The 67,521-nt window shown below is 39.0% G+C and overlaps 1 protein-coding gene across 3 annotated transcripts; it reads right to left on the minus strand.

The window, feature by feature from the left end:
- Positions 1–1,699: 1,699 nt before the first annotated feature.
- Positions 1,700–56,640, minus strand: LSM14A (LSM14A mRNA processing body assembly factor). Of its 3 annotated transcripts, XM_011232267.3 has the most exons (11): positions 56,376–56,640; positions 31,534–31,697; positions 28,234–28,363; positions 19,378–19,500; positions 14,107–14,283; positions 13,758–13,823; positions 10,888–11,070; positions 10,614–10,785; positions 9,364–9,595; positions 4,579–4,637; positions 1,700–3,618 (listed from the first exon to the last, which is right to left on the minus strand). In XM_011232267.3, the coding sequence occupies exons 1-10, from the start codon at positions 56,494–56,496 to the stop codon at positions 4,614–4,616; spliced, it is 1,392 nt and encodes a 463-aa protein (XP_011230569.1). In that variant the 5' UTR covers positions 56,497–56,640; the 3' UTR covers positions 1,700–3,618; positions 4,579–4,613. The 3 variants fall into 3 exon arrangements, with proteins under 3 accessions (XP_011230569.1, XP_019661455.1, XP_002925236.1); XM_019805896.2 differs by lacking the exon at positions 14,107–14,283; XM_002925190.4 differs by lacking the exon at positions 4,579–4,637.
- Positions 56,641–67,521: the final 10,881 nt, after the last annotated feature.

Below are 67,521 nucleotides of genomic sequence, written 5' to 3' on the forward strand. Positions count from 1 at the left end.
CCCTCACTTGACCAACTCCCAGGCAGGGAATACCTCTTCCACGAAGTTGTCCTTGTGTCTCCTTGGGAGGAGCAAGGGCAGCCTGCTCTGAGCAAACCTCAATTTAGCATCCTCAGATTCAGAGATTAAAGGTGCTACTTTACTCTCCTAAGTTGGCTTCCAACTGTATTAATACTTATCTTTAAAAAACACAGTCAAACGGATAAAGTGACATGTGACGTGTGAGCTCCTTAGATCTTACTCACCTCCACTACTTTATCTCACTGACCTCTCCCGACGGTCACAGTTTAAACGAGCTCTGAACCAACAGGGCCGAGGCATCCCATCACACCGCATCTGTGCACGATTAGACCCGAGTGATTAGCACACAGACGTGCAGAAGGCGCAACTTCTCAGATAACCCACAGAACCAGGGACAACGGCCATGTAAAACGGAGACACAGAAACAACACACACCCTTTTCCTGTACGCCAGGAATGAAAAACTAAGTCTCAGTACTCAAATCAGCCAAACCGTAGGAAATTTGAGTCTCTGTCTCCCTGTGTTCTCCTGGATTCTGTCCTGAGGAAATGCCCCCGTCACAACCTGGATGTACTGGATTTGGAAGGATGGGGAAATGGTAAAATAATCCTGTGAAAACATCACCAAGGCCCTCTAAGGAGGGGGCTAGATGAGGTTAGCTGGCGGTGCTGTTTTAAAGTGGTTTTTCTAAACCTGCTTATCAGAACTACCTGTGGGACTCGGACTGATGCCCAGGCTCCTCTATGGAACTTCAGACTCAGACACTCGAGGTGTGGGGTATGGCAATCTGTACTTGACAAATGCCCCTCAGCAGATCTGGAGAAAAGATCTGTGAACCATTTCTTGAGGGAGACCGGGATGAAATGGTAATTTAATGGCTTTCCAAAACACTGACTGTGCCACTGCCAAGTAAGGTCCCTTTATACCTTGTCCTTTCATAGTCCATGTAAACACAATTTCTTCAGTAGATGTTTTTAAAGATTTTGGGGGAGGAAAAGAATTAATTCCCCTCTCATCGTCTTCTCTTGTAGAGGGACTTCAGCCAGTAGTTCTCGAACTAGAAGGGCCACCGCTGTACTTTGGGCTGGACAACTGGCTATGTGGCAATATCGAGCATAGTGCAGGATTTTGTCACCCTGGCCCTTACTCTTAAATGCCAATGGTGGTCCTCAGCCACTTCGACAACCAAAACACATCCCCTCATAGTCCTAAATGCTCTTAGGATGTCAGTTCAAACCCTGATTAAGAGCCACTGAGCTGGATTAACACTCCTGACCTCTCTCCCTACGCCCTAGAAGTCCTGCTTTTCCAGGGGGAGACAAGGTCTATCCAACAAATGAGGTTAGGAGTCAACCCTTCCCTCTCTCCTCTTTCACACCTGCGTGCCCACAGAGGGAGCATTTTAGCCTGAGCCTTCCAGCTTGGCCTGTGCCTGGCTGGCTCAGTCACCTCAAGACGGGGACTGCAACTCAAGAACACTGCACCCTAGTGGGGGACAAAGGGGCTTCCGGCTTCCAGCTTCTTAAGCACCTACAACAATAAATAAATCTTGGGGAAAATGCTAGAAACTAGTTATTTTAGGGAATATAAACATAACCGTAATTCCATTCTTAAACTTAAAAGAGGTCTTTCATTATGTTTCTTATTACTATTTAAAGAGAAAGAACTTTGACGAACATTTTTTATTTAACAGTTTTATTCTGTCTTAGAATAAAAACCTTGCTTTAATATTGTAAGGTGCACTGCAGGTATGCCATGCTGCCAGTTATTATTGGGGCACCAAATGCCTTAGTCAGTGACCCAGAGGGCTTGGAAAACACGTGAATTCGTACTTTCAGAGCTGGTATTTACAGCTTTTCTTGAAACTGGCCCTGGACATCTCAAACAGTCTACATAGGTATTATCATAGCACTTGCTTTGATGTTCAGAATGTTTCAGAAATGTGTTCAATATCATGATTTGTGGGTCCTCCAAAAGGTTTTGTTGTTAACATGCAAGCAAACAGTATTAAGCAACATTATCTAAACTATGGCTGCCAAGTACTGGACCTTAAACGAAACCAAATTACAAAACATTTCCTTGTAGAGCTATACAAAAGATATAAAATTAAAATTAAAAATATCAACCATCTTTAAATATTCCAATTCTCCTACAGTGCAGTTTTCCACATCTTTATCACTATTTAATCCTTTAAGGAGAAAGTTAACAAAAATCAAAATAGATAAAAATATTTAAATCTTTGGATCCCTTTATTTCATGGCCTTCATAAAAACACGAAAGCGGCCAGATATTTTTTCCACTATAGCTTAAAATATCAAAAAGATTTACTAGTGATTTATAATTAGCAATGAACTCTACTACCGAGTCATTTGTGGGCCACGGGCCCAAGGACCAGTGTTAGGATATCTTATAGGTTGCCAAAATAATTTCTAGCACTCTGAATCCTCTTGAAATATAATGGAATGAATCAAGATATCAAGACAAAATTCCAGGCATATCAGGAAGAACAGGTTAATCGATGCCCAGTTTTATTGTCTTAAAAAAGGGAAGGGTGCTTATTTGAAAATACAGCTAAGTACATTCTTATCTATGATTATTTACATTCATATACTGAAAATATTTATTATTTGGACAAATCCTGTGATATGCCATTTGTTATAAAATGAAGTTCTTACAATGAGTGCGAGTAATTTATCCTTTTCAGATAATGGAAGAATGTATCAAATCTTCATTTATGTTCCAAACATTAAAAAAAAAAATCAAAATCAAAAATCTGAAGCCGGGAAAGCTATGAAAAAAGACCCACCACCCATAGCTCTGCTCCTCAGCACATCAACTTCTGCAAGGACACAGTACATTTGCTGACTTTAAAATGTTTATTCTTTAAAAAATTAGTTGCTTTTTATACAGCTATACAAAGTTCTTAATGTTTCTTTGGCAATGGAATATAATGGAATTTTACAACTATATAAAAAAGTTACCTTTGCCTAAGAAACAGTATTTACTGTGTGTACATAGTTGACTGACAAAATTCTCTACCATCCAGCACCCTAATTAATTGACGAAATAAGCTACCTCAAAAGGGATATTACAGGATTTCCAAAAAGAAAGAAAGAAAGAGAAAGATATAGACACACACGCGCGCGAGCACACACACACATACACACAACCTTCTGTGGCTCAAAACACAGTATCACGGCCCTATCTGCAGGCAACTTACAATAATTGCCAAATACAATTTAGTGATAAGAAAAATCCTTTCAGTGATGAAAAAATACTTATAAGTCCCATTGAAGTACTGTTGTAGTTTAACTATACATAAGAAATTACTTAACCTTCTGCTATTCCAAATATATTTAATGCTCATTTTTTTAAGATGAGCCTTCCCCCCCCCCAAAAGTAACTGCATTGTATCTTTGAAATTAAGCAGAAAAACAAACAAACAAACAAAAACCCAGTGCTGGTGACAAATATACAGCAAATTCACTTCTTCATTCTTCTCAAAGACTGAAACCAATTCTCAGGACCATGAAGAGCTAGAAATCCACCTATTTTCAAAGACTTGTTTGTAGACTATGCAGCAACTTTGTTGTCTTTCTAAAAAGGAAAAAAAAATTAGCTCATGTTTCAAATTATCGGTTTATTAGTAAGTACTTCTAATTTACTTAAAAGTACACTTCCTATTACTTTCAAATACACCCTCCTTTTCCTTTCATGTATAAATCTATTTTACTAATTTCCAGGAAACATTTTATGACTTCCACACCCAGCAGTAGCTCATTATTTGTTAACTGCATTTTCCAGTTAGTAGAGGTTACATTAGTGGTGGGGTGGTGTGGGCTGGTTCCAACAAGAAGGCCGATACAGGCATACCTCACCATCTTTCGTTGCATCTTAATAATTTTTAAACACAATGACAGAACTTAATTAAACCTTCAACTTAGCAGTCAAGCTCATCAAATACAATTGACAACATACTCTGGAAGAGGATTATTAAAATCCTGAAGTCTTTGGTGTCTTTACTAAGCAATAAAATATCCAGACAGTAAAATAACTTTCTCTCCAAAGTTTCATGCCAGGAGAAAGCAATGATTCAGAAATTCATTTTAAAAGGGTAACTTTTAAATTCAAAATAAGTTCTGAAAATCACAGTTGACTGGGTAATTTTTAAAAAGTAACCAGGGAAAAAACAAAAATCTAAAGGAGCCCCTGGCTTTCCATTGAGACTAATCCTAATCAAAAGTCCTGTACATTAACAACAGAGCCAGGGGCTACTGTTTTCCTCAGGACTAATTGTTATCACATGCCTGATTTTTACTGCTGATTCTCATTCTGACTGTTAGAAATACATTATTTCCTATGCTAAAGACCTAACTTATCTGTGTATACAGCACCAAACCATTTGTACAATGTCATTAAATTGGAATATATATGGCATGGTGTAAATTAAATTGGTGCAGAAAGAAATAAACTAAAGATAATCCCACCCCACAATCCCCCACCAAAGCCAACCTTCACATGCCCCGATTTTTTTTTTTTTTTTTTTTTTTTTTTTACCTTTCAGAAAGTTGTACGATCAATCCAGACCTATTTTAGGGTCCAAAAGCTGTGGTTTTCTGAAAGGTAAAAAAAAGCAAGAAAGAGAAGAAGAGAGAAGGGAGGGGGAAAAGGATACAGAGAAACAGAGGGGAAAAAGAAGGAAAATAAAAGGGGGAAAGGGAGAGAGAGTACCATGCTGAGTCATTTCAGTTACCTCTTTGTTTCTGACCCTACCTGAAGAAACAGACTCAAACGGAAGGTAACCTGTCCCACCTACCGTGGTGACTTACTTAACCTCCTTAGCAGCAGCATATAAAATAGGAGCTGACTATACTCTTATTACAAACCCAACCTGATCTCCTCATCCCCCACCCCCACAAAGCACCACAGGACAAAGCTTAAAACAACTTTATGTTTCTAACATTATCCTTAAGGAAAACTGGGCTAGAAGTTAGACAGTAAGTTTTGGCTTTACTAGCTTGTACCTAGATCAAGAGAGTTAACCTCTCTGGGTCCCTCCTTGGTTTCCTAACTATCTACTGGGGGTAGGGTGAGAGAGAGCTTATAGTTCAGCTGGTATTTTTAAGACGTTCTAAAAATCTACAATCCTACTTTGCCCATGTTTTCATTAAACCAGACTTGCTGTTTGCTCACCTCAAAACTAATGATTCATGCCAAAAGAGCACAAAGAAGAAAGCCAACCCATTACACGAAGGCTGCTGTAATTTGCCAATGACCTCCATTTCTCTAAGAAGTATTAGATGTAGTTTTAGAAAGGAGTTTAATCCTTGAAGGTAAATTTCCTTCATGTAATAGTGATCACTCACTATTTCCGTCTTTAAAGGTGCCAGGTGAAATGATTTAGAAGGCGTAGAATGCAGAGAAGGTCAGGGCTCTAGTGCCAGACACAAGGGTCATTTAACTCTGGAATGGACAATCAAGAATTAACCACACTGATGGACCTTCTCCCTTACTGAAGGTTGAAACAGCGTATTCCTAACCAATATGCTGAGCACTTACTTCAAGCCCACTATGGTTCCATGTCCACTGGTGGAAATGAAAGTAAAATACACGTTCACTAATGCCAAGAGGCTCTTATCTAGCTGGAAATGCAGAACAAAACAAAAGAAATACAGAACATGAGTGTATTTAAAATGTGTGCCGATGAAAGCAGAAACCATAGGAGTCAGAAAAGGAAGAAATCAGTGCAGGAAGGAAGAGAAGTTTCCAAGGACAGAGCAAACCTTGGACAAGATTGTGAAGGGGGTGAAAGAACCCCTTGACTTTTAGCTGTGTCTCTCTCCCCACTGGACTAAAACACCAAGAAGGCTGGGACTGCATCTGTTTGCTTACCGCTAATACCCAGCACGGTGCATGCCATATATGAAGAATTCAATATATTTGGTCAACAAATGAGGTCAGAGTTGGAATCAAGGACAATGTGTATAAGCATTGACCATGAGTCAACCTGCTTGAACCAGACAGCTTAAAGGGCAATGAGAAACGGGGCTGGATATAGCAGTGGGATCTTCCCAGAGTAAGAAGAGCAGGCAGTACGACGCCACATTAGAACCTTCTTATCACCAGGGCAATCAATACCTAGGGCCTAGTCAATCTATCATGCCCTGAAACACCCAGGCAGAGGCTGGACTATTTGTCAAGGATACACTGATGTGGATAAAGACTCACGCCAATAACTTCTACAATGCATTCTAATTCTGCAACGTGTGTGACAGGGTTTTTCAAGGGAGGCTCAAAATGACTGAACAGTGAAACAGAGCTTCAAAAAGTCTGCATTAATAAATGCATGTACCACGCACACAGCAGTTATTCAAAGGTTTACTGATGACTGTTCAGATAATAGGAAATAACAGTCCACAATCTCAGATGGTATGACAGCTGTTTTTTTCAAATATGTGCAGAATTATCACAGAGGAGTATGTATATTCTGTGTGCTTACAAGGGTAGAGTTAAACTAAGAGTGAAGATACAGGGGAAAAGATCTTCACCCACATTGTGAGATCCTACCAATTAGACCATCCCTGGGGTGGGATGGATGCTCTTAGGAAAAGTAAGCTGCCAGCTCCTATACGGGATACTTCAGGACTCAAGTCTTGGCCAAGAGCTCAGATCTCTCAGATGCTTTCCAACTCTGAGACTTTTAATGATCTTTAAAATGTATGTTTGATAAACGTATAACTCTGTTTCCAAAAATATAAAAAATAGAGGGCCTGAAAGGGTTAACGATTCAACTGAGGTCACACTAACAACAATCTAGAATTTTCATCACGATCCAAGTTTAATTTAAACGTACTTTTTCTCAAGCCAAGTTGACTCAATGTGGTCTTCAACAAGGAGCTGTCATAGATTCTTCAACAGGTAGCTGATATGCCCAAAGTGAGGTAAAGAGACTGAATGTCTGCAGACCAATCAGTGGGTTATTATGGTAGTGGGCAAGGACATCGAATAGGAACAAATGTGGGAATGTGGAAAGGGGCTACCGCCACACTGTTAGCCAGTGTGGATGCTGGGGTGGTGGGAAGGCAAGAAGATGGTAAGGTCATTTTGAAGAAGGTCAAGTTTAAGTTAGTCAAAGGACATAAAGCAGATTAAGATGGAGATATGCAGGGGGAAGCACACAAGGTCCAAGCTGAAAAACAAATTAAAAGCTACGAATCAGGGGCGCCTGGGTGGCACAGCGGTTAAGCATCTGCCTTCGGCTCAGGGCGTGATCCTGGCGTTATGGGATCGAGCCCCACATCGGGCTCCTCTGCTGTGAGCCTGCTTCTTCCTCTCCCACTCCCCCTGCTTGTGTTCCCTCTCTCGCTGGCTGTCTCTATCTCTGTCAAATAAATAAATAAAATCTTAAAAAAAAAAAAAAAAGCTACGAATCAACAAGCTCATAAAAGGGAGGAGGAAAGAAAGGGGAGGGGAAAGAAGCAGGAACAAGAAAGGGGAAGAAGAGCGAGCACAAACATGAGCACAAAAGCTTTTATTTATTTTTTGTTTTTTTAAAAGATTTTATTTATTTATTTGAGAAAGAGTGAGAGAAAGCATGAGAGGGGGAAGGGTCAGAGGAAGAAGCAGACTCCCCACAGAGTGGGGAACCCAATGCGGGACTTGATCCCGTGGCTCTGGGATCATGACCCGAGCTGAAGGCAGATGCTTAACCGATGGAGCCACCCAGGCACCCCAAGCACGAAAGCTTTTAAGGAGCAAACTGAACATTCTATGTAGAAGGCATGGGTGAAAAGGTCCTGAGATAATAATAAGCTTGGCACTGCAAGAAGGTGGTCCACATATCCGTAGCAGAGTGAATAAAGAAAAGGGGAGTCCCAACAGCAAAAAGGACAAGAGCCAGTATAAGACTTCTGACCTGGAGAAGCAGATCATGAAGTGTTTTCAGGCTGTGCTGAGGAACATGTGTTATTATTATTATTTTAAAAGATTTTATATTAAAAAAAAAGATTTTATTTTTAAGTAACCTCTACACCCAACATGGGGCTCAAAGTCACAACCCCAAGATTAAGAGTCTCATGCTCCCAACTGAGCCAGCCAGGCGCCCCGGAACATGTATCATTTTTAAAAAGAAAAACAAAACAAAAACACCCCAAATAACAGTATTTTTAAAAAAACTAGGAAGAAAGATTCCAAGTTGGGTGGGTGGTTATCAGGGTCAAATACTTCAGAGGGGTTAAGGGCAAATATCTGTGAAAAGGCTACTGAATTCTGTAAGCAAAAGGCCACTGGCAAGGGCAGTAATAAGAACAATAATAGCGACAAGCAATGGTCATTCTGTAACTCCTAAGACATAGTCTCCCAGCTAGAATGGCAATTTTGCAAGTTACAAGTCCTGCAGCTACACCAGGCCACCACAGCTGGATAGCCTGAGCTAACGACTTGAGACTAATTTTAAGTAGTCTTGGCTGGATGACACAATATTAGAGGTGTCAGAATTATCAGACCAGACCCCAAAGCCACCAACATTGATCCTAGAAGAGGGATCTGGCCAGTTTCAAATAATGGGCAATAAAATTCCTGCCAGTAGGTCTTTTTGTTTCCAGCTGCCCTTTGTAATTCCTAGATCTCTTTACAAGGGGATTTTGATCCTTTCTGTGATTATATAATCTTCCTCTCTACTGAACCTAAACATCAGCAAACTAGGAGAGTGACGCTGACTTCATCTATAGACTCCTTTCAATAAATTAACTATACATATAAACATATAATACAAAGCTACATAGTTTTCTAGCAGCAGTTCTCAAATGCCAATATATCACAGTATTTTTAAGACCAAGGTAAAATAAGAAAACCAGGGAAAATGCAGTTGAATTTTCCACAAAACTAAATTAAGAGCACTGACTCGGGAACAAACTTACTAGGCTCATGACCCCGCAGCATCACTTACTAGCTGATCCTGGACAAGGTATTTAATATCTCTATACCTATTTCTTCTTCTGTAAAATGGTGGTAAGAACAGGACTTCCTTAATACATTTCTGGGGGAAATTTTACTAGTCCATGAAATCTAAATCCATGGTTCTACAATAAAAAAGACCCCTTCCACCCTAATCTCCTTTCTATCTCTTACTTCCTCCAACTGAAAAGAAAACAGTTAAAAACTTTGGACTCATCAGCCAAGAAGTTACTGCTCCTTACAATTACATAAACAACCTAATCCTCCACTGAACAAACTGAAAGTTATACACAAATGTCTCAAAAACATTCACTCAAAATAAATGAGAGTAAAACCATTTTGAATTTCATAAAACTGCATGCCAACCCCAAAGCATATAATACTTACCCTGTATTCAAAATCTGCAAACTCCCTGCCCCCACGACCTCCTCTGAATCCACCACGAAATCCTCGAGGGGTGGTGAAGGTACCACCTCTGCCACCACCACGCCCTCGGCCACCACGGAAACCAAGACCTCCTCTGCCTCTGTACCCGCCACGGCCACGGTTTGGACGAAGTGGGATTCCAAATGTTTCGGCATTTAATCTTCTTTCTTCAGCCCAGGTTGGTCTCCGTTCTCTGTCATAAGAACAAATAATCTCTAATGTATTGGGTTTAAGAACATGTTCCAAAAAAACTATGTGGCACTAATTCCCAAACTAAGGACAAATAAATCCTAAAGATCAAATAAAAATAAGCAACTTATCTAAGTCATCACAAACTGTCCATGGCATATGTTCCCATAATAGTCTGTTAAACTTCACGTGAAAATGTGACTGGTATTAGTCTCTTTCAAATACACCGTAACAGCCCCCAATATAATGGGAATTCAAATATAGCAGGACTGGCAATTGACTCCTCTCTCCCCTCAGTCCCCATGTAAGAGAGGGCAAAGCCAAGAAAGGGAACTCTGTCTCAGGAAGCTGGGAGAAGGAAAGTCAGTCCTTGTATGCAGGAAAGTAAGCGCCTAGTATGTTCCTAGCCCAATCCCTAGACCTGATGTCAGAAGTAAGTGTTTAAATTGATACTGCTGTTGTCCTACAGCCCAGACAATCCAGGACTCAGATCAGAATCATCCCCCTCCACGTTTACGCTGAAGTAGACAACTGCCACCAGGTGGCACCAAACTACAGTTAGGAGAAGGAAAACTTGGAATGGGTAGCAGAAACTCTAGAACTCCTGTTACGCTGGATCCTTTAAGAAACCTGACAATTTTCTGGACCCACATTTGCTGCGATATGGCCAAGTTTTACTGTATCAGCAAACTTCAAAGTAACATTAGCATTTTTGGCCATGGCTTCATTTGAACTACACTGTAGAGGAGTAAAGTAAAAGGTCTTAGATGAATGCTTTTGTTTTAAGTACTAATTTTCAAATGTGAATGCATCCCTAAACAAAAGTATACGGTTACTTCTTCTTCACAAGGAGTAGTATCATTGAAAATTTTAGTATGGATTATTTTCTTTTAGCAAAATAAAACATTAAAAAATTGTAGTCCTTAGATATTTTTAAGTATTCATTAAACTTTGTGAATTTATAGGAAATCACTTCATATTTCAATCTCCTAAGAGCATAAAAGAAGCTTAAAAGACTGTACCTATTATCATCACAAGAAATATTATCAAAGAACGATTTGGTTTTGTCATAATAGCAATTAGGGCCAAGTGGATCTTCCTCGTCTGCATTTCCTTCACTGTTTTGGGTATCGACTCCTGAGTCTCCTTTATCTTCACCATTTACAGGCTTCTCCTGCTTCTCAAGTTTGTCTTCTAATGAAAAACAAGCACATACCACAAAGTCAAGATTTATATTAAACATCCACAATACACAAGCCAAATAAGAACATGTTCTGAATAGAAAAATAAACTCACCTTTCAACTTAAGTTTATTATGAAATTCTCTGTCTATTTCCTCCTTGTTAAACTGTGCATTTGCACTTTCAAAGTCAAAGTCTTTCTCAAATTTCATTGGACCATCTCGTCGAATACCAAATCGTCCCCTGCCACCTCGATGACCCCCACGCCCTCTCCTTGGAGCTGAAGGAGCACCTGGAACTATGCCAGTAAAGACAGAATAAGCCGGTGTAAGACGTAATCTATTGCTATGGTCTTTATTAAATGGGCAACAACAAAAATGCTTTTTAGAAAAAAAAAAAGCATATACACATTATATATGTATACACATTACTATATTTGCAGTTTTTATAAAAATGAATTGGGGTGCCTGGGAGGCTGTCTTAACTGACTCTTGGTTTTGGCTCAGGTCATGATCTCATGGATTGTGAAGATCAAGCCCCATATCAGGCTCCACGCTCTGCAGGGAGTCTGCTTTAAGATCATATCCCTGTGCCTCCCCCCACTTGCACAAGCACCCTTTCTCTCTCTAAAATAAACAAATCCTTAAAAAAAATTAAAAGAGAAAAAAGAAATGAAATTTCACTAACCTAATACACAGTGAACTGAGAACAGCACACATGAAATTTATACTTTGGGGTCCAAACTCATACATGTTATTCACAGAGTGTACAACCAAACTATTTTGGAGACTTCTGTAGTAAATTACTGTCATAATCCTTGAGGGAGGGGCTCTGCTCTGCTTACAGTTCTAATTTCTATGAAGTGCCAAACATATAGTGGGTTCTCAAAATTTATTAAGTCTTCTATGAGAGGATCACAGGAACCAAGGTTTGTAGTAAGAAAATACACGAACACTAATAAGCACAATTATCACAGATAACACAAAAGAACCACCAAGTCTCAACCACTCCAACCACTTCCTCTTTCACCTTTCTTGTCTCCCTCTAAATGGCTTCATATTATTCAAATCTTCCTGTATCTACTCTTTCTCCACTATGTTAACAGAATTTATGAAATATGATAAAAAAATACCAAAATAGCATAAATTACAGTAAAAATTTGAGAACCCAAATATTCACCACAAGACGAAGAGTTAAGAAAAAAATAAAAGAGGAATATGGAACAGTAGTTCATGTGAGTTAACAGAAACAGAGTACAAAGGATTATGAATTCAATGATTATAATTATGTGAAATGTTTAATACATAGTGACAAAGATCAGAAAGTGACTACCCAGTAACAGACAGGTTATATTCAGTGTCTGCTGAAGTTTTGCAAACTGCCCACGTTTGAGAAAACAAACCACAAAAACCCACAGCAGCATATCCAGACACTTAAATCTAGATAAGCAGGATGTTTAAAACATTCAACTTCACTATTAAAAACACCTTGGCCACAAGCCAGCAAGTAAATATAGCACAATCTTTCCGTCTTAAAAAAAAAAAAAGTTTAATTAGAGTCTATGTAAAATCGTTAAAAAGTGTGAAAGAATAGTCACTGTTCTATTAATGAACCTTTGGGGGATGAATTTTGAAGGGCACTGAAAGGTACTTTTCTTCATTACTTTATATGATTTTTAAATGATGGTAGTGTGGCAATTATCTTATTTTGAGAGAGAAGTTCTCTCTTTTCCAAAGTAAAAAAAAAAAGTGAAATACAGCAAATCAAACCAAAACTGCTAAATTCCATGGCACATAGCACATACAAAAACACATACAGCAATGTACAGGAAAAATTCAGTATACATTTTCTGAAATTAAGTGAAAGATCATTTTCTAATTATTATCTAAATAAGGTGATTACACCTTGCCTTTATTTGGATGTTTAAAATTATAATCTATCCTCTGGTAATATGTTTGAAAGTACTGATAAAATAAACGAATCTGGGGATAAATGTAACAGATTACAAAACACAAAGTGCACAGTCTTACTAATTCAATAATCATGGAAGAAAGTTAAAGTTCTTGAACAATTTCTTAAAAGAAAAAAAGCTTAAATAATTATGAGAAAACGTCAAACCTTCGAGGTACAGATAAATCCACTCCTAAAAGCACAGAAAACAATGAAAACAATTTTATAATGTTAACTTGAAATTGACATAAAAACATAAAAAAATACAAAAGACAGTACTAAAGAGGAAACCACACAACAATGTAAGTGTATAAATCTTACTGGCAGTTAATTCAATATACTGAAAGACAACGGTCTACCATCGAGTAGAGTTTATTCCAGAAATGTAATGCTGATTAAAAAAAGTTTTATTTTATAACATTTAAACACAAAAAAATTGAAAAAACAGTACAGAGTGGTCCTACATGCCCATTATCTAGCTTCCTCTCTAACAGTAATATCCTATTTTAACTACCGTACATTACCAAAAGCAGGAAATTGACATTGGCACGATATAACTTTACACTATAAACCTCACTCAGATTTTAATAGTTTTTGTAGGTACTCATTTTCTAGTGTATCTCTATATATAGTTCAATAACATTTTGCTACATGTATACATCTGTACAATTACTATCATAATCAAGATAAAGAAATGTTCTGTTACCACAGTGAAACTCCCCAATGCTAAACTCCTTTACAGATATAACCCCAGTCTTTAATTTTTTTTTTTTAAGATTTATTTATTTGAGAGGAAGAGGAAGAGGAAGAGAGAGAATCTTCAGCAGACTCTCTGCTGAGCACAGAGTCTGACGTGGGGCTCGATCCCACAACCCATGAGATCATGACCCGAGCTGAAATCAAGAGTTGGACGCTCAACCCACTGAGTCACACCCAGGCACCCCGCAGGCTTTCATTTTTTAATAGTAATTATGCACCAAGTGTTCTTTTTAATTGAGAAGCGCAGAATATGGCTTCAAGATTCAAGTAACTTACCTACTTGTCTCTTGCTATCATTTCTGAGTTGCTCATTTTCTGGTCTTGAAACTTTGTGTACTTCAGCTATAAAAGATATACAAAGTCAGGAATGAGCTCAGGACACAAAAGCAAAAACTTCTGTAAAGTTCAAAATGGGAAAAACAAAGGAACCCAAAACAAAAGCAAAAAATCTATACCCCCACCACCATCACTACTTTGAGTCAAGTTTGAAAGACTGAACATTCTATCAAGTTCAGTTGAAACCTTCTAGGATCATTCATATACAGTAAATCTTTTTAATGAAAAATAAGGTGAATGGAAAATGTTGATCAGTCAATTAATGAACAGTAAATAGCTAAAGTTCTACCTCGCCTGTGCTCTTGATTCTCTATTGCTTTTTGGCTGGTAGATGGTAAAGGCCTGGTTGATACAGGGCTCCTTCTCCCAACAGGTGCTGGAGCAGGTAAGTGGGCCGAGGCGGTCTGTACTGCTTGTTCCATGGTTGGGCTTTTTCTCAAAGGGTCTAACTGAGGGCTTGAACGACCTAAAACGTAACCAAAAGATAAGAAACTACCCTATCCTCTGGGGATTTCAAAACCTAGACCCTAAAAAAAAAAAAAAAAAAAAAAAGGTCTACAGTTTTATTTCTACCAATTTAAATCCTCAGCACAGATAAATCTGAATTCATCTACTTATTAGACCAGAGTTTAAAACTGGTTATCTTTAGTGGGCTGGGTCACTAGGCTAGTAAAGAAACATTGAAAAAAAACCCAAAACCCCCAACGACCGACCAACCAACCAACCAACCTACCAATGGAACTTAATCTGTATTTCTAGCTGGTGGGGTAAGATTTAAGTAAGTTTTTCAAAAATTGCTGCCTGGGCAAGACTTCCCAGGAATATTATCAAAGATCATGTTGTATGCAGGCAGGGTGCAGGCTTTCCCCAATAAAGACAACCACAAGATTATATTGACACTTCAGCCATTATTTCCAGAGGCTGTAACCTAAAATTTTTAGTAGTTTCTGAAGATATGTCTACAGTGGTATTTTATATTTATAGGTACTATCTCCATTACATTTCCATTACAAAGGAAGTAAAGAACTAGAAAGACAGATGAAGTCCTTCAATACCCCAGAGGCTTGGGAAATTATACATCAAAATCAAAGGCCAGCAACAAATATACCCTTCAGATAATTACACAGCAGCCACATTCATTTCTGGCCATTTTGAAGATCTTTTGGGAGCTTCTGCTTAATATGAGTTGTGCACTTACAAATTCCGTTTTTCCTTTTACGATGTCAGAGCCTGGTCACAGTGTGAACAGAAGAATGTACTACTGGATGCTCCTATCATGTTTTGTCTCTCTGTTTGCTGTACATTTCTGCTCAGGGTGCTCTCGTATCCCATGATACAGCATGGGATATGTTTTGCTTAAGAAAATTATTTCATGTAAAAAAAAAAATTCCAAGTATGCTGTAAATGTTACTACCCTCCTGTGCATATCTGCACAGGCTCCGCCCACTGGTGAACTGGTGAGTGCTGACAATGCATTGGTTATTGTGCACCAGATGCTTCAGGGACTGTTTATTAGTAATTTTCCCCAAGTTTATGGCTATCTAAAGTCGTAATTACAAATATGTATCACCATTTCCAGCCAGAAACAGTGCAATATTCCTTCCCATTGATTATAATGGGAATCATGGTGGTTTGTAGAAGTTCTGGCCTATGAGAAAACATTTTTGTGATCATTTATCACCGAATACAGGGATTTACTTATAAAACAAGTGCTAAGTTTTTTGAAAAACCTATTGTTCAATTTTATATTATTACATTAAATGATCTTATAAATTTTTCTTTAAAAAAATTTTTATTTATCAGAGAAAGAGAAAGCACGAGCGGTTAGGAGGGAGAGGCACATTCCCCGCTGAGCAGGGAACCCAACGCAGGGCTTGATCCCAGGACCCTGGGGTCATGACCTGAGCGGAAGGCAGACACTTAACGGACTGAGTCACCCAGGTGACCCGATCTTATAAATTTCTAAAACTTGTCTCATCGATGCTTTTAAGAAAGAATCCTGTGACCCACAAGTGTTGCAGAACCACAAGTGATGGGGTGATCACAGCAAGCAAGGACTGGTCTGCTGTGTACTCCGCCTCCCCCCCCGATTTTATTTATCAGAGAGAGAGCAAGCATGCACGCACGCACAAGCAGGGCTAGTGGCAGGTAGAGGGAGAAGCAGGTTCCCCGCGGAACACGATGTGGGACTCCCTGGGATCATGACCTAAGCCTAAGGCAGACGTTTAACTGACTGAACCACCCCAGAGCCCACTGCTGTGTTCTTTCATGACCTTTGTGACTGAAGTCTTCTAGTCACACTGGCAGCTGTGTTAGCCACAGGGAATATAGGTAATGCTAGACATACCATTAGGAATAAACCCAGAAGCTGGTTTCAGCATAATAAAAACACACCCCCCTGACCTAACTACACATTCTTACCAGTTCAAAGAAAACTCTAGGTATTTTAATTTTGTAAAGTTCAGAAGTTTTCATTGATAAAACTTAAATGAAGAGTCCCAGGCCTTCTCCATCACTGCTTTATATAAATATACCTCTTTCTTATAATATGTACTTGAAAAATTTTTAAATACTTTAATCTATTTAAAATTTTAGTCCTAAGTACAACGGAAGGATCTAGATCTATTTTTCCCAAATGATCAGGCAGTTGTCTGCCCCAACATCACTACTGGATAGCCAGCCTTCCTCTAATTTAAGAATATCTTTATCATGTATTAACCACTTATTTATGTTTGGAACTATTTCTGACTTTTATTCCTGCATGGCTTTACTTTATGTGTACTTTATTATCAAGTAGGTAAGCCCTATGTCATTACTTTTATTTGGAAAATATGTCTAACTATACTTCCATGTTTATTTTTAGGACTGTCTGTGCATCTCTTTTATTAAGTTCTCCTACTATTCCATTTGGATTTATTAAAAGTACAGTAAATTTAATTAATATGAGACACAAGGTCTTCCTAATACTAAATCTTTATATCTAGGAATAAGATCTGTTTCTCTGATTACGTGTAACTTCTTTTATGTCCTTCTACTACATTTTGTATTTTCTACAGAGGTTTGCCATATTTACTATGTATTTTATATATATATTTTTTAAGATTTTATTTATTTATTCGACAGAGATAGAGACAGCCAGTGAGAGAGGGAACACAAGCAGGGGGAGTGGAAGAGGAAAGCAGGCTCATAGCGGAGGAGCCTGATGTGGGGCTCGATCCCATAACGCCGGGATCACGCCCTGAGCCGAAGGCAGATGCTTAACCGCTGTGCCACCCAGGCGCCCCTAATTTCTATTTCTTCTTATTATGACATCTTGTTTTATCTATATTACATAATCAGTGGGTTAGGTTTTAGGACAACTATTGCTTTTTACATGTATAACTTTATAGTTTACCTCTAATTTCAGTCCTTTAGTTCTAGGTTATTCAGTGACTTAATTCCAAGCAGAAAGTCATAGCACTGGCAAATAATACTAATTTCAATATTTATGCTTATGTCTTTTTCATGCATTCCTGAGTTAGCCAAAAATTTCAGAACGATGCTGAGTAGTAACGACAACAGGCATCCTTACTTATCATTTTAATAAGTGATTCAATATTAAGGTTAATGTTCACTACTGATTAAAACAGTTAACTATTTATTTATTTGAGAGAGTGCGTGTGCACACACACGAGCGTGTGCTCATGAGAGGGGAGAGGGTCAGAGGAAGAAGCATACTCCCCACTGAGCTGGGAGCCCGACGCAGGACTCAATCCTGGGACTCCAGAATCATGACCTGAGCCAAAGGCAGTAGCTTAACCAACAGAGCCACCCAGGTGCCCCATAAAATAGTTAACATCTACTAAGCACTATGTGTTAGGTGCTAAGAGCACTGCATACATTTTTTAAAAATGTACTTCTCAGAATAAGTTAGTTACCAATAAAGCCCCATTTTATTTTATTCTTATTTATTTTTAAAGATTTTTTTTTTATTTATTCATTTGACAGAGATAGAGACAGCCAGGAAGAGAGGGAACACAAGCAGGGGGAGTGGGAGAGGAAGAAGCAGGCTTCCAGCAGAGGAGCCTGATGTGGGGCTCGATCCCAGAACTCCAGGATCACGCCCTGAGCCGAAGGCAGACGCTTAACGTCTGAGCCACCCAGGCGCCCCCCAATTTTTTAAGGTTTTATTTATTTGAGAGAGAGAGTGTGAACGTGAGTGGGGGGGGGGAGGGTAAAAGTATCTGAAGCAGATTCCGCTCTCAGCATGGAGCCATCATGGGACTTGATTCCACAACCTGAGCCAAAACCAAGAGTTGGCCACTCAACTGACTGAGCCACCCAGGTGCCCCTTTATTTTATTTTTTATAAAGATTTTATTTCTAAGTAATCTCTGTATAACCCACGCGGGGATCAAATTCAAAACCCCGGAATCAAGAGTCATGTGCTCCACCAACTGAGCCAGCCAGGTACCCTTAAAGTCCCATTTTATAGTTTAGAAAACTAATGCTTAAAAAGATGAAGAATTTTATTTAAGGAAGAATTCTTAAAAGAAAAACACCCAAAAGATCTATAGAGAAATATATACTTCTAATAACCTAGAAAGAAGTCTGAAGTATATACAATGAAAGGTAATTATTTGTTATTTCTGGATAGTGGGACTATGGGTGTTTTTATTTTCTTCCTTATACTTACTGTATTTCTAATTCATCTACAACAAATCTTTAGAATGTTAAAAAAAATTAAAAATTAAGTTATTTTTAGCCAGTATGAATGATAATAACTACTTCAAAATATCTAAAGTAAGATACACAGGATTATGTTTAGTATTAGCTTGATTTTAGCCTCGACAGTTTTAAACAATATTATCCTGTGATTATAGCATCCTTCTGAAATGACTTTACACTGTTTTATTTAAAAGTGAACATTTATATAAAGCAACGAGCCAATAACAACCACTTCAGATGCAGATAAAAAGATACAGAATCTTGGGACCACCAAAGATTACAGAACTGGCTGGTAGAAAAATAGATTTAAAAAAATTAAACAAGATCCTTTAAGAAGCTAATTACAACACACATTGCCAAAACTCCAAGGATTCTGATACAGTGACTGTCAGGATCTACATTTTTAAGAAGCACTCCAGATGATGATTGTGGATGGTCCACACTAAGAACCACTGCTCTAGATCCTGTGAGGATGTTAGGAAAGACCCAACAGCATAAAGAATAGTTTGGTTTTTTAAGCTGCTATTTCAAGTTCATCAAGAATAGTTCATCTTCAGTGGTGAGTCTGGGACTAATTTGATATATTTAAATATTACAATTGCCTTGCAAAAAATTGTCAAACACAGAGAATGTTTGCTGGTTCCCAGTTCTATGATCTCAGAACTGTAAAGAGTCCAAATAGTGGACATCATTCAATATACTTATTACAACAGCAATTAGAAGAAAACTCAAAAGGACCAAATAGTAAGTGTAAATGTGATCTGCAAGCTGCAAAAGCTCTTAGATTCAAAGAGCAAGATAAAAACCACTAAAGATCTTAGGAATGGAAATATATGAAGGAAAAAACATCTTACCTTGAGATAACTGTGTTTTTAGTGATCTTGTATCCTGTGTAAAGGCAGAACCAACTGCACTACTTTGGGATAGAGTACCACTGTTTGATGTTTCTGTTCCAAAGGATGTCAAAGAGCTTCCAGCTTTAAGAGACACATATATTTTTTAAATGACAAAAAAAAAATTTAATTTAAACCTTTCAATTATATAAATATACCATTTAAATGATGACAGTAACTGTTGCCACCCCTCCCCCCTGCAACACTCGTGCAAATCAATAATCCTGAAAATCGAAAATGCATCAAAAATAGTTTGAGAAATCTTTTACACTATATGGAAAAAGCAAACCAATATATACTCCAGCATCCTTGGATGCCAACAATTTCTGTAACAGCAACACTGTCCTAGGCAGTTACATAGATAGAACAGAAAGGACCCATGTCAGAAAGAGAAGTAGCAGAAATGGTATGTTCTACATCAGTGTTAAGGTGTAATTATTTTAATACCAAGTATCTGCACATAGACCAGTCTATGAAGAGCTTGTCCAGCATTTCCAAGGCAGTAGCCAATGGACTCCAGTTCATTTTAATGCCTCCCTCCAGGACAGTACCGTGGGGCTGCATTCTGCCTAAAGCAACCACAAAAAGTTCTGGTAATATGAATAACAAATCCCTAGAAAGGGCCCAAATTCTTTGCTATATGAGGTTAGGTCAATCTTCTCTAAGTCCTTATGGATCATTTACCTTTTCTTACGCTGCTTCTCTTCTGACTTAATATTTAATAGATGTAGCTTTTCTCCAGCAGGAACTATTTCAGTAGCCCTTCCTTCCCTATCTCTAAATCCAATCTGAAGATGGTAGTCAGAACAATCTCTTGTGAAATACAAATATAACCATATTACGACAGTGCTTAGAACCCTGTGATGGCTTTCCACTGCCCTTAACATAAAAATTCAGATTACTTACCTCAGTTTATCAGCCTTCCCCTTTATCTGTCTCTTTTCTCACCACCTTCCTTATTTTCACCAATCTACTCCGTAGCAGTTTACCCATCAGCTCTTAAACTTTTTAAAGATCATGATCATAGCCATCTTCTGATTTCCCAGCTAATCACTTCCAGTTACTTCAACCATTACTCATCTTCCCACTGTCTTTAACATTGCCCCCTCCAATTTAATAAATCCTAGTTGTTCCTATCCCTTTTAAAACAGGGCATCAGAACCTAGCATAGAATCTCAGATAATGAGAATCACTGGGACTACCCTGAAGGTGGACTCCAGTTAGGCTACAGCCCTGGCCAGCTCATGAGAGGCCTAACGTAACTTCCCACATTGCCAGAAATGTGGGGACTAATGCTTTCAATGACTGTGGGAAGTTAAATTCATCCCATTATCCCTAGTATTTCTGGGCAACGACTAAGACATAAGCCACCTTGATGATATGTAGTCTTATCTGCATGCTGCTTTGTTTCCTCACCTCCTCCAGCCTCTCACAGCTTGCCCTCTGGTTAGCAAACTCTTCTATAGATCTTTATTTCCTCCATCTCTTTTCTGAGTTGCTGGCCGTACCACACCCATGTTCCTTACTCTAATTTACCTACCGATTTATTTCAAAAAATTTTTAAAAATATTTATTTATTTGACAGAGCGACAGCACGCAGAGGGGAGGGGCAGAAAGAGAGAGAATCTTTTTTTTTTTTTAAGATTTTATTTATTTATTCAACAGAGATAGAGACAGCCAGTGAGAGAAGGAACACAGGCAGGGGGAGTGGGAGAGGAAGAAGCAGGCTCATAGCGGAAGAGCCTGATGTGGGGCTCGATCCCACAATGCCGGGATCACGCCCTGAGCCGAAGGCAGACGCCCAACTGCTGTGCCACCCAGGCGCCCCAGAAGGAGAGAGAATCTTAAGCAGACTCCATGCTGAGCACAGTTGAGCTTGATCTCATGAACCTGAGATCATGACCTGAGCCAAAACCAAGAGTCAGATAATTAACTGACTGTGCCACCCAGGCGCCCCTCATACTGTTTTTTATATGTGGAGTGAGGCAGGAGCCAAGGTTAATTTTTTCCAAATACATACTGGAACATTACTGGTTAAGATTTACCCCTCTCCATTGAACTGCACTGTCATGTCTGTTTTAAATCAGTATTTAAGTGAGTCTTTTTTAAGTAGGTTCCTTGCCCAGGATGGAGCCCAACGCAGGGCTTGAAGTCATGACCCTGAGATTAAGACCTGAATTGGAAGCTTAACTCTCGGCCACCCATATGCCCCAACTTTCTTCAAGACTATTTTGGCTATTCTAGGTTTTGTATTTCCATATAAATATTAGAATCAGCATGTCAATTCCTCCCTCCCTCCTTTCCTTTCTTCCTTTCTGAGAGAGAGAGAGAGAGAGAGAGAGAGAGAGAGAGAAACGAGCCCGGGGTGGGGAGGCAGAGGGGGAGATAGAATCCCAAGGCGGCTCCACACCCAGAGCAGAGCCCAACATGGGGCTCAATCTCATGACCCTGAGATCATGATCTGAACTGAAATCAAGAATCAAATGCCCAACTGACTGAGCCACCACAGCACCCCTGTCAATTTCTATTTTAAAATGTCTACCGGGATTCTGTTCATTCTGTAAATCAATTTTGGGAAAACATTACCTTAAAAATAATACTGAATCTCTAACCCACAAGCCTGGATCAACTCTCCATTTATTTAGAACTTTAATTTCTCTCAGCAATATTTTGTACTTTTCATTATAGAGCAGTTTTCTCAACTTCGGCACTGACATTTTGTGAAGAGTTGTCCTATGCATTGTAGGATGTTAGGTAGCATCCCTGGCCTCCAACCCTGTACATTCTAGTAGTATCCCCCAGTTGTGACAACCAAAAGTGTACCTCCTCCAGCCTCTGCATACGTTACCAAATGTCCCCTGCAGGAGGAAGATAAAATTAAGCCCCCTCCACTGAGAACCACTGTTGTAGATGTTTTGAAATATCTTCTGTTACATTATTTCTATTTCCTGGGTATCTGATGTTACTGGTACTAACTGCAAGCTGTGGTGCATTCTACATTTCACTTCTCAAGAATCTGTTCTAGATCACATGTCAATAAACTCCAACTACAAGTGACCAGATGATAAATATTTAGGCTCTTCAGGCCATATGATCTCCATTTAACTACTTAACTCTGCCTATGCAGTATAAAAGCAGCCATAAACAATATATAATAAATGGGTGTGCCTGTATTCCAGTAAAACTTTATAAAAACAGGAGGCTGGCTGGATTCAGTCCACAGACCAGTTTGCCAACCCATCTGTTGAATTAAAAATACAGTTCATTTCATATATTTCATATATTTACCACGTATTCCCTTACCACGCTAAATTCATTTAACTCATTCTAATGGTTTGAATATGCTTTTGCATTTTCTACATACACAATCATGTCACCTTCAAATAGAAACACTTTTAATTCTTCCTTTTCAGTCTTCGTATCTTTTTTTCTTGCCTTTATGTATGTAAACTTTTCATTTCACTGATCAAGTTTAGGAAATTCAGTCCCATTCCTCAGTTGTTGATAAGCAGGTGCTGATTTTATCAAATGCCTGTTCTGTATCTCTTGGGATTACAGTTTTCCTTCTTTATTCTGTTAATGTGGTAAATTACTAATGATTTTCCAATGTTAAAACATCTTTGCATTTGAGATAACTTTTTCATTATGTATTGTTCTTTTTATGAATTGCTGGCTTTCACTGCTAATGTTGTGTTAAGGATTTTAAAATACATGTCCACAGAGATGGTAGGCTGTAATTTTCTTGTAATGACCTCATTTGATTCTGGTATCTTAGTTAGCTGGTATATTGTATTTTTATCTCCTCCTGTTTGGGTTTAGGAAAGTTCTATTTTTTCAAGGAATTTCTCTATTTTATCTAAGATGTCAAAATTGACATAAATTCGTTCATAAGATTTGTCCTTTAAGCATCTATAATGATATCTACTCTTTCATTCCTCATATTGGTAATTGGGTCTTCTTTTTTCCCTTGATCACCCAGCTTTGTTGACGTTATGTACATTTTGGCTTCTTTTCTTTTCTTTCTTATTTATTATTTAAAATTCTTTATTTAAATTCAATTTAGTTAACATATAGTGCATATTACTAGTTATTGGGGTAGAATTTAGTGATTCGTCAGTTGCATATAACACCCAGCACTCATTACATCAAGTTATTTTGACTTGTTTCTATTTCATTAGGTTTATGCTTTTAATTTTTTCTCGTTCTACTACATTTGGGCTAATTTTCTTTCCTTTTCTCTTAGCTTCTTAAGCTGGCAGTCTAGAGCAGTAATTCTAAAACATTCTTATTTTCTAATATATGCATTCAAACGTATAAAATTTTTAAAGGTATAAAATTTTTAAAGGTATAAAATTTCCTCTAAGCTCCACTCACAAATTTTGATATGCTGCATTTTATGATCATTAAAAAGTATTTTCTAACCTATACTTTCTTCTTTGATTCATCAGTGATTTATAAGTTTGCTCAATTTCCAATTATTTGGAATTTTTCAAGTTATATTTATTTAACTTATGGTTATGAGAACATACCATCTATGATTTCAATCCTCAATTTAATGTAACTTGTTTTATGGCTCAGGATTTGATCTATCCCATTAAGTGGTCCATGTTTACATGAAAATAACCTATATTCTACAACTTTGGGGTGTACTATTTTATAAAAGTTACATCTAGGATTGTTAAAGCCTCCTGATGAACTGTCCTCTGTACCATTAGGAAGAATCCTTCTTATCTCTGGTAGTACCCCTGATTTCTAAGTTTCTTTGTCTGATGTTAATTTGTCTAACATAGTTTTCTTGTTATTAGTGTTTGTATGGTACGCCATGCTGTTTTTTATTCATTCCCCTTCTGTCTTTCAGTGTATTTCTTATAAAACATTATATAGTTGGGTCTTGTTATTTTTTTTAAATTCAGTTTGATGGTCTCTGCTTTTTAAATGGCATGTTTAATTCCCTTACACTTTATCAAAGTGGACCTTGAACAACCCTTAGTCTGTTAGCCCCGATGTATGATAGATCCAGCTGGCTTTATGCTAACTGTATAGTTCATAACTCTGCCTTCTAAATGTTCGTCAAAATTATCTAAATTTTCATTAAAAATTAATCTGCATGGGGCGCCTGGGTGGCACAGCGGTTAGGCGTCTGCCTTCGGCTCAGGGCGTGATCCCGGCGTTCTGGGATCGAGCCCCACATCAGGCTCCTCTGCTATGAGCCTGCTTCTTCCTCTCCCATTCCCCCTGCTTGTGTTCCCTCTCTCACTGGCTGTCTCTATCTCTGTCAAATAAATAAATAAAATCTTTAAAAAAAAAATTAATCTGCATGAAACACTGGAGAACTAAGAGAATCATTGTATAATATGGCTTGACTACTTAACTGGCTAAAACGTACACATTTGTCTGTCTATTCAGCCAATAGGTCTCTGTCTTGTCCACATGGTTATTATGAGACTTAGCATGCCATGGCTGTTTTGCTGTTTTTTTATTGTGGGATCATTAATTTTTCCTAAGGATCCATAAATTAAAGACTGATCTTTGCACTTAAGAATTATTTTAGCATCAGCTTTAAAAAAAATAGTGTTTTAATTCTGTCTGGTGTATCATTCCTTTCAATGTATGAGAGTATCTGTTTCCTTACTATCTTGCAAAAATACCATACACATACTCAAACTTGTGGGCTTTTGCCAAATTGATAATGAGAAACAGTGCCTCAGTAGAGATTTAATTTGTACATCTCTTATTATAACCAAAACTTAGGCATTTTTCCACATTTGGGGGACATCTGTATTCCTCTTTCTGAAAAGGCAAAGTTAGTTCCTAACACCTGCCTCTTTTTCTCTTGGGTGTAGGTCCTTAGTTTTGGAAGCCCTATAGATGTTATAGATATTAATCCTTCATAATATAAATTGTGAAAAAACTGTAAAAAGACTGTAACATATAAAAATTAAAATGGAAAAAAAAATTCCCAAATAATGTTTCCCTGATTTAAACTTCTTTTTTTAAGTCAGAATACAGTACTGCATCCTTATAGCAAAGTAAGCTAGAGAAAAGGAAATGTTATTAAGGAAATCACTCAGGGGCACCTGTGTGGCTGAGTCAGTTAAGCGTCCAAGTCTTAGTTTCGGCTCAGGTCATGATCTCAGGGCCGTGAGATGGAGGCCGGTGTCTGCTCAAGATTCTCTCTCCCTCACCCTCCCCCTGTTCACACATGCTATCTGTCAAATAAATATCTTAAAAAAAAAATCATATGGTAGAAAAAAATACATTTATTGAAGTATTTATTGGTAAAAACCCACATATAAGTGGACCTGTACAGTGCAAATACATTTGTTCAAGAGTCAATTTCACTAGGGATCAAAAACAAGAGGCTTAGATTAAAATCTGGCTTAATTTGTGCTAACACAAACCATATCTGAGTTAGCTCCTTTTCTAAAAATCACCTACAACCAATCAATGCTATAATTTTCCTCCTCCTCCTCACTTAACAACTTCTAAATATTATATATAGCTCTCTAGTCATTCCACAAATTATTCTACCAATATGGAAATCAACAAATGAAAAATAACCATCTACTGCAAAAATTACTCAATTGACATGGATAATACAAATAAAATCCTCTACTTTGTGACAGCCAAACTAGCCAAACTAGCAACTCCCAATAATATTAAAATTAGATAAAAGCATTTATAAGAAATACTCTGATTAGAAGAGCAGGCTCTGAAGAATGGTAGAAGCAGTATTTACTATGTAACACTATGTGCTAGACCCTATTCAAATGCTTTACACATGCAAACTTCACGGTAATGTATGAGGTAAGTGCTGTAATAATCCCAATGTTAGCCAACTACTCAATTTAGTGAAAGGAGTCTCAAAGGGATCATTTGCAACTCCTCCTTATTTAAATCCTCAGAATAGGATTCTAACAGTTATAGCTAACAGGGCAAATCTGGATTTACCTCCTTCCTCTATCATATTAGGACACATTTAATTAGTTAACTACGGCAATGCCAAACTTTATGACTTGATTAAAATGGTGACCATGAGAGGTTTCCATTATAAAGGCACAATGCCATCCTGTCTGTAGTTAAATTGTGTGATAATACTTTCGCCATTTTAATATTCTGTCCAACACTGTTCACCCAATGACTCTAGCATCCACTGATAATCCTTGCTAATTAATACAGTAGATATTAAAACAATGGTGATTTTCTATATTTACCATTCCTTCTATCTATTAGCTGGCACTTTTCTGTTAAAAAAGAACATTGGTGGGGCACCTGGCTGGCTCAGTCAGAACAACATGTGACTCTTGATCTCGGGGTCATGAGTTTGAGCCTCATGTTGGGTGTAGAGATTACTTAAATAAACAAACTTAAAAAAAAATAGAGCATTGTTTCCCCTTCTTCTTTTTTCAAGGGGCCCATGTTCCTTTTAGTGGGGAATGGTATTTAGAAACCAAGAACTGGGTCTACACATATTCTCTGCTACAGGGTATCATTGCTTCTAGGTCCCTTCTATGAACAAAGCCAGGAAATAACCAGTTTTTAAAAAACAAGTTCACATTCATGGTTCCAATTCACACTCAACACCATGGGGTTCCTCCTTACCCCTACATTTCTTTCTCCCTTCTCCATGGAAAGAACAGCATTTCCCAACAACATCACTATATTAGTCATTTGCCCTATCCTATAATACATACAAATCAGTTTCAAAATTAACATCAGTACCACTACCAATTACAAACCCTAAATCAAGGTTTCTTTTTTTTTTATAGTTCCATTTATTCTTACAATATACCCCTACTAAGAGTGTAAAAGTTACTTGAATTCTTTTTTCTGTGTGGTTATACTATCAATTTGATATATACTTATCACCAGTTATTTCTGTTTGTAGCCATTCAGTTTTAGGATTTATTTTTTCCCATCCTTTTTGATTTTGTGAATAAGCAAAACATTTACACACTTAAAAAGTCACAGCTACATAAAACAAAGTATATTTATAAAAAGGAATTAATTTTAACAAAGCCTATTAACATACTAATGAGTTTCAAGATACACCTGAAACTGGATTTGTGATGCAGAGAAACAAGGTAAACTGATAATGGTTATTTCAATTGAATTAAAAAAGATTAAGGGCTAGAATTTGGATTTAAAAAGTTACTCTTTACTGTGAAAATTTCAGTAAAGGTATACTAACGAGCTAAAATGCACAGCTATAAAAACAAAACAACATTGAGCTGATCTGATTATTATCTAGCTTTCTCCTTACAGTGTTAATGTTTCTAAAACATTGTTACAATAAACAAAGCACCAGGCCCTCAAACATGCTATATGTGATTATCTTTCCACATTCTACCTAATATAAATACTCCTTAATGGCATTATTACCTAATAATAGCATTGTCTCCAATCCCCTTTTTGAAAACCCATTCTCTTGAAAACAAATGCTTATTCTATGATTTTTTTAGATTAGTTTATTTTTTAGTAATCTCTACACTCAACGTGGGGCTCGAACTCACAACCCCAAGATTAAGAGTTACATGCTCTTCCGAGTCAGCCAGGTGCCCTGGAAAAAAATGCTTATTTTAAATGGATATATCTTATGTAAATTTAAAATAACATTCAATGATATTTGGCAACTGAATAGATCTAGATTAAAAAAAATGTGCTTCATAGAGCCAGTAGTTATTGAGGACATTAAATAAAGCCTTTAAATTAACAGGTTACAAAAGGAACACCAAACAACACGTCTGTAAATGTGTGGTAAAGACAGGTAAATTTAAAAAAACAAAGAAAAAAGAAAAAGAAAAAAGCACAACATACCAACACCGACAGCACCAAACTGCTGCCCGACTAATGAACTTGGACTGAACTGACTGTATGTTGACATCCTGCCAAAAGGTCCATAGGAACCCACTGACTGGAATGAAGAAGTAGATGAGCCTAGTGAAGACTGAAGAAAGATCATGGGTTATTTTTCCAGGCTCTACACAACATGTATATAATGAAAAAAATTTGAATATTTACATTTTTAAAGAAAACTTTAAATTATAACTACTAAATACAAAAGCAATTATAATAACTTACAATATGCATTTAATACCATAACAGTTTAACAACCTCCGGATTTCAACATTTGTATATACGTGCCAATCATAGTTGATGTGACTTATAAATGTATTTTTTTATAGTTTAGTAGAGTTAAGAGTTTTATAGTAGTTTGGGAAAGAACCGAAGAAAAGTTACTTGAAAAAATAACTCTGAAGAAAAAATATGGGAAAAATTACATTTGGTTATACTGAGTTTTAGTCTGGTGCTGACAAAAATAAGGTATCTCACTTGTGATTTTGCTTACATTTCAATCATCTGAGGTGCACTATTAAATTTACAGGGAAGAGATATAGAAATAAACTATTCCAAACAAGACCATTTACTATCTATCTATCTATCTATCTATCTATCTATCTATCTATCTATCTATCTATCAAAGTAGGCTCCATGTCCAGCATAGAGAATGTGAGGCTTGAACTCACAACCCTGAGATCAAGAATTGAGCTGAGGTAAGAGTCAGATGCTTAACCAACTGAGCCACCCAGGTGCCCCAAGACCATTTACATTTTTAAATATATTTATCATTAAGTTAAAGAACAATTTACAAAAATTTCAATTTACTAAACCTAAAGTGTACTATAGAGTATTAAAGTGTATTATAGTGTATTAATACCTGAAGTATATTATAGAATGTATATATGCATACTATATACTCATTTATCTTAATATAAAATATCACATAATACAAATATGAAGCATACTAATCACCAAAGGGATATAAGGTCACTGATGGTAGGACCTTGTCTGTGTGTTCACTGCCAGTATCAGGCATATGGCAGGTGCTCAATAAATACTATTGGATGTATTAACCCAAAGGTCAAAAGTCAAAATTTATGGTGACTGGTAGAAGTTACTCAACTACAGTCTGACTTAAGTTTCCTTGGTTCTTCTGATTCCATAAAGCTGATAACTTTTAAATAGAGACAGTCAGCTAACACTACTCTTTGGTGTAGGCTATCTCTATTAAATGTGTCTCTTCTCCCTCCATTTAAGAAAATTCACATTTTCTCATGATTCCTTCAGACTTACTTCCTCAAAAGTTAGACTTAACACGGAGTGGGGGAAGAGGAGAGAATTTCTCTAATTTCTAAGAATAAATTTAATTATTTCTTATTAAAAAACATATTGGAAAGATAAATATTAAATAAATGTTAAAAGGTACTTTCTCTCTCTCTCTTTTTTTCCCCTATTTTTAAAAAGATTTTATTTTTAGGGTGCCTGGGTGGCTCAGTCGGTTAAGAGTCTGCCTTTGGCTCAGGTCATGATCCCAAGGGTCCTGGGATCGAGTCCCCCATTCAGCTCCCTGCTCAGCAGGGAGTCTGCTTCTCCCTCTCCCTCTGTCCCTCCTCCCCACTTGTGTTCACGCTTTCTCAAATAAATATAATCTTAGGAAAAATAAAAAGATTTCATTTTTAAGTAATTTGTATGCCCAACATGGGGCTCAAACCTACAATCCTGAGATCAAGAGTCACACACCCCACCAACTGAGTCAGCCAGGCGCCCCTCTTTTTTTCCATTTTAATTTTATATACCACCTATTATTTTCTTTAGAAGAGTTCATTAGGTATTTTAATATTGGAAGTAAGGCAAATCTTATGCAAGATAATATATTCTAAGAATCTGTTTTGTGGAAAACTAAGATTTTATCACAGCATAAAACAGGAAAAGTTAATTTTAAAAAATCTAAAAGTATTACATTACTTAAAAAAAAAAATCAACAAGCATATTTTAGTGCAAATGACCAAAGACTGACAAGAAAAGGGTTGAGAAGAAAATGGATCCAAGAGGAAAATCATGAGGGCGATAAGCTTTTAATTAGCTATGCCCCTAAAATGAAAACACTCCTATGTCAATCTACTTCCTCTGCTATTATAACTAAAATTCAGGCAGTTTCTATATACTTCCAATTATCATGTAAATAAGCACTGTAACGAACATCCTCTTTAATTTATAATTTACAATCTTTTTAGAAATCATGTATTTGTTTTTGATAAAATATAATTTTAAAATTTCTTTTACTGAGAATACTTAGGGTCTTCTTTTTTCATACCTTATTTATTTATTTTTAAATATTTTATTTATTTGTGTGAGAGAGAGAGAGAGATCACGTGCGCGCAGGTGCACAAAACAAGGAGAGTGGTAGGCAGAGCAGGCAGAGGAAGATGCAGGCTCCCTGCTGAGCAAGGAGCCCAGTGTGGGACGGATCCCAGGACCCTGAGATCATGACCTGAGCCAAAGGCAAATGCTTAATGGACTGGGCCACCCAGGCGTCCTTTTTCATACTTTATTTAGAGAATCGAACAATATACCTGTGTATGTTAAAAATCCTTTTACGTTTGTGCTATCTGATACAACACTGCATGCATATTATGTTACACAGATATGATACCAATATACCACACACAAATATATACATGATACCAATGTGATTTATTACTTTTTTTCACTGAACCTAATAATCTTACCTAAGAGTAGCCACTACCACTCTGGTTTATAATATGAATCAAATGTGAATAATACAGTAAGTGACATGGATCCTGGATTCCGGTGCCAGACTGCCTGGTTCTGTCCGAATTGTGGCTCTACCTTAATTTACTCACTTGTTCACTTATAAAAATCAGAATTGTATAGTTATACTATAATTACAGTACCAAGCTCAGAGAGTATTGTGAGGACTGACTTACTATATGTACAGTGGTTTGAATAGTGCTTCTCATACAGTTAGACCTCAATAAATGTAAGCTATAACTTGATAAAATTAGAAAATATTTTATGATAAAAATAAATCCCTCTACTATTTAGTCCCAACTGATGATCTAAAGAAAAAAGCCTAGATGAAAACATTATCCAGGTATTTTAGATATCTAGGTAACTAGGAAATGATAAGCACATGAACATTCAATTGAGAAAAAAAAAAACACCCCAAAACCAAAATCCAAGAGAGGTAAAAGTCAAGACTAGCCATGTACTTGAAGTTTTCTTGCACTCCAAGACAAATTTACTATCAGTTACCTGAACAATAGCTGGGTCCTGAGGCAAAGAACATTGTGGTTTTGGTGGCTCACAAACAGTGAGGTCTTTAATATCACTCCCACGGAATATGATGTATTCAAAGACTTCATCTCGAGGTGGTATTGGACGATCTGTTGGTCTGTCTTCTGTACCAAAGGACCGAACTGGTGAGAAAGAGAATATGAGATACATGTTTTACTCATCATATTCAGGTAGTGCCCTGAGAAATGCACTCTTCCAAATACCAATAAACAGCAGTTCTTAAATGTCATCTGTGAGAAAATATTCATTAATCTGTAGCTAAAGAAGTTTTGTTTTTCTTTAAAAGAAGAAAATAGAGTGGGTTCTGCCTAGAGCTAAATGTACTCAATTTAAAAGACAATCTATATTGAGGTCATGTTCATCCTACATTTTTATTTATTTATATCTTTGGTGGTTGTGCTGAGAGGAGGTGTTAAAAATGTCTTCTTTCATTGTTGATTTATTTGTAATATCATTCAGCAAAATAAAAAATTGGCAAACCTATGTGAGATTTCTTGTTGGAGGGTGGAATGGCAAGTGATTTACCTGTCCACAAAATCCCAAAGTTTGGGAAATTGAGTTTTTGGGTTAAGAGAAGACAATGAAGGGTACATCTATCTTGGTGAGTAGTAGGTCCTCTAGAAGCCAAGCCAAGCAGCTGTCAGGTATTTAGCCCCAGGGGACAGCCTGAAATGGCCTAGTTACCTAAAATATCTCATAATTAAATCTGATTATTTCAACACTTAAGGTAGCATTACTCAAAGTTAAACTGCGGACCACCTACACCAGGGTAAGCTGGCTAAAAAGATTTCTGGGATCTTATTCAAATCCACTGAATCAGACTTTCTGAGAGAGTCCAGAAATCTGCATTTTAAACCAATTCCTCAAGAGTTTCGTAAGAACACTAAAGTTTCAGGCTCACTGTCTCAGACTTTTCTGAAAATGTCTACATCCATACAGAAGTTGCAAATAAGAAAGTTTGAAAGACCATGTATTATCCATTTAAGAGTTCCTAGAGGGAGTAAAACCCCTTCAGATTGTGCAACGTTTTAAATGTATGTATTTTTCTGCAGAACTGATCCAGGGTTAGATTAAATATGAATATTAGTTCATTTTAAATAATGCCTCCCTCCTTTATGCTAAAAAGTCTTTCTATCACTTATGATACTTCCAGGAAAGATGGTGACATAGATGTAGCCTTGCAGGAGGATATCCTCCCCTAAAACTAAAGAAAATAGCCAAAAAGAGTTAAAATATCCCTAAACTAGGAGAAGATCTCAAATTTATACCGTGAAATTTTATTAAAAAGTATCACTTCAATACTGAATGAGTTAGTCCAAACTGGAAGACCAATCTGAGAATCTATATGCAGCATGCCCTAAGAAATGTTCACTGGCACCTCCATATTGGTAGATGGGGACAGCAACACTGATGTGGTTAAGGGAAAAGATCTGGAATACCCTAGTTGAAGTTCCTCTTCCCCTAAAGGCCAAAGACTACTTTATAGGGCAGGAGTAAATGACAAGGTTCTATATTTTGCCCTTTATCTGAAAGGAAGGATAAAGAGCAAGAAAAACCAGGATTAAGAAAATTACATATAAATCAATGTCATCCCTAACCTTAGTGGCGGCAGCAGCAACATCACCAGTACACAATGTATACAGCCTCAGGCCTCGAAACAGACTAGTTCATCTTGAAGCAGAAGGAGGAAAAGTCAAAGTCCTCCTTTATTTTCCTTAAATATTACTTATTTGAGAGAGAGAGAGAGAGAGAGAGAGAGAGCGCACAAGTGGGAGGGGGAGGGGCAGAAGGAGAGGGAGAAGCAGGCTCCCAGATGAGCAGGGAGCCTGATGCGGGACTTGATCCCAGGACCCTGGGATCATAACCTGAGCTGAAGGCAGATGCTTAACTGAGTTACCCAGGCACCCCCTCAAAGTCCTCCTTGTACAAAAACCACCGACAAGCTCCACTAGGTTTTCCAAGGCTGACAAGCTCCATTAGGTTTTCCATGGCCTAACAAAACCATTCAAACTATACCCATGTAGTCACTAGACAGATGAAAAATCCATTCAGGATTAATATTCGTCATGGGAAACAGAAGAAAATTTCAGAAAGAACTGCTTTACCTTCTTGAGAAAAATAAAGCTCTTATGATCAAAATGACATTGAAAAGAAAAGGTAGCATACAGAGTTAAGGAAAGAGAAGAACAGACAAGACAAATCTAACAGCAGAATAACTACATCAATAAAGTCAAAGCAGTAAAACCAGGTCATTAATTGAGAAAAATTCTGAGAAAAAGCAAGTAAGATGTAAAGAAAAAGTACAGCAATAAAATAGTTGATGACTATTATGCAGATCCAGACAAGACAATAAGAGAAATATACTTAAAGCTATAACAGAAATTTCCTAACATGAAGACCTGAATTTGATCAAAAGGTTTCACTGTATTTCCAGAAAAAGATTTAGTGCACTATAAGCTATAAAGACTTACCCTTTGCTATATCAAATTAAAAAACTCACAGAAACAGTGGTATCAAACAAAAGATAAAAGATGAAGAATACATTTGCAATGACGTGGATGGAATTAGAGGGTATTATGCTAAGTGAAGTCAACCAATTATATGATTTCACTCATATGTGGAACTGAAGAAACAAAACAGGGGACCACAGGGGAAGGGAGGGAAAAATAAGATGAAATCAGGGAAGGCGACAAACCATAAGAGACTCTTAAGTCTAGGGAATGAACTGAGGGTTGCTGGAGGGGCGGTGGGTGGAGGGATGGGGTAACTGGGTAATGGGCATTAAGGAGACCACTTGATGTAATGAGCACTGGGTGTTATATGCAACTGATGAATCACTAAACTCTATCTCTGAAACTAGTAATTAATACACTCTATGTTAATTAACTGAATTTAAATAAATGAAAAAGAGATGAAGAATAAATTCATTTAACCACACAAATGTGTATGACAATTTACTATGGTCTTAGAACAGAATGTAAGTTTAATAGTTCTGAAAAAAGCTACTAAGTTACATACTGACAAAAGTCAGGATGGTCTATCACATAGTATTCTAACAAATACTGGAAGATGAAGATAAGTGAAAATAGAGGAAAACACAAAAGGAAATATATAAATTAAAACTCTCATCTGTTATAGTAGGGAGTCACTTGATAAATTTTTTTGGGACGTTGATAAATTAATATATGTAGGCTTAAATTTTTTATTTGAGGTCCTAAAGGTAACCAACAATAGTGTTTAAAACTAAGGGCTTATTTTCCAAAACGTGGTGTGAAGAAAACCTCTATCATACAGCAAAAGAGGAAAATAGAAAAGTATGAAAATAGAGACTGGAGAATGAATTGCACACACCAAGAGTATGAGAAACATGTTCTAATGACGGAGACTGGTTTGATCAGATTTAGGATTTCCAACAGACAACTGTTGTACCATTACAAAGAACAAATTAATTAATAGAGATCAGAAGGGCACACATGGCTGAAGATAACACAAACAACCTGGGCATTCAGAGTGGAAAGAAAGGCATGAGAGCACTGAAAAGGCAGAAAATCACCACTACTGTTCAGCTACAACACATTTCAACACATGAATTAGCTCATGTGCAAATGTTAAGTAAAGGAATTGTTAGTACAGTGAGAAATCACGCTGGTTCATCCCCAATTTTTCTTGTTATTTAATTTTTGCACTTGGAGGTAACAGCAATTAAACACAACAAATCACAGGAAACTAGTATATGATATCCACTCACCCCAAGTTTCCTCTTGGCTCAATCTGGCTACATAATTAGGCTTAAAAGTACTTACTGCACGGTTCTCCCTGATCTTGATGCACATCTTCCTTGTCTCCAGCAACAAGCCTCAATTCTAATTATCTTCTTCCATCAGGCTTTCATTTTTTCTTTGAAGCTAACAACTTGTTTAGGTATACTTCACTACCAGCATTTTTGTTAATGCTATCATTTCAATTTTTAAAAATTGTGGTAAGAACACATGAGTTTACCTCTTAAAAAAATTTTAAGCACTACAGTACAGTATTTGTATAGCAAAACGTTGTAGAGATCTAAAACTTTATCATATTGCTTAACTGAACTCTTCATCCCCCACCCTGGCCCTGGCACCACCATTCTACAGTATTTGTCCTTCTGTGACGGTGGAAAACAAAATGAAAATGGAAGACCAGTTTGGAAGTTACCAGAAAGTAATAGTGAAGAGGAACTTAAAGGGGTCAGTCGTAAAGAGACTCAAACTCACCAAAAGAATATGATTTATTGGATGCAATTCCTTACTTCAAATTCTACAACTCTGATCTTTTTGTTTTTCTTTTCAAAATAAGTGTATTATTTGTATTATCAAAGAGTTAAGTAAATACAGGGGCGCCTGGCTGGCTCAGTCAGTGGAGCGTGTGACTCCCCATCTCAGGGTTGCAAGTTCAAGCCCCATGTTGGGCTTTAAGTGCCTACTTAGAAAAGAGAATAAGGGGTGCCTGGGTGGCTCAATCGGTTAAGCATCTGCCTTCGGCTCAGATCATGATCTCAGGGTTCTGGGATTGAACCCTGCTTCCAGCTCTGCACTCAGGGGGGAGTCTGCTTCTCTTGCTCTCTCTGTTTCTCCTCCCTCTCATGCCTGCTTGCGTGCTCTCTTTCAAATAAATCAATAAAACAAAGAATTTTTAAAAATTAGATATATAGTAACATTAAGCATGTTATATGAGGCAGATTATAAAACTGTAATTTTCAAAAGACTACAACTACCTAAAAAACATAGGTGACTGACATGAAAAATGGCAAAGTAGGAAGATCCAGGAATCAGTCCCAACACCGATGAAACTACTGACTTGGCATGTGAAGTCTGAATAAACCACTTTGAAACTATGGAATCTAATCACACACTTGCAGCATCCATGGGAGTACTTGAGGAAGTAAGGCTGTTAACTTGTGGTAAATTTTGGCATTTTGCATAGTGGCTAGCTGTTACCATTCATTAACTCCCATTTCTCAATATATTGAAAAAACCTGAAATTTTACAATATCTTCTCTGGCCACAATGGAATAAAGCTAGAAATGAATAATAAAAGGAAACTGGACCTGGAAATTAAATAACACACTCTTAAACAACCAATGAGTCCAAAAAGAAATCACTAGGGAAATTAAGAAAATTTGAGACAGAAAAGAAAACACAATGTGCCAAAATTATGGGATGTAAAGACTGCCATACTCAAGAGGGAAATTTACAGCCATAATCACATTAAAAATTAAAAAATCCCACATTAAAAAAAAAGTGGCTCAGTTGGTTGAGCATCCGACTCTTGGTTTCAACTCAAGTCATGATCTCCTGGATCATGGGACTGAGCCCCACATTAGGCTCCACGCTTAGCAGGGAGTCTGCTTGAAGACTGTCTCCCTCCACTTGCGCTCTCTCTCAAATAAGTCTTAAAAAAAAAAAAAAAACCTCAAATCAACTTTACACCTTAAACATTAGAATAAGAGCAAACTAAACCCAAATCCAGCAGAAAGAAAGAGAGATATTAGAGATAAACAACACCGAGAACAGAAAAATAGAATCATAAAAACCAAAAGTAGATTCTTTGAAAAGACAAAGCTGACGAACTTTTAGCTAGAATGACTAAGGGAAAAAGGCGAGAAAATGCAAATAACTAAAATCAGAAATGAAAGCAAGGACATTACTTCCAATCTCATGGAATTTAAAAGGCTTATAAGAAAAAAACTACAAACAAATACCAACAAATTAGAAAGTCTGTATGAAATAGAAAAATCCCCAGAAGCATCAAATTACCAAAACTGACTCAAGAAACAGAAAATCTCAATGGGGGGCGCCTGGGTGGCACAGCGGTTAAGCGTCTGCCTTTGGCTCAGGGCGTGATCCCGGCGTTCTGGGATCGAGCCCCACATCAGGCTCCTCTGCTGTGAGCCTGCTTCTTCCTCTCCTACTCCCCCTGCTTGTGTTCCCTCTCTCGCTGGCTGTCTCTATCTCTGTCAAATAAATAAATAAAATCTTTAAAAAAAAAAAAAAAAAAGAAAGAAAATCTCAATGGATCTGTAACAAGTAAAGAGACTGGACCAGTAATCAAAAACCTCCAGACAAAGAACTGGGACCAGATGGTTTTATTGGCAAATTTTAGCAAACATTTAAAGAAACAACACCAACCCTATTCAAACTCCTCCAAAAAAACAAGAAGAAAAGGGAACATGTTCTAATATATTCTTTGAGGCCAACATTACTCTGACACTAAAGTCAGACAAAGATACCATAAGAAAACTATTGACCAATATCTTATGAATACAAATACATAAGTCCTCAACAAAATAATAGCAAACAGAATCCAAAAATACCTAAAAAGGATTACATATCATGACCAATAGGGATTTTATCCCAAGAAATTAAGGTGGTTCAACATAAAAAAAGATCCAATGTAATACACACCACATTAACAGACCAAAGGGGGAAAATACCTGACATGATAATTTCAAGAGATGCAGAAAAAGCATCTGACAAAATTTAACATCCTTTCATCATAAAAAACATTTAGCAAACAAGGAACAGAAGGAAAATACTTCAACAGGATAAATGGCATATATAAAAAACCAACAGCTAACATCATATTTAATGGTAAAAGATTGAAAACTTTCCCCTAAGATCAGAAACAAAACAAGGATGTCCACTTTCACCACTGCTATTCAATGTACTATAAGTCCTAGCCAACATAATTAGCAAGAAAAATAAATAAAAGGCATCCAAATTGGAGAGGAAGAAGTAAAATTCTCTTTTTGCAGATGACCTGATTCCATATGGGAATTCTACATATACAGAATCCATAAAAAAACTAAACAAAGCTAAAGTTAATAAATGAATGCAGCTAAGTTACAGGTGCAATATCAACACACAAAAATCAGCTGTTTCTATACACAACAATGATCAATCAAAAAGAAATTAACAATCTCACAATACCATCCAAATGAATCAAATATCTAAGAAGAAATTTAACAAGGAGGTGAAAGACTTGTATACTGACAATTAAAAGCACTTCTGAAACAAATTAAAGAGCAGCTAAATAAATGGAAAGTCATCCCATGTTCATGGACCGGAAGATTTATTAAGATTACAATGCTCCAGGGTTGCCTGGGTGGCTCAGTTGGTTAAGCGGCTGACTTTGGGTGAAGTCATGACCTCAGGGTCCTGGGATTGAGCCCCACATGAGGCTCCACGCTTGGTTGGGAGTATACATCTCTTTCTCCCCTCTCCCCCTCCGCTCCTGTGTGCGCATTCTTTCTCTCTCACAAAAGAAAAAAAAAAAAAAGATTACAATGCTCCCCAGAGTGAGCTCTACAGATTCAGTGCAATCCCTATCAAAATTATATCCATTCCCCTCTCAAATTGGAGAGACCAAACTTCAAATTCAGGAACAAGTTGGAAGACTTGTACTTCCCAATCTCAAAACTTACTACAAAGTTACAGTAGTCAAACAGTGTGTACTAACATAAGGATTTACGGAATGGAACAGTCTAAAAAAAACCCCAAACATCTATGGCAAATTGATTTTAATAAGGGTCCAAGAATATTCAAATGCGGGAAAGAAGAGTCTTCAAAACATGGTTTTGGGACAACTGGATGACCATATACAAAAGAATGTGACTGGAGCTCTACCTTATTCCAAACAAAAATTAACTCAAAGTGGGTATGATGTTGCGATATAATAAGAAATATATATTTGGTCTTTGTCTCCAGCTCCTGGGCAGAGCTCCTAAAACCTTTATAACTTCCTTAGAAATAAAGGTACTAAGAGCATCTTTTGTTCTAATGAGGACACTCTTGGTGGGCTCCTGGATAGCTTCAGAAAAGGGGCTGGTCACCAGAAAGACCACCTTCTGGGGAGGGGAGAGGAGCTGGAGATGGAGCTGATAATTGATCATGTCACCCATGTGATGAGCCTCCACAAAAACCCTTGAACCCTTGAACTGCTGGGTTGGTGAACATGTGGAGGTGCTGGGAGGATGACTCGCCTGGAGACCACAAGATCACTACACTCCTTCCTACATATCTTGCCCTATGTATCTTTTCCATCTGGGTGTTCCTCTTGTATCCTCCTATAATAAACTGGTAATCTAATAAGTAAGCTGTTTTCCTCAGTTCTATGAGCCATTCTGACAAATGATCAAACCAAGGAGGGGGTCATGGGAAGCCTCAATTTATAGCCTATATTTAGTCAGAAGTACAGTTAATAATTTGCAACTTGAGACCAGTGTGTGAAGTAGGCTGGGGTAGGTTGTCTCGTGGGACTGAGCCCTTAACCTGTGAGATCTGACACTAACTTCAGATAGATACTGTCAGAACTGAATTAAATTGTAGGATACCCAGTTGGTGTCTATGGAGCTGGGAGAACTGGTTGATGTGGTTGACTGAACATGTGGTGGCCAGAACTACTGAGTAAACTGGTGAGCAGAGGAAAAAGCACATTTTTTTCTTTTTTAAAGATTCATTTATTTATTTGAGAGCGAGAGCGAGAGAGCGTGCATGTACGCAAGGCAGAGCCCAATACGGGGTTCAATTCCATGATCCTGAGATCATGATCCAAGCAGAAACCAAAAGTCTGACACTCAACCGACTGAGCCACCCAGGCATCCCAGTTTTTCTTTTAGTGGGTCAACAATCTAAATATAAGCCAAAACTATGAAACTATTAAGAGAACATAGGAGTAAATCTTTATAACCTCAGATTTGACACTGAAAGCATGAGCAACAAAAGAAAAAATAAACTGGACTTCATAAAAATCAAAACATGTGCATTGAAGAACAACACTGAGCATGGTAAAAGACAAGCTATGGAAGGTGAGAAATATTTCCAAGTCATATACAAGGGCTTAATATCTAGAATATATAAAGAATTCTTAACTCAACAACAGGTATGCCTGGGAGGCTCAGTTGGTTAAGCGTCTGGCTTCTGCTCAGGTCATGATGCCAGAGTCCTGGGATCGAATCCTGCATCGGGCTCCTTGCTCAGTGAGGAGCCTGCTTCTCCCTTTGTCTGCCACTCCCCTTGTTTGTTCCTACTCTCTGACAAAATCTTAAAACAAAACAAAACACCCAAACCCCTCCAACAACTCAACAACAGAGAGACAAAGCACCCAATTAAAAATGGGCAAAAACTTGAAGAGACACTTCTCAAAAAAAGATATACAAGTAGTCCACAAGCTTGTGAAAAGAGACTTAACATCCTTGGTCATTATGTTAATACAAATCAAATCTATCATGAAATGCCACTTCAAAACTACTAGAATGATTTTAATAATAAAACAGAATAAACCTCTACCTTTGAAACCAATAATATATATGTTAATTAATTGAATTTTAATTTAAAAAGCCCAAATGTATAAAAAAATAATAAAACAAAATAACAAATACTGGCAAGGATATAGAGAAATAGGAATCCCTGACATTGCAAGTAGAAATGTAAAATGGTACAGCTGCTGTGGAAAACATAGCTTGGTGGTTCCTCAAAAAATTAAAAGCAGAATTACCATATATATTACTCAGCAATTTTACTTATATGTGTAAAAACCTATTTCCACACAGAAACTTGCACATGTTTAAAGCAGTATTATTCTTTTTTTTTTTTTAAGATTTTTAATTTATTTATTTGACAGAGATAGATAGCCAGCGAGAGAGGGAACACAAGCAGCGGGAGTGGGAGAGGAAGAAGCAGGCTCCCAGCGGAGGAGCCTGATGTGGGACTCGATCCCAGAACGCCGGGATCACGCCCTGAGACGAAGGCAGACACCTAACGACTGCGCTACCCAGGCACCCCAAAGCAGTATTATTCTTAAGAGCCAAAAGGTAGAAACAACCCAATGCCCATCAACAGATGAATGGATAAACAAATTGTGCTTTTTATATTTAGACACACATACACATAACAGAATATTATCCAGCCATAAAAAGGAATGAAATGCTGAGACGTGTTACAAACAGAAAGAAACTCCAAAGCATGATGCACTTACAAGTGAAAGCCAGGTCACATATTATATGATCTGTTTAACATATACCTAGAAGGGCAAAAGCCATAGAGAGAGAAAGCAGATAAATGGTTACTGGGGGGAAAGGGAAGTGGGGAAGGATTACGTAATGGGGAGGGGTATTCTTCTAAGGTGATGAAAAAATTCTGAAACTGAAGTGAGGTAGTGGTTGCACAACACTGTAACTAGACTAAATGCCACTAAATCACATTACTTTATAATGGTTAATTGTGTTATATGAATTTCATCTCCATAATCTTCCCATACCCACACACAATTATAGCCTCAAAGAGAATACACAAAATAGTAGGAATAGCTGGGTTAGATGTTGGAACTAGGAGTAGTTGTCCTCTCTATTTTAAACTTAAACTTCATCATGGTGCTATGTTGTTTTAGTTAAGTATCCACGTTGTTTTTTTTTTTTTCCATTCCCCAACTAGAAAAGCCTATGTTTTAGGCCTATGTTTAATAAAAGGGAGTGGGAAATAGGGAAACAATTTTCTCTATTAGTCTGAAAGAATATAATCAATTCCCTATTTCTGACTACAAATGATCACGCATCCCATAATGCTCTTTTAAAAAAATACATAGAAAGGGTTGAGCTTCTGGCAAAATCATTTACCTAAAAAAAACCCCTCTATTTCTAATAGATAAAGTTCAAACATCACACGAACGTCAAACCTAGTTACCAGTATATTAATACCTGAACATACAGTCATACTACATGGCTAGAGGGAAGAGCTGTAATGACCAAATTCCTAATAAAGTATCTCCAATATAAAATACCAAAGCTTTTAAGTTTAAACATGACAATCGTATACATAGTTAAATACAGTCAGTATGCACAAAATGATATCATTAGTATTTTCCAAAAGACTTCACTTTTGGACACAAACTAAAAACTGTAAATCAGATTCTAATACTGATGGCTAAGGAAGAAAAACAAGTCTGTTGAATACTAAAATGTGAGAGCAATAAATGAAAGGTTGAATTATTCAAGAAATGCCCAAAGTAAGTTAGAAATCTAAGCCTAAGTTCAAATGTAAATCTAGAATAAGATTTTTAAAAAAAGATTTATTTATTTATTTGAGAGAGAGAGCGAGCGAGCACAAGTGGGAGGGGCAGAGAATCCCATGCAGACTCCGTGCCCAGCAAAGAGCCGATACTGGGCTCATGACCCCAAGACCACAACCTGAGCTGAAAGCAAGAGATGGACGCTCAAGCGACCACGCCACCCAGGCGCCCCTAGAATAAGATTTTTGATGTAGCCTTAAAGTTAAAACTTCTGTCAAGTATCACTTTTAAGATCTAGTCCCATCCCACTTACACAAACTTAAGTTCCAACGAAGCTCGTTATGCTCAATAGCCAGCGCAGGTTTTCTGTCTCCTACCACAGCTTCTCTCCAAACACCACATCTTAAATTTCAGCTTATATGCTACTTGTATTCATCAGCTTTCTCCAGAGAAACAGAACCAAAAGGACACATACACAAGACACACAACCCACAGATTTACTTCAAGGAACTGGCTCATGCGAAAATCCAAAATCTGCAAGTAGGCTGGCAGGCTGGAGACCCAGGGAAAAGCTGAAGCTTGAGCCCAGAGGTGGTCTGCTGGCGAAATTCCTCTTGCTCAGAGGAAGTCACTCTTTGCTCTATTAAGGCCTTCATCTGATTGGATGAGACCCACTCACATCGTGGAGAGTAATCTACTTAAAGTCTACTGATTTAAAAATTAATCTCATTCAAAAAACATCTTCACAGAAACATCCAGAATATGTGACCAAATATCTGGGCACTTGGCCCAGCCAAGGTGACACAAAATTAATCATCATACAACTCTATCAGTAATACTTCCAGGTGGAAATAACACATTCTTCCTCTAAAAATAACAGAGCATTCTGTCACACTATCTATACCTCCCCCTTCCTAGAACTGAAAGATCTTCAGGAGAGGGGTGCCTGGGTGGCCCCGCTGGTTGAGCACCTGACTTTTGGTTTCAGCTCAGGTCATGATCTCATGGATGGGATCAAATCCCACATGAGGCTCAGCACTCAGCTGGAGCCTGCACAAGGATTCTCTCCCTGTCCCTCTGCCCCTCCCACCACATTCTTTCTCTCAAAAGAAAAAATCTTAAAAAAAAAAAAAAAAAAAAAAATTCAGGGGCGCCTGGGTGGCGCAGTCATTAGCGGCTGCCTTTGGCTCGGGGCGTGATCCTGGCGTTATGGGATCCAGCCCCACATCAGGCTCCTCCGCTATGAGCCTGCTTCTTCCTCTCCCACTCCCCCTGCTTGTGCTCCCTCTCTCGCTGGCTGTCTATCTCTGTCAAATAAATAAAAAATCTTAAAAAAAAAATTTCAGAGAAAAATCTGTATCTAAATAATCTTTGTAACTCCCTCAGTACCTAACACTGTATCCTACATATTGCTCACATTTGTGTATTTCTTGAATAAATTCCACAGGGGAAAAAGCTATTAAGTAAGCAATTTCCAAAATTACTGAACATTGTTTAATATCAAGGGAATTGAATTAAATTATACAATACACCTACTTAGAATAAAATGGGAGAATGACTACATCAAAAAGAAAGAACTGGATTATCAACAGGATGGGAAAATAGAAAAACAGCATTATTTAAAAAACAGAATATATGCAAAAGCATCGAACGAGGGAAAAAAAAGTGTAAAGTTGCACTTGCCCTTTTCTCTTTCTGGTATTTATCCATAAGTACATGTCTTGTTGCACAACTAGTATCATACACACTAAGTATTGCTGAAAGCATCGAAGATACTGCTTATTTGGAATAAGCTATTATATATGGTTTAATTATTGAAATACGAAGAGTAGCTTTATAAAGCTATCTCTTCTACAATGTAGTACCCTTGCGACAGACCCTGATGGAAGGATGGTAGTAAGCATGCTCTTGATTTTTTACTTGGGAGAGGGACACAGGACTGCTTGTGAATCACATCAAAAACTGCCTACACAAAGATTCACTTTCTATACATCTGCACTCTCCTCTTTGGCCCCTTCTTCACCCTCACCCACACTACTTTCTGTTAGGGAATATTACTCCACTGAGTGAAAATATCTGTCTCTGGCCTCTACCATCTTTTCCTGTACCAATTACAGACCTGTCACCCCAACAGACATCTCTACCAACCTTCTCTTTGCAATATTCTCAGTCTCCTCAGCACTTATCACACACCAATCACTGGCAATCCAAAAACAAAAAACCACCTCCACCTCCAGAGTTCACAACCCAGGTGACTTTCCCCTCACCATTCAAACATTCTTTTTTTTTCCCCCTAAAGATTTTATTTATTTATTTGAGAGATAGTGAGAGAGAGCATGAGCAGGGTGAGGGGCAGAGAGAGAAGCAGGCTCTCTGCTGAGCAGGGAGCCCGACGTGGGACTCATGACTTGAGGCAAAGGCAGACGACGCTTAACCAACTAAGCCACCCAGGTGCCTTTTTAGAGGCGGGGAGGGGTAGAGGGAGGGTGAGAATCTTAAGCAGGTTCCATGCCCAGTGTGGAGCTTGATGCAGGGCTTGATCTCATGACTCTGAGATCATGACCTGAGCCGAAATCAAGAGTCGGACGTTTAACTGACTGAGCCTCCCAGGCGCCCCTCACCTTTCAAACATTCTTAAAACCTACTCCTTATTACTTTAACTCTAAAGGTTAAAGTAACCTCTGATTTGCCTAAAAAGATCCAAAACCATTTTGTCCTTTTCATTAATACATCTCATCATCTTTACTCATTTTCTTCCCTCTTGTTTGCACTCAGGAGAGGAAAGACCCTTACATTTCTTTTAAGCTAAAGTCACCTCCCACAATTACAGGTTTGGGACCTTGCTCAGTTTATTAGTTCCTCTCATCTGCAACTTCACTTGCTTTCCCCAGGCAAGATTCTTCCCCTTGAATTACTAATATTTGCAGATTTACTGACATATTTTTCCTCAACCACGAGAAAGTCAGACTAAGCATAAGGGAATAATGACTTCTGAGAACAAGAATTTAGGGAGAGTGGCATGAAGAGAGAATTGTACAACCAAAAAGAGATTCAAAAATTTAGATGGTGAAGCAGTAACAACACAACAACAGTAATACTGCTAAACATATTTACAAGGACCCTTTTGAAACTGTAGATAAGAAAGATACTGAAACATTTCTAAAAATCACAGGATGGCACCAAGAAAACTGAATTATACTCATCATTATTAATCTGAGAGAATAAAATATCTTTAATACTGTCTTCATTTATCACACTGTCTTTTTCTATTAAATATCAAGCTGTATAACTACACATTTTCCAACCCAGGTAAATTTTCAGAAACAGTAACGCTTTATGTGACCAAAAAATAGTTAATTTGCTACGTACAAGGGACACAAGGGTGACAAGATGCTGATGTCTAGTTGTGAAACACAGTAAGACACGCATGGTAAGCACGAGAAGAAAATAGAAGACAAAAAGAGAACACAGAAGGTACATCTAGCATTTCCTGACTTACGGCAATCAGGGAAGGCTTTGCAGGGGTGATGACGCTCAAGCAGAATCAGGAAAAATAAACCTAATTCCCTTCTGATCCAATCCCAATTTCAGTTGATAGGAACTACTATATGCACCATCAACACTCAATTCTTACCTGGTCCTTGCCCAGTCAACTTTTTTCAGGCCAACCCACTCACCTAATTTCTCATGTATCTGTTCTTCCCTCTCTATTTTAACTCATTTAGGCCTATATTTCCTCTTTCCCAAACTCTTAAAATACTCCAACTGATGTCACTATTGTCAGCTTCTCCCCTTACCCCCAATCAGTTTTTGCACAATGCTGCAGCATAAACTTCCTAAAGTTAGACTCTGACATGTTACCTTACTGGCTAAAAAACTTTCAATGGCTCCCTAAATCCACCAAGATAATTCAGACTTGTTAGCCTGTCATTCAAATGACAAATTGAATATATTAAGATAAATTTAGCAGTGGAAACAAAATAAAAGGAAGGGGAGAGTGCCTGAGCTTGTTATTTGACACATTTCCACTGTCACTTAAGCCTTCCAGAGCTCTTAGCTTTTTTCTTTCCACTGTGACTTCTTAATCTGTTGTACCGCTCATTTCTTCAACCACAGCCATATAAGGGGCAGGGCAAGAAAACTCCAATTCAAAGCACCTTGTGAAAAGGCCTCAAATCTGAAGGAACTTGACTGACTTGAGGACCTGAATGAGAGTTAGTGTGATGGATCCAACCTTAAATGAGCTGCAAGGTGTTATGGGTTAGGATAAAAGTTTTGGGCTATAGTTGTTCCCTGACAGACTGCAAACACCCTATGGTCTGGGACCAGACGCTTCCTCCTAGACGCCTCTTCATGTGGCTAATTGTAATTATCCGCCAGGATGCATCTTAGATGTGGCGTTCTCAAGAATCTTGTCTCTAATGCTCTTTTGTTTCCTAGCACCTATCATACTGTCTAGCATGCAGTCATAGTAGGTGCCTAGTAATTCTCCTGAATGAATAGCTTATTAAATAATAAGCACCAGGCAGATGCAAGCTTCTTCTATGCCCCATTTGCTCCAAGCTGTTCTTAATGGTGCCCATGTTTCTCCAGAAACTCTATTTTACCCTCTCTAGACAGTACCAGTGTTGGGGAAGAGTAGCTGTCCAGTTGTGTGAAATGCAAAAGGAGATTTGGAAATCTGACCACAGTCAAAACAAATTTTGAGTTAATCTTCCAGTTTTTAACTCCATCTCCAGTCCTCATTACTTCATAGTCTTCTAGTTTCCATTGCAACTGGTGATGCCAATTGCTAAGCCTTTTAGGAGTCTAGGTGAAAATCAGGTTAGTTCTTGGCTTAACCCACTGTCTACTCAGGTTGCAGCTTTCTCAACTCAGAATTCTAAGTCATTTAAATTCATCCCTTTGCTTTTCAAACTCCAAAATTTTGGTTTCTTTTCTCCTTTCCAAATCCACCTTGTCCTTTATGGTTTTATTCCTAAAAAAACAAAAAAGTCCCTTGCATACAGTTTTAGTAAGATTTATCAACAGCAAGTAAAAGTAAAAGCTTGTCCAATCTGCAGTCTAAATTTAATCTTTACTCTCTAAGCTGCTTTCAGTTGTGCTTTCTTTCTTGTAGTTGGTTTTGTATTTTAATCTCCCAAACTATAAAACCAAGAGACAGAGATGAAAATAACGGAAAAAGTATATATACACACAATATTGCATTCAATAGGAATTCAAAACAAAACATGGGCAAGGAACGGAGGAACAGATACAAGACAGAAACTAATCTAAGAGAATTTATTAGGTTAAAGAGACTTGGAGTCTTCAGATTTGTAAGGTGCACAGACTCAGGAATCAGTGTGGTAACATTTCTGAACTCCAAGAATAAAGCTTCCAGAGAGAAAAGTGGCTAAGAATTAGACTGGCATCAGCAACATCAGAAAGTTAGAATACAACAAATCAATACCCTCAAAGTTTTATAGAAAAAGATTCTTGAGGTACCTCGGTGACTCAGGTGGTTAAGCATCCGACTCTTGGTTTCAGTTCAGGTCATGATCCCATGAGTTGTGGGATCAAGCCCTGTGCCAGACTCCCTGCTCAGCAGGGAGTCTGCTTGAGGCTACTCTCCCTCTGGCCCCTGCCCCCACCCCCTCAGGGCGCACTCTCTCTCTCAAATAAACAAAACTTGAAAAAAAAATTCTGAATTTAGAATGATACAATCAGTCAAGTAATTAAGAAAAACACAGGCTCACTAAAAAAACTTGTCACCCACACATTCCATGTTGTTGTTTTCCTTTTTTTTTTTTTAACAGTAAAGATGCAAACACAACTGGGGGTGAAAAGAGAATCAAATAAAAGGCCAACATTAAAATATGAGCACCTGAGTGTATCTGAAAAGTCTGGTGCAAGATAATAAACCAAAATAGAGCAGTAGAGGCAGTAAGAGGTCAAATTTTGGATATATTTTGAAAATAGAGGTAATAGGATCAGAAATGCATATGAAGTGTGAGAAGAACAGAAGAATTAAGGATGACTCAAAAGGTTTTTGGTCTTACCAACTAAAAGGATGAACTATCATTCAATTAGATGGAGAAACAGGTATGTGAGATACCTACTGGGCATTTCTCCAGGTGGTGGTGGTAAGGAAGCAGTTGGGTATAAAAGTGAGGAGGTCCAGGATGGGGATAGGAGTCAGTAATGTACAGAGAGTATTCAAAGCCAGGAACTGCATGAGATTATCAAGAGAAAAGTGCAGATGGTAAAATAAATTTTTAAAAGATACAGCGAAGGACACACACACACAGAAACAGAATGAGACCCTGAGCTTGCCAACATTTGGAGGTTTAGTAGTTGAAGAATCAAAAAAAAAAGAGACCGAGATGAAACTAGTGAGGTATGAGAGAAAATTAGGATAATGTCAAGTGAAGAAAGTATTTCAAGGAGAACAGCCCAACTGTGCCATATATTGGTGACTGGTCAAACAGACTAAGGGTACGAACCAACCACTGGATTTAGCAACATGAAGTCTTTGGTGACCTTGATAAGAAGTCTGTCATCTGTCCAAATAAAAACCTAAATAAACTGGGTTCAAAAAATAATACAAATAAGTGGTGTGGACAATTCCTTCAAGGAGTTTTGGCGTAAAGGGAAGAACAGAAATGGGGTGATAGAAAGAGGAAACAGTTAAGAGTAGTGTTTAAAAAAAAAAAAGAGTAGTAGAGTGTTTTCTTGTTGCTGTTTTTAAGATGGATGAGTTAGCATCATATCTCCACACAGACAGGAAAGATCTGGTGGAGAAGGAAAACTGCATTTACAGGAGAGAGTAGAGAACTGCTACAGCAATGACCTTGAATCAAGAGGGGATGAAATCTACTGCATAAGGGGAAGGGTGGTCTGACAGAGAACACCTTCTCTACACTGTCAGTGAAAAAGTAGAGTGTGGAACACAGATGTGAGTAACTGGGTATTATGTGGGATTGTGGGATGAGTTATCAAAATTCTCTTCTGCTTGCTATTCTTTCCTCAATTAAACAGGAAGCAAGGTTCACAGGTTGAAAGTGAAGATGGGTAGGTGTTGGAGGTCAGAGGAAAACAGAAGGAATGAAAGAGTCATGCAAAAAATGGAATGAGTAGACTATAGAAATACAGTATATGACTGCAGGGAAGTAACCATGACTGATGAGGTTAGTGAATGTAAATTTAGAGTGAAACTGGTCAGCATGTCTGCATTGATAGAATCAAGACTGTGGTTTCTCTAAGCTCCTACAAGAAAGCAGGAGAGGAGCAGGGGGGTTGAGTTTATGCTAAGTACTGATCGTAACTGCTCATGGAATTTAAACAAGATAGAGAAGGAAGTAAAGCCATGAGGGGGATGTGGGACAGCAAAAGGCAGTAAGGTCAACAGACTGTAGATTACAGTAGGTCTGAATGACTTATGGAGTTCGGGTACCAGAGCCAGAGTTGGAGATGGTGGCTGGAAATAACAATGAGATAGATATTCTCTATTAAGCACCTACAATAAACTAGTCACTTTTGATACTACCTCATTTAATTCTCAGAATGACTGAATGATGGACACTATTATCTGCATCTAAAAGAACAAGTTAAAGCTAGGGTTAAATAACTAAGGCCAAAGAGCTAGCTACTAGGCATTCCGATTGGCTTTTTGGGTCACATTTTCTTGGAGAAATAAAGGCCCCACAAAACTAGAATAAGAGGGGTGCCTGGGTGGTTCAGTAGGTTAAGGGTTGGACTCTTGATTTCAGCTCAGGTCATCATCTCAGGGTTGTAAGATCGAGCCCCACAGGGAGTCTGCTTGAGATTCTATTCTCCCTCATTCTCCCTCTCCCTCTGCTGTGTACTCCAAATACATAAATAAATCTTTTAAAAAACAAAAAAACAGGGGCGCCTGGGTGGCACAGTGGTTGGGTGTCTGCCTTCGGCTCAGGGCGTGATCCCGGCGTTATGGGATCGAGCCCCACATCAGGCTCTTCCGCTATGAGCCTGCTTCTTCCTCTCCCACTCCCCCTGCTTGTGTTCCCTCTCTCACTGGCTGTCTCTATCTCTGTTGAATAAATAAATAAAATCTTTAAAAAAAAATTTTAAAAAAATAAAAAAATAAAAAAACAACAAAACTAGAGTAAGATCCCTGTGAATAAAATATTTTACAAACTAACACACACTTCATCCATTAAAAAACTTACTTCAGTGATACCTACATTTTAATACAGCTAATTAAAAGTATTATTTCAGGGGTGCCCAGGTAGCTCAGTCAGTTAATTGTTGGACTCTTGATTTCTGCTCAGGTCATGATCACAGGGTTGTGAAATCAAGCCCGGTGGTGGCGCTCCCAAAGCGTAGAGCCAGCTTAAGATTCTCTCTCTCCCCCCTCCCTCTGCCCCTTCCCCATGTGCGCACATGTGCCTCTCTCTATTAAAACAACAACAACAACAACAAAAAACACAAAGTATTAAAGCATCACAGAAAAATAAAAAGGTAAATTGTTCCTGTAGAGGGGATCTTCTACCATGGAGTGGTAAACTCAAGCTAAACCATCTGCAGTTACTGGTATTATTACTTTGGCACCAAGTTAAATACTATAAAACTCCTGCTATGTGTCAAGCACAGATAAGATTTCTTTACTCTTCTTATTTCCTTCCTTCTATTATTATTTTCTTTAGGCTTTATGCTGTTTTCTCCACGTCTGATTCAGAAAGCCACAGCTTATCTTACTCCATTGGAAAATGCAGTTAGTTTCTGGCATTGACTTCAGACTCCCCAAATTACTGTGGACTGTATAGCAACAATAAGCTGTTTCCAAGGCTCCAAGTTCTGGCAACATTACTAAACAGGGCAACCAAAAGAAACTGCAGCTTGAAGCGTTACTAGATCTTTGACATTCTAGGTAGTGATTTTGTGAATTGCTAGATTAGGTCCCCAACTCATGTGAAAACGAAAGAAATCAACAAAGCACTTCACAGGTATTCCATCCATCCTACAAAGCTTTCCTACTCAATGGAGTTTTTGAGTATGTGGCTAATTAACAATCATCAGCAGATGATTTAAGTAAATAATCAATAACCAGCTTTGATACTCCTCTACCAATGCCTTGATTTTAAGGACAAATCAGCTGGTTTATTAATCATTCTTCACAAAGTCTCTTTTCCTAATGCAGTGGCAACCTGGTTTTCATTTGAGTGGTGTATTATCCAGGTATAGCTAACTTAATATATATTAGATAAAAATTTCACTCATTTTAACCCAATTTAAATATTGTAAAAAATCTGCAAACATAGCGCTTATGGGAAATATGTACTTTCTCCAACTTTGAAATTCCCATAATTAGAACTATCTTCAATAACTACAACTATCCTTTCATTTATTCAAATATTTACCAGGGGCTTGCTATGTCAAGGCACTGTTCTAGGCATCAAGGATAGAGCAGTGAATAAGACAAAAACTCTGCCTTCATGAAACTTCCATTCTGTGGGCAATCTCTTGGTATCCAGGCTCTAGTATGTGCTGGGCATCATATTCACAGACATGGGTGTGAATATACAGTAACTGGAAATATTCTACAAACTATTAGTGCTTGCCACCACTTTTCAATTTCCTCAAACATCTTGAACTAATTCTTCCCTTAAATTTTAAATGAAAATTATAATTGAGCTTGAGTCATAAAGTAAAAACTCCACCTCCCTAACAATGTCAATTTTGTCATAAGATTTTATCCTCCTGAATTTCTGTTCTCCAAAATCTCTCACTATTGGGGGCGGGGTGGGGGGCAACATATCTTAGTCATTTCAATTTTAAAAAGATATACAATTGTGAACATGGAAAGTACTATTTGGAGCTCCTCCTCCCAAGAGATTTCTGTAAGATTAATAAACTAAAATGCTAAATCATTTCCATTTATTCATTAAATAAACATTCATTCTCCCAGGAGCTCAGACTCTATGGGGGGAGGGAAGGTGACAATAAACACATGCAAATCAGCAAAGAAGATTACGCGCAGGTCATAATCAGAGTTAGGAAGAAAATAAACTCAGAGCTGTGATAAAGACTCCAAGAGACAAACTATAGACCAAATGATCTATTAACATACTTAACAGACTGACATCAGTCTTTCTAGGTTGCCTTTAAAACTCCCTGACATTCATATAGAAGATTCTGTGTATCAAAGCCCATCAAACTTACTTCAGTATTAACCTTTACAGAACTAGAGCTAGTCTGTGAAATCTCTAGCAGATAAAAAAAAAGACATCACCCAGTTAGTCACTACCTCTGCGACTGGGCTTTTGATTTTATTTACTGTGATTATACAATTTCTTACCCAAACTGGAACATATTCAAGAGAGAAAAGGAATGTTTTAATAATCATCCAGAAGAACAGGCACAAACAAGGACCTTCCACCAGGGCAAACCAGGCCATATGGTCACTGCAACTATACACCATATCAAATATAACTAATCCAAAATTTTAAGAGCATTGTACAGTTCCACATGAATTTATAAGTAACATCCAAGTAAAGGACCTAAGTTTTAATCTGGATCATGTAAACCAAAAGAATCCCTTACTAAATTTAAGTGAAAAGGCAAAACAAAAAAAGTTTTGAGAAAGCAAAGTATCTTCATGACCTTGGGGTAGGGAAAAATTCCTTAAAAAAAAAAAATAAGAAAAAAACACTAGCCATAAATAAAAGAGTAATAAACACGTCTACATTAAAATGAACTTCTGTTCACCAAAAGAAACCATTAAATGGGAAAAGATATTTGCAACAGATATACCCAGCAAAGGATTCGTACTCAGAATACTGAACTCTAGAAAAGACCTACATTTCAGTAGTAAAATGGGCAAAAGATTTCAAAGGCATTTCATGAAAGACGAAATCCAAATGACTAGGATATGAAAAAGTGTTCAGCTCATTAGTAATCAGGAAGATTAAAGCCAGATACAACCACACTCACCAGACTGGCCAGAATTAAAATATCTGGTACTAAGTATTACTGTTGGTAAGGGATATAAAACTAGAACTTTCATATACTAATAACTCAAATAAAAACTAGTGAACAACAACAAAACAACAACAACAACAACACTACTTGGCATTACCTAATAAAGACACACATTCCCCATGATCCTGCAATTCAAGTATACACCCTCAAGAAAAGTACACAAACAGGCATCAGTGCACTTAAACACAAATGTTCATAAAGGTATTTTTCACAATAGCAAAAACTGTAAACAATTTAAACATTAACTGGAGAATATCAAATACAAACACAGAATAAACTTCTTATATTCCTGATGAAATACTGTGCCACAACAAACCAAAATCAAGTATCTACAAGACGATTCCATTTATATATATAAGTTCAAAAAAGGACAAACATAAACTCTATTATTTAGTGATGTAAACTTAGGTGATAAGACCTAAGAATAATGTTTATATCCAGCTTAAGTGGGTAGTAGTGGTGATGGAAAGATGCAAGGCGGGGCGGGATGCTGGCAATGTCTGTCTTGCCCTGGGTGGTAGTTACAAGGATCTTTGTTTAGAAATATTTTATTTTTATCTGTTATCTTTTCAACAAGTGTGGTTATTTCACAATAAAAGGGGGAAAAAAACTCTTCCCAGAGGGGGAAAAAAATTAACATCCAAGAGAATTCTAAGAATGTCATTTGAAGAGATTAACTTAATTGCTAGTTCACAAAGATAACCGGGATCTCTAAATGCAAATACATACTGTATTCTAAGCTCTACTCTGTTAGACTGCCATTCTTCATCCAAATTTTGAAAAAGGTGGAATATCAGATATTAAATTCCTTCACAAGTCATATAAATTCTAAAATTTTGAGACCAAACACCCACTTCTAATTCTGAAATTTGAAGTGCCCAGTGTTGACTGGATAGCTATATAGGAGTTTTAGATTAGATACTGCTAAGGAGAATAAACCATCAAAATTGGGTCTTCAGTTTTTGCAAATACAACCTCTGTTACATATTAAATAACTCCTACTGAAGAAAAAGCATGTATTATGTATGTGGGATTAATGATCAAAACCATAAATACAGATACACATTCAATGATTAAAAAAATATTTTCATTACTGTATTAGTATTTATCAAGTCATGATACAAGGAACAAATTGGCATATGAATTGAACTATGAAAGACTAATGAAACTAGTTTATTGGCTCTAGAAGCTGAAAAGGATTTTTTTTTTAACGTGGGTCATTAACAAGATAGACTTTGGTTTTCTTGTATAAAAGAATACACTGAAAGATTTTTTAAAGACTAAAGTTAATACATCAGAAATCTCAAAAATGTACATTATTTTATTTCATTGTGAGCACTAAAAGCACAGTCAACTCAGTAAGTCACTAAGCTGGCAAGACACCTTAAAATTCAGATTAGGTAAAACAATGCTTTTTAAAAAGTTATTAAACCACTTTAATGAAAAATACTGTATGTGGTTCTCACCAAGAACTTTAGAAAGCCTTTTTAATAATTTCACAAAGCCATAAAAACTAAGACACTATACAGCTAAATATCCATGGGGTGGGAGTGGAAAAGAAGGGAAGATTAAAAAAAAAAAATTAAAGACTCCTCAGGTATAAAATTTGTCCCAACACGAGTGTTACTGAAAAGGACCCCGAAAATGTCACTAAATACTTGTGTGATACTGTGAAATGACTCACCTACTAATTATAGAAAAATTTTTCTTCTTTTTACAAATGTAGAAAATTTCTTCCTAGCCCTGGACTTGTCTCTTATCACAGTACTCACTCCGTAACTCGACCAGATGTACTGGAAAGCTACCTCAGTTATCTCGCTACCCTCTCCTAAGTATTTCAAACTTGTGAGATTTGTTTTAAGAGCAGGAGCTAAAGTTTATTTTCTTCCTGGTTTTCTGGCGGACCGAAGGCCCAGCACGTGTGAACCGAAACAAAACCCACTCAGGCTGTGCGACGCTTAATGAAATAATACGGGTACAACACTTTCTTCCTCAATGCCCACAACTCGCCATCCCAGGGAGCCTCCACAGGGACAGGTCGGCGCCCAAGGACCACTCAGACCTGCCCTCGGAACAAGGGTCCTGGATCAAGCTGGTACTCTCCTCCCCACCAGCTCGGCTTTCCAGAAACAGAGTGCGAGAAGCGCAAGCGTTTATAAAGAGATGGTTGCACAACAGCCTTTGAGAAGGATTCCGGTTTAACAGGTAAATACCACGTAGGAGACAAGTGGGATGGGATCTGCTCGGTGGTACCGGTGGCATTTGGAGACCGCCTGCGTCGCTGAGCAAACCCAAAGTTTTGGCACATTACTTACAGTTCACCTGATGAATACCGTAACGAATCGAAATGAAGAACATGAGAAAATAGGTGCCTCAGAATCAACAAATCAGCACTAAACTCGAGCTAGGCGGAAAAATTCTTTGAATACTCAGGCTTTGTTTTGTGGCAAGACGACAGAATCACCGAATTTCGGAGTTGGAAGACACGTCTCTCCGGGTTCTCCGGCCCATTCTCGGACTTCAGGGCCGCCCCGCCCGCCCCGCTCTCGGTCCTGTATTTCCCGGATTGAAGGCGCGGACCTTCGGGGTGGAAGCCAGGAAGCCCTGGGGAGGCCGCGGCCCGGCCCGCGACGTCCGGGCCCGGAGGGAGGGAAGGGAGCGGCCTCCGGGAGGACTAGGGAGGGGGCAAAAAGGGAGCGAGGAGGCCGCGGGCCGAGAGCCGAGCGCAGCCCCCCCCCCCGAGGCCCGCCCCGGCGTACCTTTGGCGAGGGCTACGGTGGAGTTCTCGGTGTCGATGGTGTAGAGGATGCCCTCGTAGCGGATCTCCGCCTTGGAGATAAGGCTGATCTTGCTGCCGATGTAAGGGGTGCCCCCGCTCATGGCGCCGCCGCCGCCGCCGCTCCGGGCCGCTCGCAGAGAGGCAGATCCCACGCCGCTGTCGCCGCTCCGCAAACCCGCTCGCTCCGTCAGCGCCTACACCAGCCGCCTCAGACCCAACATGGCGGCGGCGCCGGCTCCGCTACCCTCCCCCAGCCTCCCGCCCTCAAGCCGCGGCGCGGCGGCGGCGGCGGCGGCAGCGGCGGCGGCGCGGGGTATGCTGGGCTGGCGAGGCCGCGCTCTCGCGAGACTCTGCCGGCAGCGGGCGGCTCAGCCTTCCCGGGCGGTCTCGGTAGTCCCGGCGGTGCGGGTTGGCCTAGTCCAGGGCAGCGGTGCTCGCGCTGCTTGAGAGGCGATTCAGGGAGAGGCGAAGTACCTCGTGGCGCCAGGACACGGTGGTTTGGAGTGGAGGCGCGTGCGGCGCTCTTGACCTCACCTGCGGCCTCCGCCATTTCCAGACCGTCGTATCTTGTCCTGCGTCCTGTGTCCGCTAATGCGGATCTCTCAGCGTGGAAAGTGGCCCATCCGCCTTCAAGGTCCTGGCGAGCCCCTTTAAGACCCGGGCCTTTCCGCTTTGAGGCTACTGTGACCCTCTTGAAGTTCTCAAGGCCCCGTTACATTACATTACATTACATTACCTATCCAATTCCCGCCCCCCCCCTTCCCAACTTCGCAGCTGCTGGAGCTGGGACTCTGTCCAACACTTTCAGATGGTCTCTTCTAGGCTCGTGGCTTTCAGTGGCACTCTACGCAGACCAATCCCAAGCATTTGTCTGCAGCTTTGATCAATTCTGTGAACACTGGATTCATGTAAGCCATAGTCTCCTCAACCTCTAGTTGGATATCTAATTGGCATCTAATTAACTTTGTGTCTCCAAAGCAATTGCGCTCCCGATTTTCCCTATAAATTAACCTTTGCCCACTATTCATCACTGGGGTAACTGTACCATTTATTTATATAACTGTTCATCCGTGGAGTCATCCTTGACTTCTCTCTCACCCTGAAATCTGTTCCGATTGCAAATCCTGTCCTTTCCATCTGTAAACTATAACCTGAATCTGATCACTTCTCACCATCTCCGTCCCTATCCCTGTATAACAAACCCCACTTGCCCTGCCCAGGATGACTGCAGTTGCTTCCTGAAAGGTCCCTCTACCTCTGTTCTTGCCCCCAGTAGTTAATTCACACAGCAGCCAGAGGGATCTTGCCAAAATCTAAGTCAGATCACGTTCTTCTACTCAATACTCCTCTCCCCGGTGATCCTTTGTCACACAGAGTGAAAGCTAGATTCCTTACTTATTAAATAATACTTACGTATTATTTAGCCCCTTGTTGCCTCATTTCACCTTTCTGTTCTAGCCACCCTTACTTCACCCAGAACTTTTGCACTTCATTCAGATCTCAAGTACAATTTCAGAGATGACTTTCCTTACTGTCTTGATTAAAACAGGACACCGGCATCACTATATGTCCTTAACTTGCTTACTTTTTCTTCATAGCATTTATCTCTCCCCAATATGTCTTTTTAATTATTTGCGTGTGTCTGCTTCTCAGTAAATTGCTGTGTGGATGAACAGTTGGATAAGGGCAGGGCACAGGATGTCTGGTGAACTGAATGAACAAATGAAGAGAAGCATGGGAATGCGGAGAGGGGGAGGCAGGAAAGAAGACTAGAGGTTGTGTTGAGCCTGGTGCACAATGGCTTCAAAGGAAGGCTATGAAATAACTCGCTTCAGTACCAGCTTCCTGCCAGGGAGTTGAGCTCTTACTCATGTTCATTCCTTTCCCTTCCAGGCCTGGAACCCAGCTTAGCTTCTCATGCTTCCTTAGCTCATCCTTATCCATCTCAAAGCTGATGATTCCCAAATTTACATCTTCCTTCCAGATCTCCTGACTCCCACGTCACATAAACTATATACTTTCTAGCTGCAATTGCTTGGGGGTGTGTCTAAAAGGCACTTCTAACTCAACATGTTCCAAATTATCTGCATCTATACCCCTCCCCCAAATAAACCTGCCCTTTACCCACGCCGCTCATTCCCATCACTGGCCCCAGGACTCAACCAGGTATCCAATACTGAAACCAAGAGTACTCATCTAGCTACACTCCATGGATCACCAATCTTGTTGCTTCTAGTTAATATCTTGCAACTCATGGTTTCCCACACCATATGGCACCAGGAACCATGCGTAATTGCAGATGATTAATGTGATAGCCCATAGTATAATATGTATATGAATTTCCACCTTGTGTGCTAGAAAATGTTTGAGAAGTGCGACATGTTTCATACCACGGCTTCCAAAAATCCAAATCCCATATTGCTCCCCTGCTTAAGAGCCACAAGATCCCAGTTCCAATGTGTGTATACCAACAAGTGATTCTTGGACACCAGCTGGAGTGTCCTACAATTCAACTCAATTCTGACACTATCTACCCGGAGATAGCATCAGATCCCACAGGTTAAGGTCTCAGTCCTACAAGACTGCCCCCCCTTCAGATGTCAATCACAAGCCCAAGTTATCACCTATACTTCTGACCAACCAGCTACAGACTGGGGGCTCCAACGACCTCCCCAACCCTCTTGGACTCCAGACCCAGTCACAAGTCCAGGTCGTTACCATACTTCTGACCAATTGGCTAATAATCAGAGGTTCCCACAACCCCCTTTCTTGGGTTCAATTCATTTGTTAGAGTGGCTTACAGAACTCAGAGAAATATTTTACTTACTAGATCACTGGTTTATTATAAAAGGATATAACCCAGGAACAGCCAGACAGAAGAGATGCACAGAGCAAAGTATGTGGAAAGGGGTGTGGAACTACCATACCCTCTCTGGGCATGTCACCCTGCCTGCATCTCTACATCTCCACCAACCTGGAAACTCTCAAAATCCCATCCTTTTAGGTTATTATAGAAGCTTCATTACACAGACATGATTGGTTAACTCATTGGCCATTGGCAATTGATTCAATCTCCAGCCTCTCTTGCTTCCTTGGAGGTTGGGAGTGGGGGGTAGAGGGTAGAAAGCTGGGACTGAGAGGTCTAACCCTGTAATAACCAGGTCCATTGTACTGGCAACCAGCCTCCATTCTTAGGCACTTTCTAGAAATTACCTCATTAACATATAAGAAGACATCTTTATCACTATCATTACTTAGGAAATTCCAAGTGTTTTAGGAGCTCTGTTTCAGAAACAGGATGAAGACCAAATATGTATTTTTTATTATAATTCACAATATAAGTTCACCTGGGCTTCAAATGCCTTGAGGGCAAGATATGATCTGTGTGTCTCACAAGCGTCCCCTTCTAGTGGGACCTGGACCCAAGCATCGGGAGATGATGATGTCTTTCAGTACAGGCCACGGTCTTCTGCACCGCCACCCATTTAACCAGAGAGGAAGACTAGCTCTGTGTTTTGAATTTTCATCTATTCTTATCTGTTGCCTTACCCATAGAGATGTGTAAAGTATTAGTGGTTTCTTAGCCAAGCAGAGCCCTCTGACTCTGGCAGTCCCCATCATTTCCCTGCCCTTGCCCAGATGTAGTAAATGCCCCGGTAGCCACTAATCTCTTCTCATCCCTGAAGTCTTGTCCTCCTTCTCCCAAATTTAATTCTTTAGACTACTTTGTGATATCTGTAAAAATAAACATATTTTACTTTACCCTTCATCCCCATTATTACAGGGGAAGTAATTGTCTGCTGTGAACTTTTCAGTCTAATTGGAAATGGAATTTGGAAGATTTTTTTGGTCATATATAACCATTAGGGATATGTCCATTTTATCCTTAGAGATGCCCTGCCAGTCAGTTTTTCCTCTACCGTTGGAATAGACTGCTAGCTTTTCAGTTAAGTAACATAACATTGTTGGTTTGCATTTAAGACCTGTGTTTCTGGAAAATATGTCCCTTCAAAGAACCACTCTCTGTGCAGTGAGATGCTTATTCTGAGATACACGCCAAAACTGAGACTAATTGATGGTGCTATGGGATCTCCTGTCCCGTGCTTGTTCTGTGGTGCAGGCACATTATATGGAATTGTGACTGATTTCTGTCTCTCTCCCTCTCTCTTTTCAGAGTATGATCATTGAATTTCCGTAGGTAAGTGCACAGATGATACAATTTCATTGTTTGCTGACTTTTATTTTTATCTTTTTTCAAAAGGTTTTATTTATTCATATGAGAGAGCATTAGCAGGAAGAGAGGCAGAGGGAGAAGTGAACTCCTTGCTGAGCATGGAGCCCAACAGGGGGATCGATCCCAGGACCCTGAGATCATAACCTGAGCTGAAGTCAGATGCTTAACCGACTGAGCCGCCCAGGTGCCCCTATTTGCTGCCTTTTAATTAATAGTAGCCCTGAATGTTTTTATTTCTAATTTTTATTTTTTTAAAAGATTTTATTTATTTATTTATTTATTTATTTATTTACTTGAGAGAGAGAATGAGAGAGAGAGAGGACATGAGGCGGGGAGGAGAGGGAGAAGCAGACTCCCCACTGAACAGGGAGCCTGATGCGGGACTTGATCCTGGGACTCTGGGATAATGACCTGATCTGAAGGCAGTTGCTTAACCAACTGAGCCACCCAGGCACCCCTATTTCTAATTTTTAAAAAAGATTGATTTATTGGGATTGAGAAGAGGGGGAGGGGCAGAGGTAAAGGGAGGGAGAGAATCTCAAGCAGACTCCTGGCTGAGTGCCCAGCCTGAGGCAGGGCTCGATCTCACCACCCTGAGATCATGACCTGAGCTGAAATCAAGGCTGTTCAACTGACTGAGCCACCCAGGTGCCTTTCTAATTTTTAAATGAGGAAACCGAGGCTCAGGGATATCAAGTCACTCAGATCCAATACTAAGGTGGGAAATAATGAATTTCAACGTCATCTGTATGATTCCATAATGGATGTGCTTTACTCCATTCTAGGATGGCAAATCAAATTTTTCATCAAATGATAACTCAAGTAGATGGCACTGCTTGCCAGGAGATTTGTGTTGACAATTCTGAGGATGTGTCTGAAATCATCAGGACTCTGTGCCATGATTGGTTACTCAGTATCTTCCCTGGACACAGGGTGGAAAAGTAGTGATAACAGGAAATCTCTGTCCATACCATTTGCCTCCTAAGTACCTGCCATGAGAGTGCATATGGTAAAGTGCTTTGTAAACCTAATAGTACTCTGTAATTAGTTATATTAATCTTCTAAAAAATATCTTATTTATTTTTTTGAGAGAGAATCTCAGGCGGACTCCATGCCCAGTGAGGAGCCTGAGGCGGGGCTTGATCTCATGACCCTGAGATCATGACCTGAACTGAGATCATGACCTGAACCGAGATCAACAATCAGACTCTTAACCAACTGAGCCACCCAGGCACCCCTAGTTATATTATTAATCTTACCATTACTCAAATATCTGTCCAATGACCCTAACAACAAACAACAGAAATGGGTAAGAAGTGTGTGTGTGTGTGTGTGTGTGTGTGTGTGACTGGTAAGTAAACAAAATAATAGAAACTAGTCTATGATGAATTTATCCAAGGAAAATCTTTCTAAAATGCAAATCTTATGATGCCAGACCTGGCCTCAAGTCCTACCCCAAAAAACCTTCCATGACTCCTCGTGGCTCTATGATCTTAGAATAATCTAGGGTCTGTTGTTTACAAAACCCTGTGTGAACTGGCTCCCACTTAATTCTTCTGTCTACCACCTACGCCTTTACTGTCCCTCTTTCTTATAGTCAGTTGAGGTGGTACGCAATCCCTGGCAGGCGGGTGGGTGGTGGTGGTGTCTCAAACAGACCGGGTTCGGCCACTCACCACTGACAAAATCGAAAGGCGTGAAATGGGTGGTGGGGAAATGAGAAAGGAATTTACTTCTGTGAGGCCAACCCTGGGGAAGATAGCAGACTAGAGTCTCAAAGATTATCTCCAAATTGCGGAAAATACTTCCAGTTTATAAGGAAAATGTGGGACAAATGTGGGTGGGTGTGAGCAGGTAGGCGGTGAAGGTCAAACGGATCACTATCTTAAAGACAGTCCTGGGCAGGGTCTGCTGGCTCAGGGCAGTCCCTATTGCTTGAGGGGGTAGTTTTGGTTCCCACCGCAGGATACTTTACCCTCAGGGTCTTCCACCTGAGCCAAGACACAGGCTGGAAAGAAGAACCCAACTAGAAAGTTTGAGGTCAAAATTGGAGGCAAAGTCCTCTTCCATTGTCTCTACCCTCTGGCCTTCATCCTCCGTTCTGGAAGCCACATTAGTCTTCTCTGGGATTCTCCCTCTGGAGCCTTCTCACTGCGACTCCTAGTCTAGATATCCAGTCCCAGGGCCTTCTCACTGCTGTCCCGAGATTGGCTGTCTGAGATAGTTGCTCGGTCCACAGGATCCCATCCAACCTTTCTATCCAACCTGTGCTAACTTTGCCATTGAGCTAATCACATTGTGGTGAATTGCCTAGTTCTGTATCTATTTTCTACCCGAGTCGGTAAGTTGTGCTGAAAGCAGGGAATGTATGTACGTTGTCGCCTCTGCATTCTTAGTACCAACTCAGGACCTTGAGCAGACATGCAAAACATCTCTGTTGGGTGAATTCACAGACAAATGATTTTTTTGGTGTTTTGTGAAATTTCAAGAAAGATGCTCACAGTAGAAGGTGACCTTTTTAAAAAATAGGAGATATGGAGGGAACCACTTCTAGCTTTACAGATTCTATTTTAATATGTGAGGGCTTAAAATGAGTTGTGTATGGTCTTCGTTATCGCACCTATGTTCTATGTTTGGTTTTTAAAGTGAATGTTTTGCCTCAAATCCAGGCATTTTTATTCATTTCTTGTTGTGTACTAAGTTAACATGCAAATTTCAATTGCCAGTTGAGTAGTTCTGGGTGATGTTTTCTTGTTACTATATGGCAGACACCCATGGCTTTCTCATTCACCCCATCTGGGCCTCCAGTGTGGTCTAATTATCCTGAAAAGCCAAGATGTGTTAGAGCTGAGCTTGATTACTCTAATGGCACACAATGTTTTTACAAACCTCCCGATTCCCGAATAATTATCATTATCATATGTATGTGTTTAGCCAAAAGCTTAATTGGAAAATTCCAGAATGAAACAATGCTACATGAGAAAAAAAACAACAAAAAAACCCAAAAACCTTCCAGTCATTTTCTTTAAAAAAAAATCAAAGTGCTGCTAATACACGCATAAGGTTAAACCATAAAATCATGCAGAAGGGCTTATACTGCATAGCAATTATTCCCAGCCTACCTCTCCCCCGCCGTGGTCCTATGGAGGCAACCACTTTTAACTCATTCGGCTGTTTCTCTTGGTGGTTTCTCTAAATAATATGCTTACATCACCAGGCCTTGATTCATCCATTTTAGACATTATCTTAATTTCTAGCTATGTTAAATGAAGGTTTACCTCACGGGGGTAGTACTTAGAGATATTTTAAACTTCTCTTCCATTCCCGAGTTGCCTTTATTTCCTTCATGTGGGACTGAGGTCCAGGCTGCGTGTATTGTTAGGTGGGCCCTTATGTCTGGGTGGTGCCTTTTCCGTGTACAGCCTTTGCTTTAGTGACAGTTCCCATTGTATGAGGATGCCCCTTGCCTCTTGGTTATATGTTTTGTTTGCTTGTCTTAGAGTGAGTCTTCCTTTTGGAGGGTTTCATTGAGCTCTGGTGACTATTGGAGCACATAGGAGAACCAGATCATAAATCATCTCTGTGATGGGGCCTCTGTGCTTGCTGCAGCGGACTCAGACCGAAGGACTTCAGTTAGGGTGATCAGGTGGGAAGCCATTCTCTTAGACATTTAACTGGAGGACCTCTAAGAGAAAGACTGTGTTCAGGGATGTTCAGTTCTTTTTTAGAGAAGAGCCTCTGCTGTTTTTCTGGGTATGGGGTGCCATATCAAGCCATCACATGGCTATTTGTTCAGAGTGGTGGGATGGGGGTAAGGTTCAGCCCCTTGTCTTATTCCTACCCTTTGTTGTACTGGGAATTTATATGACACAAGCCACTTGGGGGTCCCAGGGATGACTTGCTCCCCGCTTGGCGGCTGTTTCCCTCCCTTGCCATGGGCATTCCAGTCTTTGGCCTCCTGTACTTGGCTTTACTAGTTACCTCCATTCTCTATTTTTGTGTGTATGTAGGGTAAAATAAACATAAATAAAATTTACTGTTTTCACCATTTTTAAGTATACGGTTCAATGGCATTTACTACATTCACAGTGTTGTGCAACCCTCACCACCGTCCACCTCCAGAACTTTTCCATCTACTCAAACTGAAACTGTACGTTTTTAGCCATGCTTTCCTGTTCTCCCCTCCCCACAGCCCCTGGCAACCACCGTTCTATCTTCTGTGTCTGTGATTTGATGACTCCAGATACCTCATATAAGGAGCATCATACAGTATTTGTTCTTTGTGTCCATCCTCTATTTTGTGTCTTCAATAAGTCTGCTGAAATGTCTTCTTTCTTGATTTCTATTGAAATTCCCATCTCTTGTTGTGGATTTGCACCTTTTACCTCCTTTACTATTATTTTGGTAGGATATTGTGAGGGCATGGAGATAAAAATGTGGGATTAAACAGCAATCTTTTTTTAAAAATATTTTATTTATTTATTTGACAGAGAGAGAGAGAGAGCACGAGCAGGGAGAGTGGCAGGCAGAGGAAGAAGCAGGCTCCCCACTGAGCAGGGAGCCTGATGCAGGACTCAATCCCAGGACCCTGCGATCATGATCTGAGCTGAATGCAGACGCTTAACCTACTGAGCCACCCAGGTGCCCCTAAACAGCCATCTTAGAAAGCAAAAAACAAAACAAAACAAAAAACCAGTCATCTTTAACCAGGAGTTCACTCATTTTGAAAAGGGGGTATTCCAACAAAAGGACAAATAACGTTTGATCACATTTGTATGAGGTACCCAGAGTAGTCAAATTCGTAGAAACAGAAAGTAATGTGGTTGTTACCAGGGGCTGGTGGCAGGGCATAGTTGGGGGGTAATTATTTAATGGGTACAGAGTTTTCAGTTTGGGAAGATGGAAAAAGTTCTGGAGGTGGTGGTGATGGCTGTACAACAGTGTGAATACACTTAATGCCACTAAATTGTAAACTTAAAAATGGTGAAATTGGTGTGACCCCTGGCTCAGTCAGTTAAGCATCTGCCTTCAGCTCAGGTCATGGTCCCAGGGTCCTGGGATCAAGTCCTGAGATGGGCTCCTTGCTCATTGGGAGCCTGCTTCTCCCTCTGCCTGCTGAAAACCCCTGCTTGTGCTCTCTCTCTCTCTGACAAATAAATAAGTAAAATCTTTAAAAAATGGTGAAATTGGTCAGTTTTATGTCTATCTTACCACAATAAAAACTTCTTTTAAAGACAGGAAATAGTTAAGATTTCTATCTTCACTGTATATGTTTTTATTACAATTAAGTGTCAGAGAAATAGTAGCTCTTTTAAAATGCTATGGAGGGGTGCCTGGGTGGCTCATTCAGTTATGTGTCTGACTCTTGGTTTCAGCTCAGGTCATGATCTCCGGATCGTGAGATCGAGGTGCACATCAGGCTCTGCACTCAGCACTGAGTCTGCTTGTCCCTCTGCCTCTGCTCCTCCCCCTGCTCATGCACACTCTCTCTCTCTGTCTCTCAAATAAATAAATAAATAAATAAATAAATAAATAAATAAATAAAATCTTTAAAAAAAAGCTCACTATAAACCTGAAAACATAGGAAGATTAAAGTAAAAAGGTTGGAGGGGCGCCTGGGTGGCTCAGTTGGTTAAGCGTCTGACTCTTGGTTTTGGCTCAGGTCATGATCTCAGGGTCCTGGGATCGAGCCCCGTGTTGGGCTCTGCACTCAGTGGGGAGTCTGCTTGAGGATTCTCTCTCCCTCTGCTCCTCTCTCTGCTTGGATTCTCTCTGTCTCTCTCTCTCAAAAAAATATTTAAATCCTTTAAAAAAAGAAAAGTAAAGTGCAATGGAAGGTGAGGTTTAATTCTGGAAATGACAGTATCTTGTATTGAGCCCACTTATCTGTTGATGACAATTACTAGCCCTAGACAAAAAACCTTTTTTTTAAAGATTTAATTTATTTATTTGTCAGACGGAGAGAGTGCGCCCAAGCAGGGGGGAGGGGCAGAGGGAGAGGGAGAAGCAGACTCCCTGTTGAGCAGGGAGCCCAATGTGGGGCTCGATCCCAGGACCCCGAGATTATGACCTGAGCTGAAGGCAGACACTCAACTGACTGAACCATCCAGGCACCCCCCTCCCCAAAAAACCTCCCCACTTTTTAATGCTATTTCTTGAAGGCACTAGCAAACAACCTAAAGTGGGCAGGAATGGAAGGAAACTTGAGTCTTGTAAGAAGGGAAAGAAACAGGGTTAGCTCCCATTTATTAGGCTTTTCCTTGGAGGGCACTTTGAATTCTTAGGAACACATGGCATAGGGTCCTGTAGAGTTAAAATATCAAGTGGTGGTCTTATTAGCAGAAGAGATGGAGCTTGGATTTTAAGGCTGCCAAAACAGCTGGGAATGGAGGGGAGGACTCCCCAGAAAGGAGAGCATCATAGGGAGGAACTACAAAAGGTGCATATAAATTCCCTCTAATCTCTGGCTGATTCCTAAAGAGAACACGCACATGGCAAGACCTCAGGGGACCCAGCTGAAAGTTGTAGCTAGAATTTTGGGCAGACATGTCTGTACTAGTTTGAAGTTCAAGTCCTGACAGATAGGAGGGGCTCAGTGAAGTCCTACATCTTTCTATTGAAAACCAAAAGGATCGTGACTTTCAAGTAAGCCCAGGGTTGAGAGTTACCAGAAATCAAAAATGTCCCTGGGATGGCCTAATTGAGCAGACTTGGAACTGCTGAATACCAGAGAGTCAACTTGAAGACATGTCAGCAGAAATTATTCAAATGAAGTATAGGGAGAAAATGATTGAAGAAGATGAATAGAGTCTCAGTGACCTTTGGGACGATATCAAATGGTCTATTATACGTGCCTTTGAAGTCCCAAAAGAAGATGAAAAAAAGAATGGGA

Source organism: Ailuropoda melanoleuca, chromosome 12 (assembly GCF_002007445.2).
Source record: "Ailuropoda melanoleuca isolate Jingjing chromosome 12, ASM200744v2, whole genome shotgun sequence".
In the NCBI taxonomy this organism is placed as follows: domain Eukaryota; kingdom Metazoa; phylum Chordata; class Mammalia; order Carnivora; family Ursidae; genus Ailuropoda; species Ailuropoda melanoleuca.

Excerpts from the sequence above, each read along its gene's own strand:
- LSM14A (XM_002925190.4), bottom strand. The coding sequence starts at position 56,496 with ATGAGCGGGGGCACCCCTTACATCGGCAGCAAGATCAGCCTTATCTCC. Across the intron at positions 31,698-56,375 it reads CACCGTAGCCCTCGCCAAAG|TTCGGTCCTTTGGTACAGAA; the intron begins GTACGCCGGGGC and ends CTTTCTCACCAG. Across the intron at positions 10,786-10,887 it reads TAATAAACTTAAGTTGAAAG|AAGACAAACTTGAGAAGCAG; the intron begins GTGAGTTTATTT and ends GTTTTTCATTAG.